Genomic DNA, 72089 nt, shown 5'->3' with positions numbered 1-72089 from the left:
AACAGCTCGGCTCCGCCACCCACCCCGCCCAAAATAACGATAAAGAGCGGCTGCCATGATTGGTTGCGGAATGGCCACGACGGAGCTACGAAATGATGCTGCTCTCATGCTAACCCCAGCTTCAGTCTGAAACATCCAGAAACACTGTAGACTACCAATTCGATCAGTTCCGGTAGCGCCCCAATGTAACCCGGTAGAGAAGAACTAGCCCTCCCCTCTTTCACTGATGGTTCTTGTTGCCTGTCCCTTCTGTTCTCATTTAACAGAACTATTTAGCCTGCTGAAAGGGGTTGTGTTCCGACCGCTGGTTGGTGGAGACATTTTGACTATATTCTGGACCTGCGTTGTCGCGTAATGCGTCATATGACGCGCCGCGTTAGCGCATCCGGAAGTCATCCGGGGCGCGCAGCGCGTAACGTAAGCATAACAAGTCATGTGACTTGTTAATAAAACTTTTCATTGGTTCATTTTACTTTTCTTATTGTAATGATGAAAGGCTTGCTCATATGACCTAAAAATTACGCTTTTCATTACTTCCGAACATTATTTTTTCTTAAATATATGTTATAATGTTCCAGGCTAATGTACTTTCCCGGAAATTTTACAACTGTCCTGCAAGTAAAATATATTCTTTTTTCGAGAAAAAGAGCGTTTCTTCGTCCCATGATGGAGCCGTTGAGCAAAAGAGGGTCGACCTGCTGTCTTAGTCGCCGATACGCCTGAATATGAGATTCTTATCGATCACTTTATGTTGCAGGAATAGAAAACACAACAGCCCTTGACCATTTATCTTTACTGCGTTCCTTCGTATTATACCTTTTACCTTTCATGTAATTGGTCTGCTTTATTTCACTTGCCTTTTAATGATTCTAAAACAGTGACTATTATTACAAACTTTACCAATGTATATACTACTACCATGTTTTCTTTTAAAAACCTTTATTGTGAAAATTTCATTATACAAATACGAGCCTATAACCACGTGGGCCGGCCACGGAGCAAACTGTAATCGTATGTGATGAGTAGACATTTACACTGTAGAGGAACGTAACGGGCGGGCCATTAGGTTGCAAGAACTAAGGTGTCTAACAGTTACGGAATCGGTGGACGTACATTTTATAATTAAAATACGACAGGGCCAGTTACAATAAAATTATCTAGATATACATTTGCGGGCAAGTACCATGGGTGACGTTAATTCGAACTTTCAACAGTACAGTAATCAATAACACATCAGAACTTAATATCAATAGGGATGTCGAAATATTCAATCAATTCTCGTCCCCGCCCGCCATGTGCTTCAAAACTGCATACGTATCTCGTGATTTCAAGGTTCTGCAACCAGTACACAACAAGGAGTTACGAGTCCCATTTATTCCGGCGCCATTTTGGGCGAGGACGGGCAGGTCCAGGATATAGTCAAAATGTCTCTACCAACCATCGACTATGATGATGTTCATATGCTGTATTTATTAGATTAACACTCATCTGCCCACATGAAATTAATTTACCACAATCTAAACATGTCATTTTAATCTTTCCAAAGTTCTTCTAAATATTTGGGACCGTTTCCCTTGCCTCTGAAGCTCTCAGTGCCACTTCTTTGATGAATGTACTAGCAGGTCAGGGGTTCTCCTCCAAATCTCTCTTTTATGCAGCACTATAATTAATTGGTGCCACCTCTCCATATGACGATGCATGGTATAGTTACCACAACTATATATTTTTTCGGTTCCTCTGGAGAGTTCATCGTGGCAGATGAAGCGTGTAACATACCGGGCATTTACCTTTTTTTGCATGTACAGGAAAGGAAAAAAAAATCGAGCGTTCGAGTTCTTAGGTGTCCCAGGGCCATTTTAGTGGACCAGGCCCAAATCCAAAGAACAGCTATCTCACAGGCTAATGGGGCGACCCACGCCGAGTTTCAGCATTGTAGGATGACCACACAAGTACAGCAACTTGCTAGACATCACCTCGGTGCCATCCGGATCTCGGCGCCCCACTGCAGATGAAGTGCCTCTCAACTATGAAACCACCAGAAAACGCTTGAGTCAGCTTTGTGTGAAGCCGCCATTTTGATTCAATCAATAGCGTCCCCCTGCACACATTCAGGGACCTGGTCGTGTCTTCAGGTCAAACGAATTTGGGACAAGATGCAGAAAGGAAAAGGAAAAAAGTTCCGCCGGACCCCGGGAGGTGGCCGCCTATGTCATGGGCGATCTTAGGCCACACCAGGGCAATAGTGAAGCTGCAGCAGGTGCAAATAAGCTTCAGACAGTGTTACAAGCGCTGCTCAGAACTCTCAACTATGACACCACCTCGGTGCCATCCGGATCTTGGCGCCTTGTGCTGGTTCCGGCCTATTCACACATCGGTCCGCTACTGACGCCACCTCACAGGCCAACGGGGCACCCCACGCCGACTTTCGGCGCAGCATTGTAGGATGGCCACACCAGTGCGGCAAATTGCTGGACACCACCTCGGTGCCATCCAGATCTCGGCGCGTTGTGCTGCCTTCGGCCTATTCGCCACAAGTGCGCACGCAACTCAGCTGCATAGCGAGTGAAACACCAAGGGGCGCCCCACTGCAGCCGAGGAACCTCCATCTTGGGGGCGACGCACAGCATCACATTGCTTTCCAATGCAGTCAGATCCTCAAACAGCCCCCACTGACTGACGCGAACTCACAGGCCAACGGGGCGCCCCACGCCGACTTTCGGCGCAGCATTGTAGGATGGCCACACCAGTGCGGCAAGTTGCTGGACACCACCTCGGTGCCATCCGGATCTTGGCGCGTTGTGCTGCCTTTGGCCCCATTCGCACATCAGTCCGCTACTGACGCCATCTCACAGGCTAATGGGGCGCCCCACGCCGACTTTCAGCATTGTAGGATGACCACACCAGTACAGCAACTTGCTAGACATCACCTCGGTGCCATCCGGATCTCGGCGCCCCACTGCAGATGAAGTGCCTCTCAACTATGAAACCACCACTGTGACATCCGGATCTTGGCGCGTTGTGCTGCCTTCGGCCTATTCGCACATCGGTCCGCTACTGACGCCATCTCACAGGCTAATGGGGCGACCCACGCCGAGTTTCAGCATTGTAGGATGACCACACCAACTTGCTAGACATCACCTCGGTGCCATCCGAATCTTGGCATCTCAACGCCTAGTGGTATCTTCCATACAGAAAATATTGTTACGCTACCTTTGGCCCCATTCGCACATCAGTCCGCAACTTAGACATCACCTCGGTGCCATCCGGATCTTGGCATCTCAGCGCCTTGTGGTGTCTTCTCGTCAGAAAATATTGTTGCGCTGCCTTTGGCCCCATTCGCACATCAGTCCGCTACTGACACCATCTCACAGGCCAACAGGGCGCCCCACGCCGACTTTCAGCATTGTAGGATGGCCACACCAGTGCGGCAACTTACTAGACACCACCTCGGTGCCATCCGGATCTTGGCGCGTTGTGCTGCCTTCGGCCTATTCGCACATCGGTCCGCTACTGACGCAAACTCACAGGCCAACGGGGCGCCCCACGCCGACTTTCAACATTGTAGGATGGCCACACCAGTGCTGCAACTTGCTGGACACCACCTCGGTGCCATCCGGATCTTGGCGCGTTGTGCTGCCTTCGGCCTATTCGCACATCGGTCCGCTACTGACGCCGCCTCACGTGCCAACGTATTTTCTCCGCATTTTATACCCTATGCCGCATAACAGGTCATGTGACTTCTTTATAAAACTTTTCATTGGTTCATTTTACTTTTGGTTTCCTAATGATGGAAGGCTTGATCATATGACCTAAAAACAACACTTTTCATTGGATGAAAACTTTTTTTTTTTCCAAACGATGAAAGCCCCACCTTGTTTCTGGATGTTTCAGACTGAAGCTGGCGTCAGCATGAGAGCACCACCATCTCGTAGCTCCGTCGTAGTCATTCCGCGAGCAATCATGGCAGCCGCTCCCCACCAGAAGCCTGCAGGAGTCGGGGCCCCCAAAACTTTTGATGAATTCTCAAGGCGGAGGGGACGCTTTCGAGAATGGGGTCCAAGACCTAGCAGACAAGCGTCCGATTTCCAAGGTGTCCCAGGGCCATTTCAGTGGACCAGGCCCAAAAAGGAAAGAGCCTGCCGCCATTTTGAGAGTCCTGTGACAGCCGCCTATCGCTGCACCGCAAGAGTGGGCGCAACTCAGCTGAATTGCGGCTTTTGACACAGTGGACCAAAAACGGACGGAATGGCAACTGAAACGGTAAAGGGGCGCCCCACTACAACAGATGACACTCCACCTGGAGAGGCCCGTTCACGCCGCCTCCCCCGGGGCGCCCCACGCCGTTATTCGGAGCAGCATTGTAGGATACCAAAACCAGTGCGGCAACTTACTGGACATCACCTTGGTGCCATCGTTCTGCTGCCTTGGAACTATTCGCACAACAGTTTGCTACTGAAGACCCACCCCCCGCGACGCCCCACGCCGTTATTTGCTGGGTGGCAACTTACTAGACATCACTTTCGTGTCATCTAGATTTCAGCGCGTTCTGCTGCCTTGGAACTATTCGCACAACAGTTTGCTACTGATGACCCGCCCCACGCCGGAAATCTGGACGTTGTGCTGCGTTGGGACTATTCGCACAGCCGACCGCTACTTCGTTGTTTTTCCCTAAAAATGTTTATATGTTATTACTATTTTTGTTTTCTTGTATATATTTATAAATTATTAAAGTTTTATAATCTTACTACTTTGTCGGAGTGCTATATATTTTTAATGTGACACATAATTGTAAAAACTTTGATGTACAAAGAGTCATCCCTGGAATCTTCCGCTTCACGCTCGGTCCCCTCCCCAATCACAATACAGGATGGTTTTCAGATAATAGCAACGCTTCTGCTGTGACGGATCTCATCGAGTGTGGGCCTTGATCTACTATAACTCCTTTGAAGAGGGGTGAATCTTTACAGCTGTGGCCATAAACTACATCTGCAGGGCTAGCTGATACCCTAGGACCAGCCTGGACAATCGGACACAGAGGAAAAGGAGTGTCAGAGGGTGCAGTAGTGAATAGGGCGAAAGGGAGGTGTCGGGCGGGCACAGGGTGTGATTCTCAGGAAAGAGCAGCGCAGATGGGGGGAGGTTTATTACCCATGCATAAGACAGAGAGCGGGGGTGACCACTGCCTGGGGGAGATGCTTGCGAGGGTGGGGAGCCATGCTAAGGATCGACAGCGTGCACAGAGTGGGTCTGGTCAAGGCATCTAAAATGGCTGCCGTGCACGACAAAAGTGTGGCATTTGAAAAAAGACAAGATGGCGCAGACAATGTTTTTCAACACTTCCTGATTTCCTTCGAATCGAACGTTAACAGACGTTGGGGCATATTACCAAAGTTAAGCGATATTTATCCCTAACGATGCATTGCAAAGATTTTTTTACCGTCAGAAATTATCGCAGATAAACCTTACTATTATCAAAGTTTATCGCAAATACGATAAAAACCGACCGCAATGCATTAATATCGCTGAAAACTCAGCGATATTCATGCATTACCGAGCTAATCCTCTTAGCCATGTTATCCACCTCCCATAGGATAACATGGCTAAGAACTGCTCAGGGCAGCTGTTACTTTTTGGAGATATTCGCGCTTATCTCGAATATTTCCAAAAGTTGATAATAGGAGATAGCGATGTTAGCGACTGTTTCCAGTCGCTAACATCTTGGCATGCCCACTTTGCATGTCATTAGTGATAAATATCACTCACATGCAAAGTGGGGCCCAAGATGGTCGCTATCTCCTACTAGCCGTCGCTAACTGGTGTTAGCAACAGCTAGGTAATACAGATATAATTTTATCTCCGCGAAGCGGAGCGCTGTTACAGATATATATCTTGTTTTTGAACGTTAATTTCTCAAAATGCACTGAAGCACATATATTGAGACCTAGCAAAGGCACATCGGGCTACCAGTCCCTAATATTTTACCAAGTTTCGTGCAAATCCATTCAGCCGTTCGATTATTATTATTATTTATTTTTTTTGCCCCGCGGGGCCCTTTTAAAACCTCCACATCAAACCTAGGGGATCAGCGAGGATCTACTATGCCCCCTTATGGTCATTTGCCCCTTCGCTTTGGCCTCCTCTTGTCTCTCGATCCTACCGAGAGACAAGATGGCGGCCGCTACGGACTGTTTGGAATGTTTACAGACACCGGAGAGCCAATCAGCTTCGCTTCGCAAAGCTCCGTAACGCGAAAAGTACGCGAAGCGGTGCGCTGTTACAGATATATATCTTTTTTTGAACGTTAATTTCTCAAAATCCACTGAAGCACATATATTGAGACCTAGCAAAGGCACATCGGGCTACCAGTCCCTACAATTTTGCCAAGTTTCGTGCAAATCCATTCAGCCGTAAGATTATTATTATAATTTTTTTTTTTTGCCCCGCGGGGCCCTTTTAAAACCTCCACATCAAACCTAGGGGGTCAGCGAGGATCTACTATTCCCCCTTATGGTCATTTACCCCTTCGCTTTGGCCTCCTCTTGTCTCTCGATCCTACCGAGAGACAAGATGGCGGCCACTACGGACTGTTTGCGGCCACTACGGACTGTTTGGAATGTTGACAGACGCCGGAGAACCAATCAGCTTCGCTTCACAAAGCTCCGTTGCGCGAAAAGTACGCGTCCTAGGCCGCTGCCCGGTCCGCGCTTACAGATATATATCTTTTTTTAAACGTTAATTTCTCAAAATCCACTGGAGCACATATATTGAGACCTACAAAAGGCACATCGGGCTACCAGTCCCTACAATTTTGCCAAGTTTCGTGCAAATCCATTCAGCCGTTCGGGCTAAAAGTGAGGCCAACCGCCCTATGGAAATTAACATGGGAAAAACGCGTTTTGGGACCCCCCTTTTTTCTCGGCCCCCCCTTGACGAACCCCCCCCAAATTTTCAAAGGCTGCTCAGAAACAAAATGTGCCATTTTCCTGAAAATTTCAGCCAATTCCGTCCACAAACGGCAAAGTTATTAGACATAGAATTTTCAAAAATCCCATAGAGAAAAAATCCTAACTATATATACCTACTGGCGACCGCCAGTAGGTAATATATATATATATGTTGATTTGAATTTTGTGCGCAATAAACCGGGAAAAGGTTTAACCTATTGTGAGTGCTGATTATTGTTGGTTTTTGGACCGCGGAGCTTTAATATATCAAACGGCACGCCGCCGTTTTTATCGGCACCTACTCGGCTGAGTGCGGACTCCACACGGCGACACTGGAGCTGAGAAACTGAGGAGAAGGAGTGCGCACCGCCAAGAGGAGTCGGCATTACCTGAACCAGTCCAGAGGAACACGGACCACAACTGCAAGCCCGTGTGACGAAGACAGACTGAGGGAGGTAGGAGACACCCGACTTACTTTAAATTCACTGGCACGAGTGAAGTAGGATGCGCAATTGAGTCTAAAGAACCACATTAACGTAATCAAATGTTCAGCGATACAGCGCGCCGGGAGGCGGCAAGTGGCATTTTTAAAGGGCGACCGGGGCCACAGGCACGGGACGCCACACAGACAGTTGACACAGCACAATCTGCGCTCAAAAGCAAATACCATCAGCTCGAAAGATTATATGAGCGTGAAACGAGAAAGTGGTGGGAGGCCACCTCGCTGCAACATTATGTAGAGGTGAAGCGGGTCCCACCCGGTCTCCGCATTTATACAATTCCAGCCTACGAAAATCCGGATCCTGAATTACTCAGCCAGTGGGCTGAATACACAGCACACTCTTCGGAAGGTATGCTGATACTTCTCATTAAGTTTGCGTGGAAAGACAGAGAGAAGGCACTACAGGACATTGAAGCGCTGGAAAAGGAGATCGTGGAATTGACTGATCAGGGGCAACTAGACACAGAGAAGGAGTCTATGAAGAAGAGGCTAACTGGTTATGAAAAAAAGATACAACTGAGGAAACAACAGAAGTTTGAACGCGACGCTCGTGATTACGAACAAGGAAGGATATTGACATTGCTCCCAAGTACGACGCACCACGCCGGGATCTGAGGGCAAGAAGACAGAAGCCTCAGGTATCAAGAGATACTTCAGAATCCGAAGCAACAAGCGCGGAGCAGTCGAAGAAGAGAGAACAAGTGGAGGGCAACCAACTGGGCCAAGATACGAGCCGCCTTCTTTTCACGAGGAATGCGATCTAATCCGCCAGAATTGGCTGAGGGATGGGAAAAAACGCCCTCCGGACCAATCCACAAGTGTAAGCGGAGACGCATCAAGAGGCGCGGAGGGAGAAGGCACAGGGAGAGGCACCAGAAAATTGAGGAACCGGCAGGCCAGGACCAAGAAGAACTGACAGAGGATTTGAATATAATCAACCTCTCACAAAGAACCCTTACAGCAGATGAAGAAAACGTTCTAAAATTGGGACTCACATTCTGCCCAACAGGCCGCTACGAATATGCACAAACTCGCATAGACTTGTTTCTATTTGTCCAGAAACTCAAGCTCTGGAAATATTTTAAACAGAAGGCGCTTAGAGAGAATACAGCAAACTCACCAATAGTGGGCGGTACAGCCCAATTAGATCCTACGGACATGAGCATCAGAAACCTTGAGAACATGGCTGTACTGGAGGATCTACTGGAAGAAAGTGGATCCCAGACTGTACCACCAGTGGATGTAGTGGGGAGAGGTACATCCATAGGCATAACCCAAATAGGTGAATACAGCGCCTTCAAGCCAACTTCTCGTTTTCTCCCCCAAACACCAACTGATGCAGTGGATGTTTTCTCAGAAGCAGTCAGTCACGACCTACAAAAGCTATCCAAACTAGAAGAGTCTCAGAAGGGGAACATCAAGTGGAATCTCTCGTTTCAACGGAGAGAGGCCATTTTAAATCTCGAACAAGATGACTCCATTGTGATAAAGCCTTCGGATAAAGGCGGAAACGTAGTTATCCAGAGTCGTGACAACTATTGCAAGGAAGCCCTCCGTCAGTTACAGGACCGTGACAACTATATGCCAACAACGGAACATGAATATCAAGAAAGCATCCGGAAATATCATTCCCTTATTGAATACTGGTATGGGAAGGGAATACTGGGAAGGGAGGAATACCTATTCTTGCAGAACAAGCAGCCGAGACTACCTAGTTTTTACCATCTCCCAAAAGTACATAAGGACGCCACGCAGCCACCAGGGAGACCGATCGTGTCATCCATTGGAGGATTAACCGAAAAGATGTCGAGATTTATTGACTCATTTCTGTCCCCATGAGTAACTCAGTTAAGCTCATACACGAAGGACACCAAGGACTTCCTTAGACAGATACAGGATGTGGAATGGGAGGACGACCTGGTGATGGTAACAATGGACATTTCTAGTTTCTACACGAGCATCAGGCATCGTGATGGGATTGCAGCGGTAAAGACCTTTTTGAACTTACGACCTGCCCGCTACCGTGGAGTGGTGTGGCTCACTGGTTAGAGGCGGCAGACCCGGACGCAGAGGACGGCCCGGGACCAGGGTTCTATCCCCGACACGGCAGGGTCGTGGACCAGGGTCAGCGGACTCGATAATTCTCGCCTTGTTGCCTACTCTAACCAGGGATCACACTCGGCAACTCTGGGCATTAGCTTGCCTCATCTCCACAACGACCCCCCACATACGCCGGGGATGCCTGGTTTCACCTTGGAGATACCCAGTAGGGACCATCTCACAGGGAAAGCCAGGACGGGTTCCCCAGCGGTCTACAGCGCAGAGATACTCCTTCGGGAGTCGATTCTAGCGCTTTAGAAACCCACAATTAATTAATTAATTAATAGCAGAATGATTCTGGACTTTCTGTCTTTCTGTCTGAATAATAATATCTTTATCTTTCAGAACCAGCGATACAGACAGGTCAGGGGGCCTGCCATGGGCACCTGCTTCGCCCCCAGCTACGCAAATTTATTCGTGGGCTGGTGGGAGAAGCAGGTGGCCTGGGCAGACGACAAAACTGATTGGGTCGATAGGATAATATACTGGAGAAGGTACATCGACGACCTCTTCCTTATTTGGAGGGGGTCGGAGTCCTCAGCAATGGAATATGTAAGGGCCCTTAATCAAAATGATCTGAACCTGCAATTTACCTACACCATGAGCAAGAAAGAGGTTAGCTTTCTAGACTTAAGGGTCTTCGTTGATTCAGGCACTATCCAGACCGCACTCTTTAGAAAAGAGACAGCAGGGAATTCCGTTCTACATGGACGAAGCAGCCAGCCACCCTCCCTTGTGAAGAGTATCCCCTACGGGGAGCTGTTGAGGATAAAGCGCAACAGTTCCCTGGAGAGAGCTTTTACAGAGGCCGCATCTAGAAGCGTGAAACGCTTTAAATCTCGCGGTTATTCTGGAACTGTACTCCACAAAGCTGAAGAGAAGGCGAAGGCCATTGATAGGCAAACCCTACTGACTGAGAAAAAGACTGAAACAACTAAAGGTGGAAGTGGCATCATCAGACTGATAACAAACTATTCGGTGGCAGCGAATAGAGTCAGAGTCATTTTGTCCAAAAATTGGGGATCCTCAAATCTGATGCCATAATTGGCAAAGATTTGCAAGACCACCCCATGATAACATTCAGGAAAATAAGATCCTTAAAGGACAGGCTAGTCACAAGCCATCTGTCTAGGGAGAAGCCCAAGGGAGATCTGCACACCATGCATGGGTCATACCCATGTGGGAAATGCAAGGCCTGCAGCAACAGCCAGAGGGTACTTACCTACCAGGTGCCACACAAGGACTCCAAGATTAAGATCAGCTAGTTTATTACTTGCTCGACCACATTTGTGGTGTACTGTCTAAAGTGCCCCTGCGGACTTCGGTACGTGGGGAGTACCACTAAGGCAGTCAAGTTGAGAATGCTAGAGCACCAACGGGCCATCATGAATAAGGATGAGAACTATCCGATGGCCTGGCACTTTGCCACTCACCATAACAGTGACAGGACTTTACTTAGCTTCTTTAGTTTGGATTGTGTCCCACAAGATATAAGGGGCGGGGATCTGAAACGGAAGCTTAGGCGTTTGGAGTCAAGATACGTCATAGACCTCCAAACAAAGTCACCGGGAGGACTTAATGCAGGGGAAGAACTACTATCACATCTATAGTAACAGTAATTGTAAATACATGTGTTGAGCTGTGCCACTGCCTGAGAATTTATTTATCTTTACAAATGCTTTAAGAAATCGAGTTGGTTTAATTTTGTTTTTTCTTTATTGTTTGTATGAGCTATTCACCATTCAAAGATGGCGCTCATGAACTGTAAAATTATCCGTTTTCACTTTCAATTGTTATGCCTTATTTAACTTCCGCCTTGCCGTCGCCAGCTGACACTGACGAAGGCAAGTGCTGAAACGCGTCATGTTGATTTGAATTTTGTGCGCAATAAACCAGGAAAAGGTTTAACCTATTGTGAGTGCTGATTCTTGTTGGTTTTTGGATCGTGGAGCTTTTATATATATATATATATATATATATATATATATATATATATATATATATATATATATATATATATATGTGACTGATTGCGATAATATTTTTTTGTTCTTGGCACTCATACTATGAGTGTCCAATCCCCAATCAGAGTTTGAAATCAGTCCACCTATGTTGTTATCAACGTTTCGACCCTTTGCTACAATTACTTATAGCAGGGTCATCATCAGGACAAAAGTAAAGACAGGAGACAATTAGAAACAAAGGAGCCAAATATCCGTACCCAAGGTATGTTATACATTGTGATGTCATTGATCATTCGGTTCCAGGGAACCTTAATTAACATACCAGAGGATTGGGGTACAAGGACCCTCAATCGTAGATGTATCCGTCTTGGGTACGGGGGAAGGCTTCTGCAAACCGTAAGCAAGGAGCTGCAATGAAGCAAATTGGGTTCATATCTTATTGGTGTCGTGATGTTACTCTCTAGGTCACATGAAAACCAAAAACCACATTCCCAAGGGTTGGGGTACAGGGACCCGTAACTGTCGGAGTATCAATATGAATTACATCAGAAAGCCTCAGCAGGTAGAGAGCAAGTGCCTGTGATGAAATAAACCAGGCACACACTATTAGTTTCCTAGAGAAGTTGTATATTGACATATCATTCTACCTAGGGTCACAAAAGAACCTACCAGATTGGGGTGTAAGTATCCACTGAATTCAAGACTTTAAGACAACCTATTACAGCATAATAGAAGCAGAATAGAAGCAGAATAAATCAAAAGGTTTATGTATCTTGGGAACCACCTTCCCGAAAGTAGCAGTCGGGTCAGCAGCCCATTGACTCCCTGCTTTCTTAGAGGAGGATTATAGCTGCGACTACAGAAAGAAATACAAGAGGTGAGAATCTGTGGGATGTTAGGCTCTCACTATATTAAGTGTCGTGTTACTTAATTGAAGGTATTCACTTTGTCAATCATCTGATCTTCATGTTTGATTCACGTGTCTAGAGGTGTCTAAACGATGCTGAATGTAAGAAACAGATGATTAGCATTCTTTTCTATTGTCTACATCTGCTGTCCGTGTCTAAGGAACTTTAAACCGGTACAGGATCTTTATACTTACAACTCGACTCAATTCCAAATTAATTTGACTCTCTCCTGCTCAAATTCCTTTGAAATACTAGGCTAAAACCAGAAATTTGTACAACCATTAAAATGTAGTTGTTTCACTGAAAGGCTAGACCTGTGAACGTTGATACAATTAATTCTTGTGTTATATATTCGCTCCGTGTATAAATAAAAAAGGAACGACATACAGAAAAGCAAATCCCTGTTCAGGTAGTCGCAGGCTAGGATTGCTGTAAGAGAGCTGAACAGGGGTATGGGGCTAGTCTGATACTCAGCACATTGTCCAATGGACACAACAGACAATAATGCAGGGCTGAAACTAATCAAATTCACACAACATATAAAAGTAAAAAACGCTAGTACTAAACTGATTATAAATTTGTACACAATTTATTAGGAAACCTCCCAATTGGGTTACAGTCTAAAAAAATGCAACAGCATATACAGTATAAAAAACCATTAAAAAATGGCAACCTTATAAAATTTATACAGTCAAAGTATTGTAAACAAGTCGACGCGGCGTTTCGGTGTTATTGGTCTTGACACCTTCTTCAGGACACAAACATTTGACTTCTTTATCTATAAACAAATAACAAGATTTTAACATCATGGTCTATTATATGTAATTACGTTTTCTACATACCCTACTTTTTTTACATTGATTGTCTAATCTTCTCATATTTATTATGATCCCCCTTTGCCAGCCTCTAGTTAGTTATAGTCCAGTAAGTCAAATCATACAGGGCTTCAACTGTAAATTCAACCCTTGCCCTTTGAGCGGTAATAATGAAGAAGAACTGATATACCTTTTTATCTTGATTTGAGGAAGCTTTTCAATTGCTATCACTCTTTCTGATTGTCATATCACCAAGGTATCTTCATGATATTCCATACACAAACGAAAAATCTAAGTACAATAAAAAGATGGACAGTGCCACTCCTTAGTATTAATGCTAATACTCCACTTGCCTAAATTCATTCGGCAGTGGCAGATTAATTTACCTTATGTTGCGGACTGAGGATTGTCGGTATGCACGGAGGAACCACCGTTGCTGCTAAAGGGACTCCTGTGTTTCAGCAATCACACAATTTCATATGTAAGGTCCTTTTTACATTACTCACCCTTTACATGTGGGCAGAGATTCAGGTTAAAACTATCCGAGAATTCTCAATTTGTTCCGGTCTTTTCTCATGTATAACCCGGAAAAAACGTAATCTACAGACATAAACATTAAAAAAGAATTTTTAGCTCTCATTATGTAGCACACCTCGAGTTGATATTCCTATCACATACTACATAGGTTGTGCTTCTATTGTCTGCATCTCGCTTAAATATTCAGATGGTTTAAGGCATTTTAACCAATATTTAATAGCAATAGTATGTTTTAGATTGAAGCTTGACGCTCATTTTGTATAATCAGCGTTCTATTTGGGCGGGCTGTACTAGACCACAAGTTGTCTTGCTCCCACTGTCTTCATTACACACAAAGCTAAATCTAAATCATAGGGATGGCATAATCTTCCATCTTGTCTGATTATCCTCCAACAAGCTACCGCCTAATTTCTGTCTTAATACTAGTATCTAGGGGCTCATCTCTACACATACCTTATTCATTCAAGTCGGCCTCCCTGTTCCTCCGTGTCCTCCTCCTTCGCGTCAGTCGAAAGGAATGACCGGTACCGTCAAAGCCCTTATATTCGGTTTCTGACCGGACTGACCCGGAAGTGATTGTATTTAGTTACTGTGCGGACTCTCAAAGATACAATTATTTTGTGTATCTTAGTTTTTCATCACATAATGCACTCGTTAGGATTTGATTCAAGTTATGAATCAAATCCTAACGAGTGCATTATGTGATGAAAAACTAAGATACACAAAATAATTGTATCTTTGAGAGTCCGCACAGTAACTAAATACAATCACTTCCGGGTCAGTCCGGTCAGAAACCGAATATAAGGGCTTTGACGGTACCGGTCATTCCTTTCGACTGACGCGAAGGAGGAGGACACGGAGGAACAGGGAGGCCGACTTGAATGAATAAGGTATGTGTAGAGATGAGCCCCTAGATACTAGTATTAAGACAGAAATTAGGCGGTAGCTTGTTGGAGGATAATCAGACAAGATGGAAGATTATGCCATCCCTATGATTTAGATTTAGTTTTGTGTGTAATGAAGACAGTGGGAGCAAGACAACTTGTGGTCTAGTACAGCCCGCCCAAATAGAACGCTGATTATACAAAATGAGCGTCAAGCTTCAATCTAAAACATACTATTGCTATTAAATATTGGTTAAAATGCCTTAAACCATCTGAATATTTAAGCGAGATGCAGACAATAGAAGCACAACCTATGTAGTATGTGATAGGAATATCAACTCGAGGTGTGCTACATAATGAGAGCTAAAAATTCTTTTTTAATGTTTATGTCTGTAGATTACGTTTTTTCCGGGTTATACATGAGAAAAGACCGGAACAAATTGAGAATTCTCGGATAGTTTTAACCTGAATCTCTACCCACATGTAAAGGGTGAGTAATGTAAAAAGGACCTTACATATGAAATTGTGTGATTGCTGAAACACAGGAGTCCCCTGAAATGTACTATTCTCATGTTTAGGACAAGATTTTAAAGATAAAGACTCCAAAGGGATGAGTTAAATCCAACACCATTAGGAGCACCCTTTAGCAGCAACGGTGGTTCCTCCGTGCATACCGACAATCCTCAGTCCGCAACATAAGGTAAATTAATCTGCCACTGCCGAATGAATTTAGGCAAGTGGAGTATTAGCATTAATACTAAGGAGTGGCACTGTCCATCTTTTTATTGTACTTAGATTTTTCGTTTGTGTATGGAATATCATGAAGATACCTTGGTGATATGACAATCAGAAAGAGTGATAGCAATTGAAAAGCTTCCTCAAATCAAGATAAAAAGGTATATCAGTTCTTCTTCATTATTACCGCTCAAAGGGCAAGGGTTGAATTTACAGTTGAAGCCCTGTATGATTTGACTTACTGGACTATAACTAACTAGAGGCTGGCAAAGGGGGATCATAATAAATATGAGAAGATTAGACAATCAATGTAAAAAAAGTAGGGTATGTAGAAAACGTAATTACATATAATAGACCATGATGTTAAAATCTTGTTATTTGTTTATAGATAAAGAAGTCAAATGTTTGTGTCCTGAAGAAGGTGTCAAGACCAATAACACCGAAACGCCGCGTCGACTTGTTTACAATACTTTGACTGTATAAATTTTATAAGGTTGCCATTTTTTAATGGTTTTTTATACTGTATATGCTGTTGCATTTTTTTAGACTGTAACCCAATTGGGAGGTTTCCTAATAAATTGTGTACAAATTTATAATCAGTTTAGTACTAGCGTTTTTTACTTTTATATGTTGTGTGAATTTGATTAGTTTCAGCCCTGCATTATTGTCTGTTGTGTCCATTGGACAATGTGCTGAGTATCAGACTAGCCCCATACCCCTGTTCAGCTCTCTTACAGCAATCCTAGCCTGCGACTACCTGAACAGGGATTTGCTTTTCTGTATGTCTGAATTTCCCCCACCCTGAAAACAAAACAGGGGACCCTCCATTCTTTTTGAATTTAAATAAAAAAGGAAAACATGAAAAAAAAACTAGGAGTTTTGAGCGCTGAGGACGCACGGTGCACTCTCCCCACGCAAAGTACTGTCAAGCATGTGAAGTATACAGAGGGGAACACGTATTCTAAGTGCTAGAGATGCGCACTCACCCCAGGTGGAGTACTGCCAGTTAAGTGAAGCATACTGCGGGGGACACATAGATAAAACAAATTATTTACCAGCATTGGTTGCCGCTATCGGCTTCTAGCGATAGGGTTCTGAGAGCACCTATCGCTCCTTTGTGGATTCCTATTTGAATTACACATTTGTGGCACATATTATGCCCAAGATAGTTTGGGTGTCGCGTGATATGGTTTAATCACATGGTATGATTTAAAAGTATTTGGCACACCTGTGCCTGCTTAACAGAGCATCGTCAATGGATTGGGGTATCGCGGTCTGTTTTACTGTTGCAGGTAAACATAGTTTGTCATACATTCGCTGTAAATGTTTGGGTTTTAGTTGCACACAAGGGGGCTCACACGCACGTTTCGTGCATGACTTTGACGTGGATTTCTTGGTTTGAACACGCTGTTTAGTTTCAGGCATAAACACGAGGGCACATACTTTTTCACCACATGTCATTTTTGTCTGTTATAATTACAGCATCAATTACACCGGTTATGTTTCCTGTGAAATTTAAGTTTGAAATTTGTATTGCTTCATGCATGCATTTGGTGGGTTGATTTTATAATTCTGTATAGCTTTATGCCTTACATGCAGTGATATAATCCATATAGCAGTTTGATTATGTTTTTGGTCACTGTTGGTTCTTATCTGATCTTTTTCATCAGTTACCCTCGAAGAAGGGCAGTTTGCCCGAAATGCTTTGGGTCCATTTAGTCCACCTTGAGTTGTGAGGAATGGTGAACTCCATGTGTTTTTGAGAAAAGCCTGGATAGGCATCTCCGTGAACTTACATGTTGAAAATGTGTGGATTAAAAAATGATTACTCATGGATTAAAAAGAAGACACTTCAGGAACTTGTTGATGGTATCAATTTATCTTCGTTGGCTGTGCATCTTGGGTCTAAGGGACCTGACGAGCCTCCAGCTTTTTTCAAGTAGGTGAACTTGTCAGGTCCCAATGGCAGTTTAAAGTTGCACACATAGGCTATGCAGTGGCAGGCCTGAGAAATGTTTAAAAGGCTACTTAGTGGGTGGCACAATCAGTGCTGCAGGCCTACTAGTAGCCTTTGATTTACAGACCCTGGGCACATGTAGAGCACTGCACTAGGGTCTTATCAATAAATTAATTATGCCAATCATGGAGAATTCAAATGCCATTACATTTTAGATGCAGAGTACATGCACTTTAGCACTGGTAAGCAGTGAAAAAGCGCCCAGAGTCCTAAAGCCAGCAAACATGACGTTCAGCACACAGTCAAAACAGGAGGTCAGAAGACAAAAAGTCTGGGGAAACCATGCCAAAAGATGGCAGGTCTAACAGCACCCAAATACTTCACAGTTTGTGAGGGCTGGTGCACAGGGGATGCTCTTCAGAGGGATGAGGTGGATGTCCGTTATATAGGTAAGCAAGGTTTCGTTGCCATCAAGGTGTGCCAGAACTAGGGTCTTTACAGCAGTTCTGAAGTTGTGCATTTGTAGCTCTGCTTTTTTATTTTATTAAGAAGGTCGAGCGTGGGTGTTCTCTAGGCAATGTGAGTGTTCAAGCGAGTAGCTGATGTCAAAGTGAAGTTCAAGTCATTTTTTTTTTAACATGTTTTTATTGAAAACATTAGCAGGGCATATTACAATCATATGGCACACATTTTGGGCATTGCAAGTTGCAGTAGACATTTGTGACATTATACACTGCAGTAAATAAAGTGTAACAAAATTATCCATCGTTGGCACAATTCTGGAGCCCCATCTCCCCCCCCCCCGGCCTCTCAGTCCGACTCACTCTCACCATCCTGTATGGGCAGTTCACATAAATAACCTCTATATTTGTTCCAGGCCCCCCATATTTTGTCCCATTTTCGGAGGCACCCACGGTGCAGGTACACCACTTTTTCCGCTAACAAAGCCGCATCCAAATCTATGCAGAAGTCTTTAAGCTGTCTGCGGGACCTCCCTGGACCCCCACTGCTTAGCTATGTTACGCATGGCATACATCGAACCCAGTGTCACCCAGTCCTGCGCAGAGTGGGTAAGGTCATTCGGCTCCCATAGGTTCAATAGACAGCACCTGGGCTCCAGGACCACCGACACCTCCACCACCTGCGACACTGTTCTCATAATTTTTGCCCAATACGCCACTATCTGGGGGCATTGCCAAATGGTATGAAAGAATGTTCCCACCTCGCCGCAGCCCCTAAGACAATAGTGATGCGTGGCCCTCCCTATAGTGTGGAGTGTGACCCTAGTGTAATATACACGATGTAATATCTTTAACTGCACCAGATGTAGTCTAGCGGTTATAGCTACCTCCCGTGGAGAAGACAGCGCTGTCTGCCAGTCCGCTTCGTTGAGTTCACCCAGGTCAGTGGACCACTTGCACTTAAGTTTCAATTTTGGATCCGGAGTGTTATTAACCAGCTTACGATAGGTGAACGAGGTCGCCTTTTTGGTCAGGTGCTCAGTAAGTAGTCTGTCCTCCAAAGGGGTGGCCTCCGGCACATCGATGCCAGGTGGGATAGCCGACCCCAACGCATGACTGATCTGCATATACCTAAACTTCTCGGTGGGTGCTAATTCGTATTGTGCCTGAAGTTGGTCAAACGGTACCACAGCGCCTTTCTTCCATAAATCCCCCACTGTGGAAATACCTATCAAGTCTTGTTGGACTTGGCCCTACTGGCAGGTTCACCCCTAAACTTTTTGCTTATGAATGTGAATTGGTAGTAGTGATTTTTGGTTTCTGCGCACTTTACCACTGTGTCCCCGGGTAAAGTGCTTGCGTGTAGTGAGGTTGGCCTGCCCTCCCATAGGAATGCATGAGGAATGTATGTGTCCATGTTAGTCCTGATGCGTGGGGAGTGCAGGTGCGAGTTTGGTATGTGCGGACTCGTGTGATTAAATGCTGCGCAATGATGTATGCGGCATGATTGTATCTAGTGTGGAAGTGCCACTTCTAGAAGTTGGCATGTTTGTGTAATTTGTGTCTGGTGTGTGGTTGGCTGGAGCTGGCTGGTGAGCCTGGCTCCAGGAGTCAGGATGGGTCTGCCCCGGTGGTGAGTGTTGAGATTAGCATGCTGATGTGAGGGAGGGGTACACCTGGGACCTGAATAGGGCTGGGCTTTCCCCACACAATGCTGGCTCCGCCCCCTGTGGTAAGACTGATGACCCTAGCCTAACTAGTGAATAGGAAGGGTGGCGGAGCACATCACAGTGCTCCAAAACCAGCTGCGACTGGTTTTTCCCCCCACCCTGCACCCGACAAAGAGGTTTTACTGTATAAAAAGGGGCTGTGTCCCCTTACAAAAGGTTCTCTTCCTGATCCAAGCTGAGGGGGGGCCTGCTGCTGCTGCTGGGCGCCAGGAGGACCGCCACTGGGAATTGCCTCCCTGCCTCGGAGGACCCTGTGAACTGGCCCCTGGGCCCAGCCTTGCCCCCCCCACCTCATGAAGGACTTGTTTCTACCCTTTGGGGCATCCTCGCGCTGGGGAGTGTTTTGACCTGGGACCTTTATCTCTAGAGCACCTGGGAGCACTGGATTTGCCCCCCTGCCTTCCTCCTGCCATTTGGGGTTTGTTCTGCTTTGTTTTACCGTGGGGGAGCAGCGCGCCGCAGAGGAGACGGCCGAGGGAATCCCGAGCGTGTGGGATCCCCCCTCTTTGCCGAATCACGAGCAGGTGCCCACCCTGCATGTGGTGCCTCTGCACGGGAGCCCACGCCGTGTTATTTATTTCTTTTTATTACTATCCCGGTAGCCGACTCCGGATAGTGCACGAGATTGTCCCCGCCACCCGGCGCACGAACCAGAAGGCAGGCAGCGCGGGGGGGGTGGGGGGGTACCGGGGGACAGCAGGAAGCAGACGGGAGCCCACCCCGCGCTCCTGCATCGAAAAGGAGAGCCCCGGAGTGCACCAGCGGAGGTGCGGCAGCCAGCGAGGCACTGGAGAAGAGGAGCCCTGCCCGCGGCACCAACGAGTCCGCCTAGAGGAGCTCTCCAGCCTGCGGCCGTGTCAAGGAGATGGCCTCCAGCCGCAAGAGGAGTCCGCAGTCCCGGTGAGTGCCTGATTGAAGTCAGGGGGGGCGTCGGGGCACATTGCCGGTGCCCGCCCCCCTCCAGTGGTGCAAAGTTTCTTGTGGGGGCGCTGGGAGGGTAGAGCAGCCCCGGCAGGCAGCGGGCCGCTCCCCCAGCGAGGCCCCATTGTGTTTAGAGCCCACGAGGGCCCCGGGGGCATATCTTTAATTCTGAGTCCCCCGAGCGGGACTCCAATGACGGGGTAAGATTTGTTCAGAGCCCCCGAGGCTCCAGGGGGCATAATTGTTTCTGTTTCTCGAGCCAGAGGGCTCCAACGTGGCGCAATCTGTTCACGGGGCTACTGAGAGCCCAGGCCACATTCCTACAGCTGCCCAGCACTTAGTGGGCAGCTGCTTCATTTAGGACCCCCCAGGAACCCTTGCGCGATCTACTGTGGCTGCCTGCCCAGCCCTGACATTGTGGACACAGGGCGTCCTAGCCCCTGAGAGGCCAAGTTGGCCTAGGGACAGTTCTAGTGTTGTGCCCTTGCGTGGGGTACATGTTTGGCCCTATGTGTTTTGCGCAGATGTGATTTCCTGCCTAATGTGATTGATGCAATGCTTTTGCCAATGCCTCTAAATATGTGTTTTATGCCTAGGAGGTTGTTTGCCCTAGAAGAGTGATGCTAGTGAGATCATGGTGCCCTGCGTGATATTTACCTAAGGTGTTTTAGGATTACGTAGGTGGTGTTTACCTGTTACCAGTGAGTACTGGTTGTGTGCTACATGTGCTAATTTTGGTACTACCGTTATGATATGTTCTACGTGCTAGTTCTAAAAGTGATTACTCCTCACAGCGGTCCAGGTGGCCCTGTCTCATGCAAATAATCCCCTCTACATTCTGCCCGTGCCCATGGCACCTTGTAAAGTATATGTTTATTATCTAATGTTTGTGGTATAATACAAAGACTATTTTCTTTATATATACCCTTGCGTGGAGTTTCCTTTGTGGTGGGCCTTGGGTGTTGTTGCTGGGTGCGCGCGCATACGCTTTACACATCGCCTCTGAGATAAGCCTGACTGCTCGTGCCAAGCTACCAAGGGGGTGAGCAGGGGTTATCTTGGTGGGTAACTTCCATGCCCTGACTAGAGTGGTGGTTTCTGCCTGGCCTTGGCGCAAGCTTCAGCCAACCAGAAATTTCCATTTCTAACAGGTCCCATGCCCGGAATCCCTTGCTATTGCGAAGCCTGCCTAGTTGTCGTGTCGACCAGAGTGGAGTCCTCTGTGTGATTGTGTTTTTACATTTAAGACGAGTTTGTGCCGCGTACCAGATGCTAACCATGTGCGCCGTAGGCCCTAAGTTCAAGTCATTTTTTACAAGTTTGAGGTGAACTCATGTCAATGTCATGGGAGCAAATGTGTTTTTGAGGTTGAATTACTGATTTTAAAGAACCTTGGTAGCTGATTTTTTTATCCCATCTTTGACCCTCTACTGGAATTTTGCGATTATGGTTACATTGTTTACTCCTGTGTGTCTAAAACTATAAAATATTTCAAATATAATGGAATCCTATTGTGAATGAGTGAAAGGTAAATGCGCAATTCAAACATGTAAAATATCCATTATATGTACACAATCATGCATTGCTCCCTAACCCCGACCCCCCAATTAAGAATGATATAGCTTTCCTTTGCTTTCTAGCTAGTTTTGCCTTTGTAACTATAAAAACCTGTAAAATAGTGGAGGCAGAAGAATTAAAGTAGGCTGTATCATCTCCCGATAGGAATGGTTACTGAATATCAATATAGCCTACTTATAAGGCAACATATAATAGGCTACTCAAGATACAGCCTTCATGGCCACCTTGATGGTGACCACGAGTGGCCTCTTAAGGGACTCTCACTCATGTAACGTATGTGGCATGCTTTATCATGGATTTGATGTTCAGTATGAAAATATCAATGCATGAATACAAGGTTCATTGAGGTGAGCCAGTTTTGAACTTAAGGGTTATTACCACGGGTTATGTCATGTGCATTTGTAAAGCGCACCATCACCCAAAAGGGTATCCTGGGACAGAGCTGGTGTGTGTGCCAAGGCCTGCCTGTGGTAGGTACTTTAATTGAAAATAGAGGAACAAAAAGGAGAGCAAGGGTTATGTTCACCAAGGTGAACGGGGAGTACTCCTGTAACCCTGGGTATGACTGCAGAAAAACAAATGTAGACCTAACACATAGAGAGATACACGGGCTCATTACTGCCCTCACTTTATCTCACCACGATTTTAACATTGTCCAGTTGCTTGCCAATAAAATTTTTATTTTCTTAAAGTTCAAACCAGGACAATTTTTAACACACTTACCTTTTCTTTTTCTCACGCACCATCACTCACAACCTGCTCCACTGTAATCAGGTGTTGTAGCACACCCTGATGACGCTAGGTCATTAGGGTGGACCCCGATGATGAAGCATGTAATCACTATGTGATGAGTGAGGGGTTTTTAACAAAAGGAGACTCTCTCCTCTTTGTCTAAAACTTCCACCCCTATAGCAACCTGTGAATTCTTGCTGGTGGTACTCCTTCATTTGTTTTTCTACTTTAATTGAAAAGCCAGGTCTTCAGCTTCTTGCGGAATTCAAGAAGAGAGGAGGAGGCCCTGGTGTGGAGTGGAAGGCAGTTCCATGCTTTAGGATGGATGTAAGAGAATGCCTGTCCTACTGATCTTGTACTGTATCTGCGTAGAGTGTGTGCGAGTAGGAGTCCTGAGGAGCGGAATGGGTGGTTGGTGGAAGGAAATGCGACTGTTCAAGTAGGTGGGGCCTAAGTTGTGTAGTACCTTGAATATGTGTGTGAGGAGTTTGAATAGAGCATGTTTGTGTTTCGAGAGCCTGTGTAGTTCCCTGAGGTGTAGTGTGATGTGGGTTCTGTTTGGAAGGTTGTGGCTAAGTCTGGCTGCCAAGTTTGTGATGGTTTGCAGTCTTCTAGTGAGCTGCTTGGTGTTCCATGCATAGTGTATGTTGCCATTGTCCATCTTGCTGGTGACTAGGGCATGCATGACAGTTATTCTAGTGTTGCTTGGGAGCCATTTGAATATCTCCCTCAGCATCTTCAGGGTGTGGAAGCAGGATGCAGTAGCAGCGGTGACGTGGGCGGTCATGTCCAGTTTGCTGTCGATGGTTACTCTGAGGTTCCTGGCATAGGTTTTGGGTGGGGGTGTAAATCTGAGTCTGGCAGGAGGCCAATTCGAGTCCTAAGGTGAGGTGGTCTTGCAAAGATCACTTGTTCTGTCTTGTTAGTATTGAGCTTGAGACAGTTGGCTTCAATCCAGCTAGCAATTTCAGTCATGCAGGTGATGAACTGAGCCACCTCTGTCAGTAGGGGAGGTAGAATGTGACTATAAGATATGCAGATAGTGGGACATGGCATGTGAGGAGAGCTAAAGACTTGATTGAGGATTGGATCTAGAGAGAACATGGCCATGTGGGCCAGTGGATGATTGTAAGGCAGGTAGGTCACTCCCCACGCTGCTGCACGGCTCTGCCTTCATTGTTTTGGCCTAATCTTGTATTTTTCCCCTGTGCCTAACTTGCTTTCTTGCCTAGGCTTGTTTTTATTCCCCTTGCCTGTACTTGCTTTCTTGCCCAGATTTGTTTTTATTCCCCTGTGCCTAACTTGCTTTCTTGCCCAGACTTGTTTTTATTCCCCTGTGCCTGTACTTGTTTTCTTGCCTAAACTTGTTTTTCCTTCCTGTGCCCAGTTCTCCCACGGCCCGCCTGTTTTTCCCGCCGCCGCTGCGTCCCTGCGGCTTGCCCCCCTGCAATCCCATTCGCCGCCCCGCTCCCGCCTCCCAGCTGCTCCTCCCTCCCCCATATCCTCATATGGAGGCAGTGCAGCCGGCGTGCCGTTGGCACCCCGAAGGCGTGCCTATGGCAAGCCCGTCTGTGCCCGTCTGCCCCTGGACTGCACCCAGCGCCAGGACCCCTGGACCCCGCGAATGCCATGACACCCTACGCTGCCAGAACCCTCCAGGCACTCAACACCAGACGATCACACACCTGCTTCCTAGCCGCCCCAAAGCGCACCCACGGAGCTTTCACCTGCCGGAACTGCAGCGTCACAAGCATCCGCCCCACCATGCTGCCGACCAGGGAATGAACCCAACCGCCTCAGATGCTTCCTTCTCAACACCCGCTCCGCCCGCAAGAGTGCCGTTGAACTCTGGGACCTACTCGGCTCAACCTCCCCAGACGTAGCCTTCCTGACAGAGACCTGGCTAAACCCCGCCTCGGCACCTGACATAGCCGTAGCCATCACGGAAGGCTACAAGATCACCCGCAGGGACCACTCCAACGGAGCAGGAGGAGGAATCGCCATCATCCACAGGAACACTCTCAGAGTCTCGACCAACACCGATGACACCCTCAGCACCGCCGAACACAACAACGACACCAACTCCACCACCCTGATTGACAACCTAGCCAACCTCGGATTCAGACAACTCATCACAACACCCACCCACTCTGCCAGTCACACGCTTGACCCCATCTTCTCCGCAAGCCCCCACATCTCCTTCAACCACACCATCGAACTCCACTAGACTGACCATCGCTGCATCCACTTCAACTTCAAGAAAACTACCAAGCACCCAACAAATGCCTTGCCGCTGCTTGAGCAAAGTCACCGTAGACCAGCTAACCACCACACTCGCCCAGAGCCCACCCGCCGACACCGCCGCCCGCAACCTCAGACAGTGGATCAATGACTGCGCCAACACCCTCGGCCCAATCAAGAAACCCTCCAACAGTCACACCAACAAGAAAGCCAGCTGGTTCACTGAAGACCTCCGGGCCTCCAAGCAAACCTGCTGAAAGCTAGAGAAGATCTGGCTCTGTGAATGAACACTGGACAGCCACACAGCCCACAAGAACGCCACCCGCAGACACCATCACCTCATCAGATCAGCCAAAGGGCCTCCTTCAAAGACCGCCTAGACAACAATGTGCACAACAGCAAAGAGCTCTTCAACATCGTGAAGGAACTCTTCAATCCCAGCTCCAACACCACCAAACGTCCCACCCTCGCAAGACCTGTGCGACTCGCTGGCCACCTTCTTCCTCCGCAAGATCGCAGACATCCACGACAGCTTCAACGCCAAGACCGCCCCGACAATCACTGAGACCTCCGCCCCCATGACCACCATCCGCACCAACTGCCTGCTCTCCTGGACCAACATAAACGACGACGACACCATCAAGATCATGAACACCATCCACTCCGGATCTCTTTCAGACCCATGCCCAATATGGCATGGAAACGAGGCTTGAATTCAATGAGTACTTCCGGGCTGTTCGATTCGCAACGCCCAGGAAGTAAATGAAAAACAAACGCTCGGGGAGTGACAGATTTTGAGTGCACCCATAATGAGATCAGGCATACCAGATTGCAATTTTAAGCAAATGAGGATACGGAGAACATATATAAGCTGACGCATACCGATAACTGCTTTCGATGCATCCGAATGAGGTGACAGGCTGCAGGCAACTCTAAGCGAGCTCCCCCCGCATTTTCCGGTAAGAAGGTGACTGAGATTAGCAATTTAGATAGTACAACCATGATTTTAAATACACTCTAAACATGGGGTATGTGTTGGTAATTTTGTCCCATACAGATAAAACGGATGGTACAGCTTGGAGGGCACAAGAGTTACCACGCTGATAACACATTAAAGCTTGGGAACGTTGCTTTTGGCCATTTTTTGTACAAATAGGTAAGCCCGTGCCTTCTGATATTTTGGCATTATGAGGCTGTAAGGATCTAACCGGAAAATATTAGTTAAAAAAAGAAACATTGTTATTTTAGGAACTGAGGTTCAGATTTGGAAAGAAATTACTTTTGGTACCCCCCTAAGAATTAAAGAAACAAGAAAAAGTGAATGAATAAGATGCTCACGCAACAATAGGAGGCAGGTAACAATATTAGATTACAAGGCAGTTTAATCTAATACTTTTTTGAGGTTACCTAAAAAACAGTTGGTTATTCCTTGCATTATTACATTTGTTGCAGAAACCAATTGGAGTTTTGTGCTCTTTGTTTTTATAAGTTTGTGAATCCAATTTGCACAGGAGGAACTATCAACAAGCCACATCAGCCAAACCAGCAAAGGTAATACGGTTTTAGCTGTAAGGTGATAAAATGCGGGATTAGTTTCATTATTAATATGGTATTCATGGTACAACAAAAATAGATTCAATATGGAAATTTGTTTTTAGAATCAGGCTGTGATAAAAAGAGTGAAAAGATTGCAGGATGCTGAACGGGGACACATCCAGGAGAGAGGAATAACATGATATAAGGTAAAAGAGAGGGCACAACAGAGCCCATACATTTGGAATAATTAAGTCGGATAATAAGACAGTAACTGGAGGGAGTGGATATATCCCCAGAAAGCAGGGGAAATTTTGATAATGAGTGGTCATCATGCACCAAAGGTACAGCCCATTTATTAGAATATCACGAATAACAGCGGGGTTTAAAATGAAAAATAAAACTCAATATGAATGTTACATAATTGAAGGAATGCTAACCTATAGGAAATATTTATACAAACAGAATATGTAGGAGAAATGGTATAATTTGTACACTCTCTGCAACCAAGAATACTATGATGTATGGGACAGTGATACAATGCATGATTTTATAACCAAATATTTGACTGTATTTGCCTACAGGAATAAAGCACAGTGGCAACCAATCAGTGCCTTGCAAATTGAGAGAGACAAAAAGTGATTGTCTTGAAAAAGATGGACTATTTTCTTTAAACCATCGAAACGCGTCGACGCTTCATAACCACAATCGTGGGAAATCAGCTCATCCTTTAAAAATTACGAATTAAGTGGTATAAGGATTAGCCAGAATAGTGCAAACCCTGATGTGTAACTTTATAACAAATTGTGGTGTCTGTTTTATGTCTCTCTTTTCTTCTCTTTTATTTTGTATACGGATTTAGTGCATCTGAAGGATAGAATTATTTTTATTGTGTTGTTTTATGAGCAGTGTGTCTCTCGAAAGACTATAGCACATACAATGAATGTTGGTACTGTTTTAAATGAAACGAATTTTAACAATTAATTGTAATCTGCTTGAGAGCAGGAGGTTATGTATTCTCTTTTTTAATAAAATACGTGGTTTATATAAATTGTTTATGGTATAATTGTTTTGAGAAAAGTTTTTTTGTTACTATTCAGTAGAGTCCTAATACATGGGCTATCTGTGTGAACTGATTTTCAGTAATCAATTTGTCCGCCAAGGGATCCTTTGATTTTAACACACCACATCTTCAACAAAGCCAGTACATCCATTGCACCCCATCTCCGGAAAGTCATCAACACCCCCTTCGAGACAGCAACCTTCCCGGAGAGCTGGAAGCATGCCGATATCAACGCCTTACTCAAGAAACTCAAGACGGACCCCAAGGACCTCGGGAACTTCCAGCCCATCTTCCTGCTCCCGTTCCCAGCAAAGGTCATCGAGAAGACCGTCAATGACCCGCTACCTCGAGGAGAACAACATCCTGGACCTTACCCAGTCCGGGTTCTGCGGCAATCACAGCACCGAGACTGCCCTCATTGCCGCCACCGATGACATCAAGTCCCTGCTGGACAACAGAGAAAAGGTGGCCCTCATCCTCCTGGACCTGTCAGCCGCCTTTGTCACGGTCTGCCACCACACACTACGAACACGCCTCCACAACGCCGGGATCCAAGAGAAGGCCCTGGGCTGGACCACCTCCTTCCTCCCTGGCAGAACACAGAGCGTCCGCCTTCCCCCCTTCCGCTCCGAGATCATCTGCGGCGGACCCCAGTACTCATCCCTCAGCCCAACTCTGTTTAACATCTACATGGCACCGCTCGCCCACGTCGCCCGCCGGCACAAACTCAGCATCATCTCCTACGCTGATGACACCCAGCTGATCCTCTCCCTCACCAAGGACCCCCACACCACCAAAACCAACCTTCACGAAGGAATGAAGGCCGTAGCTGAATGGATGAGGAACAGCCGACTGAAGCGGAACTCGGACAAGACGGAGGTCCTCATCCTCGGATCCACCCCTTCAGCCTGGGATGACTCCTGGTGGGCAACCGCAGTGGGAATCGTTCCAACACCCACCGACCAAGCACGCAACCTAGGGGTCATCCTCGACGCCACCCTCTCCATGACTAAACAGGTCAACGCCGTCTCCTCCTCCTGCTTCAACACCCTCCGCATGCTCCGCAGGATCTACAAGTGGATCCCCACTGAAACGAGAAGAACGGTCACCCAGGCCCTCGTCAGCAGCAGGTTGGACTAAGGAAACACCCTCTACACAGGAGCCTCGGCCAAACTCCTGAGATGGCTCCAACTCATCCAGTTCGCCTCTGCACGCCTGATCCTCGACATCCCTCGCCGCAGCCACATCACACCCCACCTGAGAGACCTGCACTGGCTCCGGTCAACAAGAGGATAATCTTCTATCTCCTCACCCACGCACACAAGGCACTCCACAACACCGGACCAACGTACCGCAACAGACGACTCAGCTTCTACACCGCCACCTGCCACCTCCGCTCCGTTGACCTCGCCCTCGCCACAGTCCCCCGCTTCCGAAGAGCGACCTCCGGTGGCAGATCGTTCTCCCACCTCGTCGCTAAGACCAGGAACACCTTCCCGATCCACCTACGGCAGACCCAAGACCTACTGACCTTCAGAAAACTCCTCAAGACCTGGCTTTTCGAGCAGTAGCAGCATTCCCCACCCCAGCGCCTTGAGACCCTCACGGGTGATCAGTGCGCTTTACAAATGATATGACTGATTAAGGTTACCCGCTGGCTTGCATGTTATCAGGATGGCTATCGTGATGGAACAAGGAAGTCAAAATTGTGTCTTGTGTGTTAGTGGTTCCAGTGATCTAGAGAGCATCCATTTTTCGTTGATATGGCGCCTCCTATGTCATATATAATGCCACACCGCTGAATGTGTGTTAAAGAGCCCAAGATGCACTGTGTATTTATCGTGATGTGAAAATTCCCTACACTTCCTTCTATGCTATGAACACGTTTTCAGTGCTATTGCCACTTTACTACTCCTGTTTAAAGGCAGTATAACTATCGACGGTCAATCCACCATGGTACTTAGCAGTGAAAACTCCATCTTTGATTGCTAGCTGAGCTGTAATAATCCCAGGAGCGACAGTGGAACCCTACTGGCCTCCCATAATTTGTTTGTCACAGTATATATTCCGAGTCACAACACTGCAGCTTTTTAATGCTTTTCCAGTAAATGTAATGTTAGAAATGCATCCATGATTTGCATCTGGGATGGCTTTCTGCAGCAAAGGTGTTGGGTGTTTTAAATGCGGAAAAATATGCAGCTATAGACTGAAAAGTTAATGATGCTCTTAAGGAAAAAAAAGGGAGGCCTGCTCCACCCTCAATCACGAGTCAAGCTGGGCAGCAATCCAACTCACAGCTTGAAGGTCTCTTGAAGGCCGTAATATGCAAAGTTACTTTGGTACCAAGTGCAGAGAAATTACTTATGAGATGAGGCCAGTGGGGAGGGGCAGCTCCTGTGAGTGGATGATTCTGTGCTCTGACTAGAAAGAGGAGCATTTGTTATATCATTTTATAGATGAGTTTTAAGACTGCATTATTAATACAATGTTTCACTATCCTAAAAGTAATGTATGATTATTTATAGTGTTTGTCAAGAGGTGGTTAGAAACTGTTTTATGGCTTGGAACTACTTTACTTCCTCTGTCTCCTGTTTATCCTGAGCTTCTACGGACATTAAAATCACTCAGTCTTGCTAATGTCAAAGAAATCGAAACTATCTTCCTGTGTTTCCTCTCTATGATCAGTAGAGTTCTAGGTGGCAATCTCTGGAAAGCTGTAGTGTCCCCTAATAATCTTTCTGACTTCGTAAAGTGGGAATGTGGGTGGCAGATCCACTGGGATCATTGTTGAGTAGCCTAAAACCATCAGTTCTGGTTGACCTTTAACCTTACATCTCCGCATACTTTTAATCGTCAATGTGGTACTACTAGTGTGGCCAGACCACCGAATCCAAATTTAACTCCATAGATACCTCTGGACTGGGCCTTCCACTCATGTTTTAATGGCTCTGATCATGGATTATGTGATACAGAACTTAGGACCCCTTTTACAAAGCCCAGGTTGCAAACCAGCTGTTGTTTTTGCCCAACAACGTGTTTCATACTTGGGCTTCTTTTTGCAATGCGACTGACAAAATGTGAAAAAATGCGCATTTGCAGCCAGGAAATCTCAGAACCGTCCACCTTGTTGATATTTATGAGCAAGAGGCATTTTGCGACCTCCCCTGCGGTGCAGGAACTGAGCCCTGTGACAGATGGCAGATCACACCCATAAATTCGAATTCCCTAATGCCAATATTTGTTCTTTAAAAGCAGCCCCTGTTTCTTTAAGGCACGGAGGATACTTTTTAATATAAATGTCGTCATTCAGGAAATGACATCGGGGGGGCATGCGGGGATTCCCTGGCCACTGGTTGTCCCTCCTCAAGCCTACATCCACCAGTCACGATGAGTAATCTCTCTCACTGAGACAGCTGTTATTTTGCCAATGGTTAGTGCTCGGTTCCACAGGCTGGTAGCCGATGAATGGTTTGCTCCACAGAATGGCAAAGGCGAGGGACTATCCCTTCATACTGTCCCTTTTCCATTACATTCGGTGTGGGTTGCTTAATGCACAGTGAGATCAAAGTTCCTTTTGCACAGTGCAGCACACTAGTCTGGCGTCACAAAACCAGCTATTTTATGATTAACAGGCTTTATGACTGCAAAATAATTTTGCACATTAGAGCTCTTAGTCCTTTCTTTTTTTCAAGTTTACTAATCATTTTGAGTCCTTGGACAATGAATGGAACTGTTAAAATGATTGTGTATCCCTGCCACAGTAAGGGGTGTAAGTTACCCTTACATAGTTGAATGTGGTGGTATAGGATGACTGCCAGGCCCAGTTAGACTGCTCATTTCTCTTGCTGCTGTAAACCTACGTACTCTATTTACCAACTAGATGTGGAATTAAGTAGAATAATCTAAGCCTAATGTCACTAACCTTGATGTGACTACTCTGACAGTACTTTCTACTCATTTTCCTATTACTATGCATGAGTAGTCTCATATTATGACGTTTCTATGTCGCCTCCTTATGTTTGCCTCTAAACAGCATGGCTGTTTCTTTCCAGTGTAAACAGGGCTGTCACATAGGAGCCTTTTTGACCACACTTGTAAGAGCCTCTGCCCAAAAAATTGCTTATTTAATATTGATAGCAGGCCTGGGTTGCCATAGGTTGCAACAGAGACTGGGGATGGCCGATAAGGGAAACTTTTATTTTTCCCTGGATGAACATTTTATTGAAGATACAAGGAGGAGTGGGGTTCCCACATTACATTTGTTATCTAGCCCCCTCCAGGTTCAGCAAGGCTTCAGACACACTCCAAAGTATGTATGATTGGATGCAAGCTGACCAAAGATGAAGCCAGTCAGTTTATAAAACACTGCACTTTATTGCTCTCAGGGCGCACTTCCATTTTTGCATTGCAGACATTTACGCAGTCATTAGGTGAGGTGGTAAGTGACTAAATATTTCATAAATAGTAGTAAACGTCTTATTCAACATTTCCTAAAAAGTTGAAATGTGGGTAAAAAGTGAAGAAGTGATGTCAAGAAAACACATTGCATTCCCATAGATGGCGCTCGATAGTAAATCCAAGAGTGAAAAGCACTGGCTCGAATAAAGACTGAAAAAAGACCAAAAGGTGTTGAAAATCACAGAATGAGAGTGGCGATGGAGTTCTGAATGGTCTGGAGTCAGTGTGGAGTGGATTGGGATTTCGAAAGAGTGCATTGCCATAATCCAGCATGCTCGTGAAGATGGCTTGAGTGATGGTGCGTATGGTGGTTTGGGGTAGCCACTTGAATATCTCACATAGCATTTATAGGATGAGGAAGCAACAACGTTTAACTATGGTGCTGATAACGCGGGATTTCTGGTCTATTGTTATCTTACCAGATCCCAGCTCAGGTCGACTGAATCGTTGGTACCTGTCATTGAGTAAAAGGCAATCCACTACTAGGTTAGTCAAGAAAGAACTTACACCACTCTAAAGAACCACTTACCACTGGAAAAGGTTAAAAAGTTTATTGTAAAGCCAAAAGTATCTGGAGATACAAACATCTCAAAATAAGATTCAAAAGATATACAGGTATCAATATAAAAAGGTACTCTCTGAATGCTCCTAATCGGCAAAAGGAAATTATCAAAAATATCTCAAATACCATGAGAGTTGCAAGAATCGCTGTGAGTTGCAACTTGAGTCATTTACAGAAAAGAAAAATACAGGTTAGACTTTCCCTACACTAACTAAGTGACATCCCTACTTAACAAGATCTTAACCTAAAAAGGTGTCAGCAGTGGTGACTTCCAAAGAAGATCACACACTTCCCTTAGTCTTTGTCTCAAAGTCGAAGTCTTTCAGTTCTCTATCAGCCTACCCATCCGCTCTCTTAGGCTCCTCAGATCATCTGCCCTAACTCCACCCCGGGGTGCTTTCCCTAATACAAAATCACATTTCCAATAGGAACGCCCCTTGAGACGCCTCTCACGTGGTGCAGTTTCGAGCGGCAAATTCCGTGCTGGTGCTCCTCGGGACTCTTCATTAAAGTTGACCTTGCTTCCCAGGCTTCTCTCCGACCAGGCGGTACCCCCTAAAATTCCTGAAGACTCCTACAGGCCTGTGCCTGGCGCCTCTGAACAAGGGCCTATTCATTATTTCTGATTTAAGTCCCCCTTGCACCTGCAAACAGACACTCTCTCGGTAGGCCCCAAATTCCAGCATCTGCCATATCTAGAAGTCATAAAACATCTTTGAACAGACCTATCGTCCGTGCTCTGTGCGACCTCTCCTTAACGAGCTCATGCAGATCAAAGTAGCGACTTTATCTATTCAGGCCTGCTAGAATTACATGAAACGGGCCTCTGCAATATGCACATTAAATTTCTTTGTTTAAACAGTATTCTAACTAACACACATTACTATAAAGTAACACATCTATTTAAAACATACTTCAATTCCATGGTTAATAATACTTTGCAGTAAAATGACATTAGAATCCAAGTCACTTAAAAGTGTAGCAGCATCTTTCGTTTCTTGTGAAATGCCATGTGGCCTACACATTTTCATGGTTTGCAGAATTACATTTCGTTTTCACTTAGCCATCTAACATGTGACTCCAACATCATTTTAACATCTCTACAACCTCTACATTAGTTTTTCACACTTACATATGCATCTCTATTCTAATTAAACACTCATATATATATTTTCTCTATATAAGTTGACACTCCTGTATATTCCACGCTAAACTAATACTACGTGCTTGTAAATATGGTGCACTTCTACATTTTCAGATTTGTGCTCTCTCAATCCCCCCTTTGATGACTTACAGTAGTCATCATCATCACAACACCCTCGCTAAGGTACAGAGTATCAAACTGAAGTCGTTGCAATCTTCCCTCGTTTCATCTCCTCTAGAGCCCTCAGACTCCGGTACTGATTCTCCTGCATCGCAGCTAATCTCCTCCCCTGCTCTCGCATAGATCTTTGCAACCTGTTTGCTCTATACCATTTGTACAGTTTCACCAATCCCCACAAAGTGATTATACAAATCACTATTATGATGATAGGTTTCAATATGTACCAAATGATATTCTTTCCCAGATTGGCAAACCAACCTCCAACTTTACCCATTCCTTGACCTACCTTTTCCCACACTGTTACCTTCGTCAAATCTTCTATCTCATTATGGATTTCAGTAATGTTTCGAATGTACTTTTCGAGAGGTTTTGAATTGTCTGGAATGTAAGTGCAACATTCCTGGACCTTCAAAGCCTTACAGACTCCGCCCTCTTTGGCCAACAGAACGTCTAGAGCAAGTCGGTTCTGAAGAACCATTGCCCTTATCGATTGCATCTCTCCCTCCACCAGCATTAAAGATCTAGCAGTACTGGCGGACAACCTATCTACGACCGTTGCCAACCTTCTAATCTTGACATCATTTAGTGCTCTCCCTAAAATAGGAAACATAGCACCAAACACATCTCCAACTACCTCCTCAGCGCTTACATCCCTTCTTCCTCTAGCTGATGTTTCTCTCTTTTTGGTTTCTAAGTTCTAAGCATGGTATATTTTGGGGAAGACAATTGCTAAGTAACATGATCCATACCAATTATCTGGTAGTTTCACATATGCATTTCTTCCACAGACAAAATACACATTTGGGATCACCTGCCTTTCCTTCAGGAAATCCTTAGAATAGTACTCTAATTGGAAAGCATGTTCACAATGAACTTCTCCTACAAACACATTCTCATAATATGTTTGACTTCTGTGTATACATAGCTCTCCCCTTTTCTCCCGATCTAAAGCTATTGGACCACTGCTACCCTTTCTTTGGTGTTCTCTTCTTCCCGGGTCCAATCTGTTTTCCATTGTCCCAAAGCTTTTAGGATCTTTTGTCTCCTATATCGATCATCCACCTGCCCTATAAACTTTTTCTCAATTTCTGACACTTTACAAGTCAAATTATTTCTTCGGGCATGCGAAGTATCTAATGTTCTCCATGGAATGAAAAACTTCTGTAACCTGTCTTCACACTTATAATAATCCCACTTATTTAGGTGTTTATAATTTGGCACCTCTGGCAATACTGAATCGAAGTTCGAGAAGTAATACTCGAACCCCTCTCGTTCATAAAATATGCTCAGCAACAGACTACATGAGATTCCATAGGTCAATGGAAGATGATGATATCTGATGCCTTCATCTACAGAAGCTGGCAACTGCATACAGACGTAGCAGTTCTTCGCCTCCATGACATCAATATATTCATAAAGCAATTTGGCATAAGCATTCGTTCTAAAATTCCCCTGTGACTCATCTGCATGTACCGCTATATGTATCAACAAACCATTTTGCATTTCCTAAATAGCGAATTTTAAGGAATCGCTATTTAGGAAATGCAAAATGGTATGTATGTACAAAATCGCTTTTCAATAGCGATTCCTTAGCATTCCTAATTTGCGATTAGCAATTTGCTAATCGCAAATTACCCATTCATTTCCATGGGCCAGGAGGCCCATAGGAATGAAAGTGCAATTTGCATTAGCAATTAGCTAATCGCAAATTAGGAATTTTTTCAAGGGTGCAGGGGTGTCTCAAGAACACCCTGCTGCACCCCTGAAAAAGACATTTGGGGGCATATGGCGCACATACATGCCCTAAGGGCATGTATGGGCGTCATATGGCACCTTTGTTTTTTTGTAAAAAAGCAATTTGAAAAGAATTCGCAAATTACCACCAACTAGAAGTTGGTGGTAATTTGCTAATCCTTAATGGCATTTTTTCCATAATATTTGTTTGATACATTGCATTTAAGGAATCGCAAAATTTGCAATTCCTTAAGTGCAATCGCAAAATAAGGATTAGCAAATTTTGCTAATCCTTATTTTGCATCAAACTTGTTTGATACATTCCATTTGTCTATTTAGCATTCGCAAAGGCCAAAATTCGCAGAATTTCGGCCTTTGCGAATGCTAAATAGCTTGATACATATAGCGGGTAATCTTTTTAATTCAGCATCTAACAAAGCTTTCTCTTCCGCTGTATTTTCCCCCTGTTTACCAATCGTAGGAGGCTTCTGTGTTGGTACACTTTTTGCTTCTTTTTCTGCTTTCACATCATTTTCATGTCCCACTATATATGATACAGTAACTACTAAAACTATAAGAGAAATTACTACCCCTAAAAGTGTGCCTATTATGCATTTTGCCCTGCGGTTCGGGTTGCCAGCCTCCATGGTCTCAAAACAGTGTAGTTCGGGTTTTCTCTCACAGTACAAGTCTCTTTTCTTTGCTTCTCCAATCTTTCGAACCACACCTCCTGGAAACTGAAAAATCCCCTCCGCAAAAACAGTCTCTGAGTTCTGTAGCAATAGGCAACCCTAGCCCTTCTCCATCCACTAAAAGGGAAGTCCCTAATTCTTTCTTCTTCCACTCGGCGCTAGGTTATCTTTCAGTCAATATTTACAAAGTTCTTTACAAAGTCTTTAATAGTCCAAAACTATGCGTGTTCCCAGAGCTTCCACCACTAGCTAAAATATTTCCATACGAAGAAGGACTCCCTCCAGTATTGGACACCTTGAACAGCAACAAGGAAATTCAACAGTCTCAAAGATCAATTTTCTTATTCCGCTCAGGAGAGGAGGATAGACGATGTTGAGTGTCAGCAGTCTTTCGACCTCCAATCCTGGTATCAGGAACTTTACTTCCACTGTGATGATTGGGTCCGTTCTGGTCAGGGTCACTTCCCTCACCCTCCCAGTTCTGCGTCCCGCTGAGGACATCTGTAGCGAGGTAGGTCCACTCAGGAGTAGCGTATCTTCTGCAAGGCACTCGCACCCTCCTTGATCTTCTCGGACCTTCCTGCTCTTGTCCTTGTGCACTTTCTTCTGGATCTGAATCTTCGGATATAGGAGCAAGAGTTTCCTCTCGAGCTGGCTTCAAGCTTGGCCTCCTTTTTCTTTCAGGCCAGGTAGCTGCTCCACGCCTTGTTCTCCTATTTCTTGTCCGTTCACTCAGTTCTTGATCACTCTGAACTTGCTCTGTCTCTGAGTTGGTTTCACAACAGCTTTCTCCTTCAGTGGCAATTTCAGTTTCACTGCCGTCCTGTTTCCCTTCCTCTTCTGGATCTGTGACACTCCCAACTTCTTCAGACACCCCCACAGCTTGACTGATCCCCTCTTGTGATTCTTCCTCCACCACTGGATTTTCGTCTGTGAGAGGAGCTGTTTCTTCCAGGGGTGCTGGAACTCTTCGAGTATGGGAAGCGTGGATCCAATTTGGCAGTCCTCCGCACTTCACGGCGGTGTTCGTAATTAGGACTATTTGGTAAGGCCCCTTCCAGCGCACGTCCAAGCAGTTCTTCCGGACGTGCTTCTTCTCCAGCACCCAGTCTCCTGGGCACAGGTCATGGCACTGATTTCTTGAAGCTGGAACTTCTGCAGCCTGTACCTGAAGAGACACAGAATGAATGGCGTCAGATAACCCCTTGCAGTAATCCAGGATCAGGTCATCTGTAATGTTCAGTAATGCAGTTGTGGGGATAGTTGGAAGTCTCATTGCCCTCCCCATCAACACCTCATGTGGAGAGAGACCTGTCCTCCTGTCGGGTGTGCTACGCATGCTCATAAGGACCAAAGGAAGAGCATCAGGCCAACTTAGGGAAGTTGATGAACACACTTTAGCAATTCGACATTTCAACGTCCCATTTATCTGCTCCACTATACCTGAAGCCTCTGGTCGATAGCTACAATGCAATTTCTGATCAATGTTCAATGCAGAGCAAAGCATCTTCACAACTTCGCTGTTAAAATGTGTCCCTCTGTCCGATTCCAGAGAGGCAGGCACCCGAAGCGTGGTATCAATTCTCTAAGCAACAACTTTGCTACTGTGAGTGTATTGCACCTACGTGTAGGGTACGCTTCAACCCATCTGGAAAATATGCATACTACCACCAAAACATACCTAAGGCGGTTGACCCTTGGCATTTCAATAAAATCCAATTGCATTCTGTTGAAAGGCCCCCCAGACCTCCCAATGTGACTCAGTGTAACTGGTGTTCTTTTCCCTATGTTCAACTGCTGACAAGTAACACATCGCTTACACACTGCTTCTGCTGCAATCCTAAACTTTGGGCAATACCAAGTCTGCCTGAACACCCTCAGCATAGCATCCCTTCCCAAATGCACTGGACCATGTATCTGTCGTGCCATTGGACTCGCTAACTCCTCAGGTAACACAGCCCTTCCATCTGCTGAAATCCAAAAATCCATTTCGCTTCTCACACACCCTGCTGTTTCCCACGCCTGCTTCTCAGATTCAGGTGCATTTTCTTGCATTTGTTTCAAATCTTCCCAAGTATCAACTGTTTCTAACATCATGCTCAATTCTGTCTTTTCCTGAGCCCCACTTACTTCCACCTCCGTGAAAGAATAATCATGCTCCGCACAATAGCGGGCAACTTCATCTGCATATCTGTTTCCCTGTGACACAAAATCCGAATTTTTCGTATGAGCTACACACTTTACAACTGCTATTGCAGCTGGACCCTGTAATGCTTCTAACAGCAGCCGCAAAAATTCTCCATTTCTGATTGGCGAACCAGAGGAGGTCATGTAACCCCTCTGAGACCACAATTGCCCGAAATCATGAACTACACCGAAACCATATTGGCTATCAGTATAGATGGTGACTCTAATTTTGCTACCTGCTATACAGGCACGTGTCAATGCAACAATTTCTGCTACCTGAGCGGAGTGTACTCCTTCCAGGCAAGCGGCTTCCACAACTCCAGTAATGGTGCAAACAGCATAAGCTGCTCTCAACCGACCAGTATCGTCTCTTAAACATGAACCATCGACAAAGTAAATTTCATCGGGTCGATCAATGGTTCATCCACAATATCTGGTCTGGGCTTCGTGCATAGTTCAGTCACATCAAGGCAATCGTGACCTTCACAGTCTTCGCTTTCTATGTCATTAGGAAGTGGCATCAGAGTAGCAGGATTTAAGACAGAGCACCTCTTAAGGGTCATGTTCTCTGCAGCAAGGATAACTTGCTCATAGCGCGTGAGCCTACTGTTGGTCAAGTGCTGGGTCTTGGTCCTGGTCATTAACAGTTCCACAGAATGAGGTACATACACCACTAACTGGTGTCCCATCACAATGCTTTCACAACGCTCAATGCTGACACCTGTTGCAGCAACGGATTTGAGACATCCGGGCAACGCTGCGGCTACTGGATCTAAGGTAGCCGAAAAGTATGCAACTGGTCTACGGGCATTCCCATGTACTTGCACTAAGACTGACAAAGCACAGCCCTCTCTTTCGCAGCAATAGAGGGAAAATGGCTTTTCATAATCCGGCATCCCCAGAGCCGGAGCACGACACAAGTCATCCCTCAGCTGTAGGAATGCCATCAAGCACTCGTTGTCCCATGGTACCGGATCACTCACCTCCTTGTGCGTCAGTTTCTGTAAGGGTTTTGCTTTCAGTGAAAAGTTAGCTATCCACTGTCGGCAATAACCAACCATTCCTAGAAACATCCTGACTTCTCTCTGTGTTGTAGGCGAGTTCTTCTTCATGATTGCCTCTATTCTATCTGGTGACACCTTACGCTTTCCCTTTTCTATCCGATGACCCAAGTACTGTACTTCTGTCAGACAGTACTGCAATTTACTCGGAGATAACTTGTGTCCATTTTCAGCTAAATGGTTCAGCAAGGCAATGGTGTCTTCCTTGCAAGCTTCTTCTGTTCCTGACGCAACAAGTAGGTCGTCTATGTACTGAACCAGAACCGAATTCTGGGGCAGTACCAGACTTTCAAGATTCTTTTTCAATAACTGATTAAAGATTGATGGGCTATCTGTGAACCCTTGTGGGATTCTACACCATGTTAAGACGCGATTCTCCATTTTAAACGCGAAAAGATACTGGCTATCTTCGTCTAATGGGATTGAAAAGAAAGCCTGCCAAAGATCTATCACTGTGAACCACTCAGCTTGGAATGGTATCTGAAACAATATCACTGATGGATTCGGTACCACTGGACAACATGAAACAACAATGTTATTAATTTTTCGTAGGTCCTGTACTATTCTAAATTTCCCACTAGGTTTCTGCAAACCCACAATCGGGGAGTTGCATGGACTTCCCACGATTTCTTTCAGTATTCCCTGTTTAATCATAGAGTCGATCACAGGTCTTATTCCTGCAATCGTCTCTTGAGACAGCTTGTATTGTGGCGTTCTTGGATAATCGACATTTGGTTTCACTATGATCTTCACTGGCTCTACCCCTTTGACTAATCCTATCTCTTCTCCTGTAAAATCCCATACTTCTGATGATACTGCCTCGCGTAAGTCCCAAGGGAGATCCTCCACAGTTAGAGTAGGATACAGTTCTATGCATGTTCTGGAGTTCACAATTTTGAAGGTAGCATCATCATCTGTCGTTTCTACCTCTACTCCCTGAGGCATGCAGTATATGGTACAATTCAATTTGCACAATAAGTCCCTTCCTAACAAACATACAGGGCTTGAATCACATACTACAAACTGATGTTCATTCATGTAATTTCCGATTTTTACTGACACTGGTTCCGTCAAAGGGCTAGTCATTCTCTTGTTTGCGACTCCTACCACCTGAATTGTTTCCCCCGACATTGGTAGATCCGGAACCACTGCTGATCTCAAAGTTGATCGAGTAGCTCCAGTATCCACCAAGAATGTCGTAGGACACCCTGCCACTTCAGCCTCAACAAACGGTCCTCTTTGATCCACTTCCAGAACTGCCCCGAGGGTACAGTCCTCTTCTTTGCTTACACGTTGGCCAGTCAATGGATCAATGTAATAACCTTTTTCCTCATCTATGAAAAGAGGCATTTGTCTAAAAACCTTTCCCCTGGTCGAAATCTTTGGTGGCTGTAGAAACTGAGCTCGTGGAGCCGAAGTCCCCCCTTTGGCCACCTTGATTCTCGGCACTGGTACCCCTTGAACTGGAACCTCTGGAACCTCCTCCTCTACCTCTAATTCTCCATTCTCAGGGTTATAGGGACACTCGCGTCTCCAATGCCCCACCTGATGACACTGGTGGCACTTTGTTGTTCTTTTCAATGTAGCAATGTCAATTCTAGGTCCCACTTTTTCCTCACTGTCTTTATTTTGATTGCTTGATTTCCATCTCATTGTCCCTGCTGCTGCTGTCCACCCTTTCCAGCTGACTGCATCTGCACTACCATCAGCTTCTCTTTTAGCTTCTTTGCTTTAGAATCTATTTCATCGCTGCAGTACCTGGCATACCTCAAAATCTCATCTAATGGTCTGTTTTGCCAACAAATCAAATGTTGCTGAATCATCAAACAAATATCAGGTCTCAACCCCAATACAAACTTTGACACAAACTGTCCTATATCCTTGGGGTCCATTACATCGAGTCCACTGTATTGTTTGAATGTTTTCAGCAATCTCTCATAAAACTCATGAACTGTCTCCTTGGGTTCCTGTCTTGTTCGGTCTATTTTTACCCAATCTATGTCTTGTGGTGGGACCTTTTCCTTCAACCAAGTTATTACTCTTTCATATTTCAACATTACAATTTCAGACGGTCCATTTGTGGCAGCATTCCTTTCTGGTTCTACCGTTGGCCACTCTACGCTAGTCTTGCATGCTGTCCACAAATCTCCTGGCACCACAATGTCAAACAAGGTGTTTAAATCAATCCACAATACCTTCGATATTTTCACGAACCTTTCTACCTGCTTATACCACTCAACAGGATTGTCCCTTAACTTCGGAAATGAGTTGGTAAATGCAGCCAAATCTCCTCTACTCCAGGGCACATGTACATAGTTCCCATTCGATATTTCCCTCAAAGGAAATGCCTCCATCTGCATTACCCTTCCTTCCGGAGACATCACACTTGTGCTCCTCCTGACAGTACCCCGTTTGGACAACCTCTCCTCCCACTTGTCCAGATCTCTCCACACTCTTATTCCTGCTATCAGTTCCCTTATGTGTGTCTTTAACCCTGTAGTTCTCTTCTCATCTAAGTCTTGATCTGAATACTGCAACCTATGGTTACTCTGTAATGTCCTCGTTCTGGACAAGTCTACCATATACTTGTCTGCCAGTCCAGACAGTTTCTCATGAATTGCTCTTGCCTTTCGGGTAATATCTTTTGCTATAAACAGTAACTCATCTTGTTCATACAGGTCAATCCTTTCTAAAGGCAACGTCCCATCTATTATCTCATCCAGGTCAGATTTTAAGCTAGTGACATCGAGTCTTTTGGCCTTTACTGCAGCTCTCAGTATGCTAGTTCTAGGGGGTCCATTCACATCTCTCCCATCCCAGCTCTGAGTCCTACGTCTAGGCTCAGGCGAGTTATGGGGAGTCCTCCCTTGTTCCCACCTCTCCAGGTCCCATGCAGTTCCATCCTCTCTGGGTGTATGGTGAAACACTTTCCCATTTCTCGTAATCCCACCAGTCCCATCCTGCATGATTTCCCTAGATGCATGGTAGGACATTCCATTACTCCCCCTTTCTTCACAATTGGTCTGTGACCTCTGATCACCCGATGTATGGCAAGATCTTTCATTGTTCCCCCTATTCCAGTGTTGCACATTCTCCCCTGGCGCGTGATGAGTGCACCTAAACCTATCTCTGTATGCTAGTACCATTTGGTCTCCACCCTTTTCAAAGAGCCGAGACATCTCTTCACACTCCATGCTTCTACCATCTCGCTCCTGCTGGTCCCTCCCATCATTAGGACGTATTACTCCTCTGTTCTCCGGCCTGTTACCATCCCACTCCTGACTACTTGCACTAGCCCCGCAGTGAGACAATGTTCCATTGCCTCGGCTTCCCCATTCTGCTTCTGTTCTTGGCCTGCTGGTTGGTGCTTCTGTGGACCCCTCCCATTCTCTCAAATCGGCCCTCAACTCCTTAAAGGATTTCGGCCATGGTCCCCTCAGGTCCATCGGTCCTCTCTGACCCCCCTGTTCTGCTGCGGGACCCACTGCTGGATCAGATGGGGTGCTCCACGTCACTGGTCCTGGCAATTGTCTCCAGGCATTTGTCGTGTTATTTCTCCTTTCCATTTCTGCTCTCTCTCTATCTAACCTCATCTGTTCTTCCTCTCTGTCTCTCTCGGGGTTGTAAATACTATAGGACCTATGGTAACGGGTACTTGTAGAGCGTCTGGCAACCCATAGGACTCAACTCTCTCTGTTTCCGGTACCTTCTGCACCACAAACCTTCCGACTACTGTCGGTACTGTACTAGGCTGAGGTGTCTCCACTCCTTTGGGCTGTGTCCACTCTGATATAGGGAGTGGTACATATCCCTCTACGGCAGGCCCATCATCCCTTGCGAGACCCCTATCCTCCATTCTCCTCCATTCTCCCAACGTTCGGAGGCGGTCTATCTATTAGCAACCTATTTATCAAGTTGTCCTCCGACTCGCTCTCCTCATCCTCTTCCATGAGCCTCTGTTCTCCTGTCACCTCTCTCACTGGGTATAACTTATCCACCTCAATAGCCTGTACCCTCCATCTCTTGGCGTCCGCATCCCATTTGGCATCTCGCACTGCCCTTACTGATCGCTTCAACCTGTCTTGGCGCCTATTCATATTTCTGTCGTGTGCCGCCCTAAGCCACGCATTAAGGGCCTCAAACTGGGTTGGTCTAGGCGGAGGATTCAATGAGGACATAATTGATTTCAGCCGATGTAACGCCTCTAACTTGAACGTTCCATACTTAGGAAACGTCAGTTCTTCATTCCCTTCCGAAATCTTATTCCATTCACTAATCCATAGTATCGTATGCAAGCCAACATTCGCTGCCATATAGTAAGCTGGTGTACCCTCTGGCGGTGCCTCTTCCCCGTAATAAGAGTTCCTTCTTTTTCTCTTAAAAATCTCTCTCAAACATTTAAAACACTTCATGTTCAAAACCTACAATATTTCTATTTTCTCCACGTTTGTTTACTTCCCGATGACAATCCACCAATCTCAGCTCAGTTCTCGCTAACTGGCCTATCAGAACGCGACTTCTCACTGACGTCACACCAGCCGCCCAATCCCGTCGCGGCTCTTGCCGACGTCACACCAACCGTCCTATCACGTCGCGGCTTCTCACTAACCGGCCTATCTCTGCGCGACTCTCGCTGACGTCACTCGTCCCCCTTCGCAGCGGTACCCCTCCTTTCTCAGCTCGTCTCCGCGGTTATGCATTCATCCCATTCATACTCTGAAAAATGATTACTTCCGTCCAAGCGATCACTTTTCCTTTGACTGTACGCCCAGTCTATCTGTAATTGTCACCGCAACTGACGAAATGTCTTTCCGTTTACGTCCAGACAATCGCCTTCTCTGATAGGTTACTTACACACAGTAACTTTCGACCAGCGTCCGTTACTCACACACTCACTCTTACACTCCCCCTATCTCGGTCCTGCGGCGGTCAATGGTACCTCATGACCCCCTTACTCTGGTCGACAATTACTCTGGATGTTCGATACACCCGAACCACTTAAGCTCTACCCCGAACTTAAGATTTTACCAGGTTGCGCGCGCTCACAACCTTCTCACAATCACGCTACAGGCATTCAACTCCGCAAGACATTACAATACAAATACAACACAAAACACCGCAATCTGTCCACGCATGACCCTTGTTATACTCACTCTCGTCCGATACTGCTGCTTTTCTCTCTCCGTCAGCGCCTTCTTCGGCAGGCCACCTCTCGAACTCTAGGGACCTTGGGGTAAACTAACCTAGTCTAGATTACCTTCCTCAAGAAGATAACCATCCTACTCTGCTACCAACTGATAACGCGGGATTTCTGGTCTATTGTTATCTTACCAGATCCCAGCTCAGGTCGACTGAATCGTTGGTACCTGTCATTGAGTAAAAGGCAATCCACTACTAGGTTAGTCAAGAAAGAACTTACACCACTCTAAAGAACCACTTACCACTGGAAAAGGTTAAAAAGTTTATTGTAAAGCCAAAAGTATCTGGAGATACAAACATCTCAAAATAAGATTCAAAAGATATACAGGTATCAATATAAAAAGGTACTCTCTGAATGCTCTTAATCGGCAAAAGGAAATTATCAAAAATATCTCAAATACCATGAGAGTTGCAAGAATCGCTGTGAGTTGCATCTTGAGAGTCATTTACAGAAAAGAAAAATACAGGTTAGACTTTCCCTACACTAACTAAGTGACATCCCTACTTAACAAGATCTTAACCTAAAAAGGTGTCAGCAGTGGTGACTTCCAAAGAAGATCACACACTTCCCTTAGTCTTTGTCTCAAAGTCGAAGTCTTTCAGTTCTCTATCTGCCTACCCATCCGCTCTCTTAGGCTCCTCAGATCATCTGCCCTAACTCCACCCCGGGGTGCTTTCCCTAATACAAAATCACATTTCCAATAGGAACGCCCCTTGAGACGCCTCTCACGTGGTGCAGTTTCGAGCGGCAAATTCCGTGCTGGTGCTCCTCGGGACTCTTCATTAAAGTTGACCTTGCTTCCCAGGCTTCTCTCCGACCAGGCGGTACCCCCTAAAATTCCTGAAGACTCCTACAGGCCTGTGCCTGGCGCCTCTGAACAAGGGCCTATTCATTATTTCTGATTTAAGTCCCCCTTGCACCTGCAAACAGACACTCTCTCGGTAGGCCCCAAATTCCAGCATCTGCCATATCTAGAAGTCATAAAACATCTTTGAACAGACCTATCGTCCGTGCTCTGTGCGACCTCTCCTTAACGAGCTCATGCAGATCAAAGTAGCAACTTTATCTATTCAGGCCTGCTAGAATTACATGAAACGGGCCTGTGCAATATGCACATTCAATTTCTTTGTTTAAACAGTATTCTAACTAACACACATTACTATAAAGTAACACATCTATTTAAAACATACTTCAATTCCATGGTTAATAATACTTTGCAGTAAAATGACATTAGAATCCAAGTCACTTAAAAGTGTAGCAGCATCTTTCGTTTCTTGTGAAATGCCATGTGGCCTACACATTTTCATGGTTTGCAGAATTACATTTTGTTTTCACTTAGCCATCTAACATGTGACTCCAACATCATTTTAACATCTCTACAACCTCTACATTAGTTTTTCACACTTACATATGCATCTCTATTCTAATTAAACACTCATATATATATTTTCTCTATATAAGTTGACACTCCTGTATATTCCACGCTAAAATAATACTACGTGCTTGTAAATATGGTGCACTTCTACATTTTCAGATTTGTGCTCTCTCAGTGCCATGGTGAGTTTATTGTCCAGAATGAGTCCTAGGTTTCTGGCTTGCTCCAATGGGATTGGCATGTGTCCTAGTTCCACTAGTCGCCAGGAGGAGTTTCTGGTGGGCAGCGTCAATGATTAAAAAAAATCAGTATCAAAAACATGCATTTTTGTTACAAGTTCTCCATCTAAAAGTTGCATGGACTGGAGGGTGCAAGTCCCCATGCAGAGAGTGGCAGGAAGTGATCTTGTAAATAAACTCTTGCAGCCGCAACAAATTCAGCATGCAGGCAATGGAGAGGATGTGGGTAATGTGAAGAAAGTTGCACTGATGGAGCTTAGTCAACAGTGTTCCTGCCCAAGCTGTTACCAACTCAAATGAGAGAACATCGATAATCACCATGTATGTGGCTATCATTGTGAAAATGCTATTGGCATCCACCCAATAATGTGCTTTACTCTCTTGTTGGCTCTTCTGCTGTGAGGCTCATATATACATTCTGCACCCTTTTGGTGAACCCAAATTATTATCCCTGAACCTGACTCCTCCTTATTTGTACTACATTGCCTCGTCTCTGGGATGGTGTGCAGCACAACATTTGGTGGCACCTGGTACTTAAGTCCTTCGCTGCCTGTTGATATATATTTACATACCATGAGAAAGTGTACCCATTATGCTCTATAAATGTGTCAGCGGCTTGAGGCACACATTTTGTTGGAAGTGCCCAAGTAGTAGTGGAGCAAGGATGCCATGGGCTGTGGTACAAGCAAGGAAAATCACCTTTTTGACTTCTTTGGGGCAGTACAGTAGTTATCAGGGATCACTGGTCTGCTCTCGGCCCTGCTTCCACTGCATCTGTTGCACCAATGGTAGCTAAGCCCTGTGGACAAGGTCTGTAGGAACCCCACCAGTCAAGAGTTAGGACTCTTGGGTAGACTGCTGTGTGATGATTGTGATTCTTCCATGGAGTAAGGTCAAAACATCCAGGTCTATGTGATAGCCAGCTCCTCATGTAATCATTCTGGAACACTGTATGTTTTCTTTTGTAGGAGATTCATGCCACAAGTCTCCAGCCACATGTTACACACGATTTTAGTATGCTGCTGATTCTGCTGGGTTATAAGCAGGGCCACTGGAATTATGTGGCAGTGAAGCACCAAATTATGCGGAAGGTTGATTGAATTATGCAGCAAGAAAAGGCAAATTATGCGGCATAATGTGACCGATTTGTTTTTTTAGTTATACTTTATTTTATCATTTTTATGGATGGGAATATTGGCTTGGCAAAGATTTCACCTCATTAGTCGCAGTTTAGCAACCAAATACTGAAATAAGAAACTGAAAGATGACCAGTTAACCTTTGTGAAGGGCCTTCCATTGCATGTGAATACTGTTGTACTGATTTTAGTAAATTTTGAACTGTTTGAGCTTGAAACTATTTTTTGTTAAAACCTGCACACCTCTCGCATAGAAGATGGGTAAGGGGTGACACAGTCGCTATCTCAATTTAGTCATGCACATGTAGTAGATGTACTGTGCACACCATCATGAATCATCAATGACGGTGCTGCATAGGGTTATGGGCTCATGGCAAACTTTGATGACGATTCAAAGGGCACTGCAGTGGTGTAGCAAGGATTCCACGGGCCGTACTGCAAGCAATTCATTGCCCCCCTCCCATGACAGTTATTTGTGAAAGTAAAATACAGCATTATTTAGGACTCATTGGGCCCCTCTGCCACTGCACCTGCTGCACCGTTGACAGCTACGCCCCTTGTGCTCTGCACATGCCTTTTACTGTTTCCTTCATCACCGCGGGTTCCATATAGCCCCATCCTGCCAATCCAACCCTACAACGACCCATCATAGTTAAAAAAAAGATCAAAAGAAAGGATCGACAAACAAATGAAATGACATAATTAATGAATTAATCTATCAGAAAGAGTAAAATCTAGTGTCGATTAAATAAAAACTGTAACACAAGATAAAGAAAAAAAGAGTTTACACCATCATAGAAGAAAAGTAACAAAAGTAAAAATAAAGGATATATATATATATATATATATATATATATATATATTTATATATATATATATGTATATATATATATATATTACCTACTGGCGGTCGCCAGTAGGTATATATAGTTAGGATTTTTTTCTCTATGGGATTTTTGAAAATTCTATGTCTAATAACTTTGGCGTTTGTGGACGGAATTGGCTGAAATTTTCAGGAAAATGGAACATTTTGTTTCTGAGCAGCCACTGAAAATTTGGGGGGGTTTCGTCAAGGGGGGGCCGAGAAAAAAGGGGGGTCCCAAAACACGTTTTTCCCATGTTAATTTCCATAGGGCGGTTGGCCTCACTTTTAGCCCGAACGGCTGAATGGATTTGCACGAAACTTGGCAAAATTGTAGGGACTGTTAGCCTGATGTGCCTTTGCTAGGTCTCAAGATATGTGCTCCAGTGGATTTTGAGAAATTAACGTTCAAAAAAAGATATATATCTGTAAGCGCGCTCCGGGTAGCGCTCCGGTTCGCGTACTTGACGCGTAACGGAACTTCGCGAAGCGAAGCTGATTGGCTCTCCGGTGTCTGTCAACATTCTAAACAGTCCGGAGCGGCCGCCATCTTGTCTCTCGGTAGGATCGAGAGACAAGAGGAGGCCAAAACAAAGGGGGAAATGACCATAAGGGGGCATAGTAGATCCTCCCTGACCCCCTAGGTTTGATGTGGAGGCTTTAAAAGGGCCCCACGGGGCAAAAAAAAATATATTTTTTTTCTTTGTTTTTGCGTGGGGAGCGCCCGGTACGCGCACCGGGAAGTGGTCCGAGGAGCGTACTATGAGGAAAAAAGAAAGACAGGGTATAAAAATGTGGGCAATTTTGTTATAAATGGAAGGTAGTTCTGAAAAGAACTGTTTTTTTATTCTTTTCATTTTTTTTATTTTTTTTATTGATTTTCTGAACAATTTTTTTTTTATTTTTTTTTTTGAAAACTATTTTGTGTTTTTTTTGTGTTTTTTTAGAGGAAATAACAACAAGCATTTACAATGCAATGGTTTTGCCTTTGTTAAAGTTTGAGCTACTGGCATTGCTCTTGACAATATTTTTATTTATGTTTTTTTCAACATAAATAAATGGCATTGTCATTTACAATGCCACAAGCTTTATCTCTCGCAAATGACACACACAAACACCCACAGAGAGCCACCCCAACACACACTCAGAGGCCTCCCCACACACACACCCACACAGACCCCCCCACACACACACCCACACAGAGCCCCCCACACACACAGCCACACAAAGCCCCCCACACACCCACACAGCCTCCCTACAAACTGCGAGCCCCCCCACACACTGCGAGCCCCCCCACACACTGCGAGCCCCCCCACACACTGCAAGCCCCCCACACACACTGCAAGCCCCCCACACACTACGAGCCCCCCACACACTGCGAACCCCCCAACACACTGCGAGCCCCCAACACACTGCAAGCCCCCCCACACACTGCGAGCCCCCCCACACACTGCGAGCCCCCCAACACACTGCAAGCCCCCCAACACACTGCAAGCCCCCACACACACTGCAAGCCCCCACACAGCTGCAGGTAGAAGACACGGGCAATGCTGGACCTGTAAAAGAGAGGAAGAAACATTACATTAGCAAAATAAAGCAGATGGCTTACCTCAAAGATAAAAACACAGCAGCATACATACCGTCGGAACCACTTCCTGCACAGCGGAGCACACAGCTGCAGGTAGAAGACACGGGCCATGCTGGACCTGGAAAAGAGAGGGGGAAAAATTACATTAGCAAAATAAAGCAGATGGCTTACCTCAAAGATAAAAACACAGCAGCATACATACCGTCGGAACCACTTCCTGCACAGCGGTGCACACAGCTGCAGGTAGAAGACACGGGCCATGCTGGACCTGTAAAAGAGAGGAAGAAACATTACATTAGCAAAATAAAGCAGATGGCTTACCTCAAAGATAAAAACACAGCAGCATACATACCGTCGGAACCACTTCCTGCACAGCGGAGCACACAGCTGCAGGTAGAAGACACGGGCCATGCTGGACCTGGAAAAGAGAGGGAGAAACATTACATTAGCAAAATAAAGCAGATGGCTTACCTCAAAGATAAAAACACAGCAGCATACATACTGTCGGAACCACTTCCTGCACAGCGGAGCACACAGCTGCAGGTAGAAGACACGGGCCATGCTGGACCTGGAAAAGAGAGGGAGAAACATTACATTAGCAAAATAAAGCAGATGGTTTACCTCAAAGATAAAAACACAGCAGCATACATACCGTCGGAACCACTTCCTGCACAGCGGTGCACACAGCTGCAGGTAGAAGACACGGGCCATGCTGGACCTGGAAAAGAGAGGGAAAAAAATTACATTAGCAAAATAAAGCAGATGGCTTACCTCAAAGATAAAAACACAGCAGCATACATACCGTCGGAACCACTTCCTGCACAGCGGTGCACACAGCTGCAGGTAGAAGACACGGGCCATGCTGGACCTGGAAAAGAGAGGGAGAAACATTACATTAGCAAAATAAAGCAGATGGCTTACCTCAAAGATAAAAGACAGCAGCATGCATACCGTCGGAACCACTTCCTGCACAGCGGTGCACACAGCTGCAGGTAGAAGACACGGGCCATGCTGGACCTGTAAAAGAGAGGAAGAAACATTACATTAGCAAAATAAAGCAGATGGCTTACCTCAAAGATAAAAACAAAGCAGCATACATACCGTCGGAACCACTTCCTGCACAGCGGTGCACACAGCTGCAGGTAGAAGACACGGGCCATGCTGGACCTGGAAAAGAGAGGGAGAAACATTACATTAGCAAAATAAAGCAGATGGCTTACCTCAAAGATAAAAACACAGCAGCATACATACCGTCGGAACCACTTCCTGCACAGCGGTGCACACAGCTGCAGGTAGAAGACACGGGCCATGCTGGACCTGGAAAAGAGAGGAAGAAACATTACATTAGCAAAATAAAGCAGATGGCTTACCTCAAAGATAATAACAAAGCAGCATACATACCGTCGGAACCACTTCCTGCACAGCGGTGCACACAGCTGCAGGTAGAAGACACGGGCCATGCTGGACCTGGAAAAGAGAGGGAGAAACATTACATTAGCAAAATAAAGCAGATGGCTTACCTCAAAGATAAAAACACAGCAGCATACATACCGTCGGAACCACTTCCTGCACAGCGGAGCACACAGCTGCAGGTAGAAGACACGGGCCATGCTGGACCTGGAAAAGAGAGGGAGAAACATTACATTAGCAAAATAAAGCAGATGGCTTACCTCAAAGATAAAAACACAGCAGCATACATACTGTCGGAACCACTTCCTGCACAGCGGAGCACACAGCTGCAGGTAGAAGACACGGGCCATGCTGGACCTGGAAAAGAGAGGGAGAAACATTACATTAGCAAAATAAAGCAGATGGCTTACCTCAAAGATAAAAACACAGCAGCATACATACCGTCGGAACCACTTCCTGCACAGCGGAGCACACAGCTGCAGGTAGAAGACACGGGCCATGCTGGACCTGGAAAAGAGAGGGAAAAAAATTACATTAGCAAAATAAAGCAGATGGCTTACCTCAAAGATAAAAACACAGCAGCATACATACCGTCGGAACCACTTCCTGCACAGCGGTGCACACAGCTGCAGGTAGAAGACACGGGCCATGCTGGACCTGGAAAAGAGAGGGAGAAACATTACATTAGCAAAATAAAGCAGATGGCTTACCTCAAAGATAAAAGACAGCAGCATGCATACCGTCGGAACCACTTCCTGCACAGCGGTGCACACAGCTGCAGGTAGAAGACACGGGCCATGCTGGACCTGTAAAAGAGAGGAAGAAACATTACATTAGCAAAATAAAGCAGATGGCTTACCTCAAAGATAAAAACAAAGCAGCATACATACCGTCGGAACCACTTCCTGCACAGCGGTGCACACAGCTGCAGGTAGAAGACACGGGCCATGCTGGACCTGGAAAAGAGAGGAAGAAACATTACATTAGCAAAATAAAGCAGATGGCTTACCTCAAAGATAAAAACAAAGCAGCATACATACCGTCGGAACCACTTCCTGCACAGCGGTGCACACAGCTGCAGGTAGAAGACACGGGCCATGCTGGACCTGGAAAAGAGAGGGAGAAACATTACATTAGCAAAATAAAGCAGATGGCTTACCTCAAAGATAAAAACACAGCAGCATACATACCGTCGGAACCACTTCCTGCACAGCGGTGCACACAGCTGCAGGTAGAAGACACGGGCCATGCTGGACCTGTAAAAGAGAGGAAGAAACATTACATTAGCAAAATAAAGCAGATGGCTTACCTCAAAGATAAAAACACAGCAGCATACATACCGTCGGAACCACTTCCTGCACAGCGGAGCACACAGCTGCAGGTAGAAGACACGGGCCATGCTGGACCTGGAAAAGAGAGGGAGAAACATTACATTAGCAAAATAAAGCAGATGGCTTACCTCAAAGATAAAAACACAGCAGCATACATACTGTCGGAACCACTTCCTGCACAGCGGAGCACACAGCTGCAGGTAGAAGACACGGGCCATGCTGGACCTGGAAAAGAGAGGGAGAAACATTACATTAGCAAAATAAAGCAGATGGCTTACCTCAAAGATAAAAACACAGCAGCATACATACCGTCGGAACCACTTCCTGCACAGCGGAGCACACAGCTGCAGGTAGAAGACACGGGCCATGCTGGACCTGGAAAAGAGAGGGAAAAAAATTACATTAGCAAAATAAAGCAGATGGCTTACCTCAAAGATAAAAACACAGCAGCATACATACCGTCGGAACCACTTCCTGCACAGCGGTGCACACAGCTGCAGGTAGAAGACACGGGCCATGCTGGACCTGGAAAAGAGAGGGAGAAACATTACATTAGCAAAATAAAGCAGATGGCTTACCTCAAAAAAAAAAACACAGCAGCATACATACCGTCGGAACCACTTCAAAATAAAGCCACTCCTCCTCCCGATGACACGGCGGAGGCTCGGCCGGCTGGGACAATCCCAGCGCGGCCCTTGCTGTAGACGGACGGCTGCTTCCTTCGGCAGGAAGGTGGGTGTAGGCTCAATGCAGACCCAGATTCGGGGGCGTTCCCGAGAATCGGCTTTCGGCTGACGTAGCGTGACGTCGGCAAAAGCCAAAGAATCTCGGGAACGCCCCCGAATCTGGTCCGGCATTGACGGACAGGCCCCTCGTCCAATGGCTAGGCTCCATTTATGGAGCCAGCCAATGAATGACGAGGGCCGACCCAAACCCCACTACAGTTCTCATCAGGTTTTCGCCTGCGCGAAAAAGATGCGCAGAGCGCATCTTTTCGCCAGGCAAAACCTAAAAAAGCAGGGTTTGAACATGTCCCAACAGGAGCAAAACAAAAATAAAAAGGATTCATTGTTTTCTCATCTTGTTGCATTTATGATTTTCTCCAGCTCGGTTAATCAAAGTAATACTCTTCTCTCTATAACAAATAGTTCCTCCACAATATATACAAACTATTTTGTAGTGTTCAAAAGGAGCTTGAATATTGTCTGGTCCGGCGAATGAGCTTTGTCCACTGGAGGTGCTGGGGATGACATTTGGGGGATTGGCAGCAAGATCCCTTACTTGTGCTTGGGAAAGATTATTAGGGTGCCATCGCTCCATGTGGCAAATCATTGTATGATTGCCAAAGCTGTATTTCTTGTTGGGGTTGCCACGAGAAAGTATATTTTTACATATCAAACAAGACACCTGGGGTGCATTGACCTTATTTTGTCCAGGTGGAATTTTAAAAAATTGCCATATGTAGTGCTCTTTAATATGGCTCTGCCTTGGTGTTTCTGGCAGGAACTGCCTTACTTGCTCTTCCTCCTCCTCCTCCTCTTCGTCCTCATTATCTTCCTCTCTACCAAAGTCCAGTGTTGGAGGTGGTCCTTTTGGTGGTGGTGGTGGTGGTGGTGGTTGCTGAGAAGCACCAGCTGCAGCTATTACAGAAGCCATTGTGAAAAATAGGTCTTGCTCTCTGGAAGTAGAAAGTAAGAATGAGGTAAAAACAAGGAGGGGTTTTCATCATTTGGGAAAAAAAAATAGTTCTAAACCAACGAAAAGTGTTATTTTTAGGTCACATGACCTAACCTAACAACATTAGGAAACCAAAAGTGAAATGAACCAATGAAAAGTGTTATTAACAAGTCACATGACAAATCACATGACCTGTTATGCTTACGTTACGCGCTCCGCGCCGCGCCCCGGATCGCTTCCGGGAAGCTGCGCTTCGCGCTTTGCGGACCGGAGGGCTTCCGGGTGCGCTGACGCGGCGCGTCATATGACGCATTACGCGACAACGTGATACTTCGCTTCGCTTGTTGTTTTCTAACGTGGCAGTTGCGCAAACGGAACGCGGTTACCGGTTCGCGGACCAGGTCGCGGCAAGAAATTGAGCTAACGGGAAGCTACCCGGTTCGCGGACCGGAAGCGAAACAAAAAAATATATAAAAAAAAAACATTAAAAAATTGTATTAAAAACATATAAAATATATTTTTCGATTTAAAGAAGAATACATTTTAAAGCTTTTGATATTTGCTATTAAAAAACCATTGAAATTCACTGAAAAAACCATAGGTTATACACCATATATAGTTAGGAATTAGCATTTACAAAACCTTGAAAATTCACTGAAAAAACCATAGGTTATAGACCATATATAGTTAGGAATTAGCATTTACAAAACCTTATTTTACTCACACAAAACCATTGAAATTCCATATATAGTTAGTTGCACTAACTATATATCGCGCACCCGCAATCCACTGCTGATGATGTCACATATTACATCATTCATGACATGGTCAGTGACATCACTGATGACATCTCAAATGACATCACTGATGACATCACTGATGACATCTCAAATGACATCACTGATGACATCACTGGTTTGACATTACTGATCACATCACTGATTACATCATTCATGTGATAATACGATGAACTTCTTCAGACTCTAATATAACCTTAGATACACTCAGTGTAAACAGACACTCACAGACTGTCACTCATCCATGAAGTTACACACACACCTAGTCAGTCATGCAAAGAATCAATCACACCTCCATTTTCTCAACTATACAGTTATACACACCGTATTTATTCAAACACATACTAACACATATTTACTCTCTTATACAATCCCGGATACAAGTTCACAATGATCCATACAGCCACTCACACATTCACTGGCTCTTATGCACAGTTATTTATATATGTCAACTCTCACATGTACTGTGTTTTACATATGTACTTACTTTGACATGTAGCACTGAGATATCCATTCACTCACCAATACACTCATGCACATAGTCAACCCCCCATACAGCTGTTTCCACATGCACTTTTGAACCCATACATCTAGTGAATCAACTGCTCACACATCTATGCACAGAGTCATACACCTACCAGACACCCACACACACACTCAGTCTCCCATACAAATACATGGGCAACCAATCAATAACCCATATAGTTACTCATATAGCTACTGATCAACACATGCATCAGTTTACAGAACAAAAGATATAATGATGCAGAAATTAAGACAGTTTAGTCACTAACCCATGCACTCAGTGAGACACATTTAATCACTCTCATACAGTCAGTCATGCACCTACTAAATCCTTCATCCAGACACTTATAAATCCACTCATTCTTCAATATGTAAGACATATTTTAACTTTACAGAAACATACAGTCATTGGATGGTGTCATCAGTGATGTCATCTGTGATGTCATTTGAGATGTCATCAGTGATGTCATCAGTGATGTCATTTGAGATGTCATCAGTGATGTCATCAGTGATGTCACTGACCATGTCATGAATGATGTAATATGTGACATCATCAGCAGTGGATTGCGGGTGCGCGATATATAGTTAGTGCAACTAACTATATATGGAATTTCAATGGTTTTGTGTGAGTAAAATAAGGTTTTGTAAATGCTAATTCCTAACTATATATGGTCTATAACCTATGGTTTTTTCAGTGAATATATATATATATATATATATATATATATATATATATATATATATATATATATATATATATCCACAAAGAAAAAACGCTTCTTCCGGAGTGCTGGGACCCAAGAAAGTTGGCGCAGATTCCGGCGAAGCAATCCGGTAAATTAATCCATCACAAAGAAAGTAAATTCATCCTGCGCTCTCAGGCAGTAAAGCAAAGAGACCCAGAGTTAAGGATTTGCAGTTTAATTACACAACGCGTTTCAGCTCAACAGCCTTGTTCACGTGTAACCCAGCACAAACAAATCCGGCATAGATAAAGTTTTTTGGTTCCAACAAGTACATCGACATGGAAATGGGACAAAAACCAATGTAAACGGCAGACATATTGGAATGGTGAATCTCATCATCGATGTTATATATTGAAATATGATGACAAATGCACAAATTATAATAACATAGTGAAACATTATCTGCACTGAAAATTACGTAACCGTGGCACATAGACTATGAATACAATCATTAATGGAATATACACAGTAAAGTTATTTAACATCCTGGCCAGTGCAGAGAGTCTAAGCAAAAACGAAGGATATTTTATCCGTAGTCAGTACGTGATGATTACTATCTCTCCTCATTATCAACGCATGTCTATCCGATTTTACAAGAATCACTGCCATGTGTTAAAGTCACGACCTGTTCTAGTTCACGTCATCAGACACATGAACTATGAATGCGGTTATTAATCACACAGTAAAGTTTGTGTTGCAAAGTGCTACTAATTAACATACTTTCAAGTGAAAAAGTTAAAACAATCGGAGACACAGAGGGTTCAAACAGAATCTCTCATTTACTCAAAGAAAAGCACTGAAAACACTTTACGAAGAGACTAATATAGTAATACGTCCTGCCGATAAGGGTGGTAACATTGTTATACTTGACCGGGATGACTATATCAATGAGGCTCAACGACAACTAAGCGATACTACTTTTTATATACCGGTCAATATTGAGGTTTATAATCAGAGCATTACTGAAATTTGGGATAAACTGCTGACATGGAAAGGCAAGGGGCTCCTTGCCTGGTAAGAATATTGCTATCTCAAAAAAGATTTTCCCAAACTTCCCATTCTGTACTTACTCCCAAAACTACATAAACATGCAACCAATCCCCCTGGACGTCCATTGTTTCCTCGATTGGCAGTGTTAGCGAACACATCTCCAAGTATGCTGACCACTTTCTCCGTGACTTTGTCACAGCTTTACCGAGTTACATCAGAGACACCAAAGATTTTTTATGTCGCATTGAGAACCTAACATGGGATCCTGAATTTCTGTTTATCGTATCGTATCGTATCGTATTGGGCTCGAGCTCATAAACTGCTGCACTTGTGTGATATATATATATATATGTATATATACACCACGTGACTCCTCCTCAAATCTCTTCGGCGTCTCAGACCCAGCACAGCCTCGCACGCCAGCAAACAAAGGGAGACGGACCACGATAATTCAGCATCAGCAGGATTTTATTTAATGCACAGAGCAGCTACGCGTTTCTGGCAAATTATGCCCTTGATCACGCCGCAACATATATATATATTAGGTCTAATTAAAGAACCGGGGAAAAAGTTGACTTAAAAAGAAATCTGACAGAATAAGACATAGAGAACTTTTTAAAGACAAGGAAGAAGATAAGAAAAGTGAGTGTCAGAACAAGGTAAATGATACACGGAAAAGGAGACAGCATAATAGTAGAAGGGTGGAGGAATAAAGGTGAAACAAATGAAAGACGAAAACCCGGGAGAAAGGAAGAAAGAACTAAGTGCATGTCAGAATAGAAAAACATCAAAATTTAGTAGAGAAATAGGGAGGAAATAGAGGGAGACGGGAAAGGGATATTAACCAACGACAGGAGCATAATGAGATCAAAATGCATGCAAGCCTCGCCTCCTGGGGTTCCAGCGCAGGTGGCGTTCCCGCTCTGAGCAGAGGGTGAACTTTCTTCCATTTCACACAAGTGCAGCAGTTTATGAGCTCGAGCCCGTGAGATGCACTAGAGGAAATTAAGCAGTAGAGCGCACAGCCCACTGCTCCATCTCGGTTAATTATTCCAAGAGGAATTTGCATTGGAAATTCAAGTTTAATATTTTCTGTGGGCAGAGGGCCTGGTGGTAGTTTCCTCGCTTGATCTGCTCTGCAGGGTCTTGTCTATTGGTATGTTTTGGAGCAGCATCGCCCTCTGCTGGGGACAAGCGGCGCTGCAGAGCAAGGGATTCTTTCAGCTAGGAAAAGCCACTTGGCAAGCAAATGAAACGAAACACTGGGCGTACAAAGAAACAGGCAGCAAACAATGGTACACGTGGTATTAAGTAAGTGGCGAAGCAAACTCTAATGCCAGCAAAGAAAATGTACCCCTCCTTTGGCCTGGTAGTAAATAAATTGCCAGACTGAGCTGTGGGGGGATCAGTGGCCCACTCAGACCTCCGTCCTGCTGCTCTACTGATAGCTGCACTCTGGGATAAAGTATCAAGTGCGCCTTATATATAGGATAAAACCCTCCTTACCACCAGTGTACACGTCCTATAAAAAGAAGTGGGTGGACTGACCAAGTTAGGCAGCATGCAAGTGACCTCATGACATGTGCCAACACAGCACATGACGTTACAACGTGTGACACCCCACATGGCATCACAGGAAGTGACCTCACTGGAAGTCTCTGCAATTAGGATGAGTAGCCCTATAAAAGAAATAAAATAGTGCTATTTATATTTTTATTTGTGTAAATACTGGGACAAACTAACCCATCTGACATTCTCACAGTGTGTGCACTTATATACAGGGACTGAAAAAAGTAAAAAGCATGCATCGCTTAAGTATCTGTGAAGAGATAGCTGTGTGCTTTTGTTTCCTCTCCTGTGCATTTGCATTTAATTGAGAGGTTCCAGGCCGCCTCCCGTCTGATACTCGATCAAAAGGAGGCCTGCTGGCCCCTTAACTTCTGCCTTTATCTTTGGCACAGCTGGAGGTGTAAAAAATAAAGCCCCCTCGTTGCCTGGACGTTGCAGCAGAAAATGAAAAGCAGACAAAGTGCAGGAGCTGCTGAACGTGTCTGAAAATGACACTGGGACAAGTTCAACATATTTCTGTGGGACCCAACTTCTTGGCAGGGGGGTTGGCATCCACCCTGTGAAAATAGTGGGTGGATGCCATGTACTCGCGTGTACCCCTGACTCTTGCCCTGCTTACCACACATTATAAAGATTATGCACCTCACCGAGGAGTTTACTGGCCCTGTACAGAAACGAGACTGAGTTCCTTTATGACGTCACGGAACAGGGCGGTGAGCTGCAATACCCTTCTAACTGCAAATCTCTTTTAAATCTATTGGTCATTTGCAACTACTTGTAAAGGACATACTATCGCTAATGTTGTATCAATGCATAATATTTACTGTGAAAATAGCAAATAAAATGCACATTGTAGTTCTGTCAGCATCTTTCTGGACAGAAAAAAAATGGCGGCGCCAGTAGGCCTCGTCTTTTGGATCTACCGGTTTTGCTAATGCAGTTTGCCAATGCTTGCTGTGCAGGACAATTAAAAGGCAGCATGACGTGATCGCTGTTGCCGGGCATGTCATTCTGTAGACATTTGTTGTGTACTTTCTAGATTTATATAGCGCGGCATTATCACTCGTGGGGCAGAGACGTAATGTAGGGGTCGCCAGGGGCCGCTCTTGCAACCCCTGGCATGCCTTTTGTTACTCCCTGGATCTGCCTTTGCGACCCCCAGCATCAACAGTGGCAAAGTCAGTGCCAGGAACAGAAGTGTGGAATTTTAGTTCGTGAACTGAACATCATCTGCGCCATCTTGTCCATTCCTCAGACTCACGTATGAACATACACGACAGCCATTTTAGGTACCATGATCTCCCTGTTCACGATCGATCATCAGCGCACTTCCCTGACCCTGCAAGCCTCCCCCATGCACTCTGGCTGACCCCGCATCCACATGCGTAAGTCATGAACCCTCCTCTTCCACGTGACTCTGTCTCTAGGAATCACACCCCGCGCCTGACCAACACCTCCTTCCGATTATCCACACTAAACACACTGATCCTTTCCTTCCATGAATACCTCTCCTTTGATGACCCCTTCCTCTGAGCCCGATTGTCTGTACGAACCGCTGGTCATCCCTTGGCCTGAGGATACAGTTTATTGCCCACTACTGTATGCACTCGACCCTTTTCAAAGGAGCTACTATTGATCATGACCTCCCCACCCCTTGAGATTCGATCAGGCGCACACATTCCAAAGGAATCGGCGAAACACTCAGCTGAGTGATAGCCCCCTCCTGTTGTATGGGGGGTGAGGACCTCTACTGTAGCCACGTGTTGGAATGAGCCGGAACTGGGGGGGGGGGTACCGGGGATGTCATCTTTCACTACTTCACAATGTCTTTATTGTAATAAAGAACGGTCACATGTCATAAACCAGTGTATAAAAGACCAGGTCTCAGAGAGGCTGTCAGAGAGCACCTCGAGACGATACCTTGTTGTCCGATCTGATGTGTTCTGCTCCGTCGGAATAAAACGTGTTTCCTGTCTTCCTGTCTCCAGCGCCTGCCTCTTTATTTGATAATCTTTGTAAGGTATTAGAGGCGTTTAACGCCGGGCAAAATTACTGAAGAGACATCGACTAAATCGCCTGACCATTTTGTATTGATCTTCGTCAATTGGCGCCCAACGTGGGGCCCATCAGCGACACGTGGATCCGGTGGGAGAGGTCCCAATGACAGAGTGAACGACTGCAACGATCGGAAGAGCTCCTGTCCGATAGACCCTCGTCTGACAGCCGATCATCTAAACTTCACTGGTTCCGAGCAGACCTCTCCCGGAGTGATCTTCGGTCCTGACTGGGAACCATCAGGAGTGCCACGGTAGCAGCAGAGAGTAGAGGACGATCGGGCGCTGGAAGCAGAAGACGAGAAACTGTCCATACGGTCCGGGTAAGGTCGTGTAACACGACAAACTAAGAAATATTTGATTGTTTGATTGAAAATACTAGTATTACTCTCCGAATTGTTGGTTCTCTTGGAGATTCTCTGTCTGCAAACTGAGAGGGATAAAAGTATTCTCTCTTCCTTTGCATGCAGCGAAGGGTAGGTAACGCAGGCTTTTGCCCCCGTTGTAATCCGTCGTGCCTATCTTTTCTCCCCCACTGATTGATTGTTTGCCCGAACATTGTTTGTTCGAGGATTGTTTTTCTCGAGAATTCTCTGTCTACAAACGGGGAAGGGTAAAAAGTATTCTGTCCTCCTTTGCAGATAGTGAAGAATAGGTAGTGCAGGCTTTTGCCCCCGTTGTAACCCGTCGCGCCTATTTCTTTCTCGCCACTGATTGTTTGATAGAACGAACATTAATTGTTCGATATTGGTTCTCTCTTTGGGTATTCCCTATTTGCGAATACTGCAGAATAAAAATATTCTGTCTAGTCTTCGCGAAGTAGTGAAGGATAGGTAGTGCAGACTTTTGTCCCCGTTGTAACCCGTCATGCCTATCTTCTCCCCATTGGTCAGTAGTTGGATCAACCCGGACCGTTTGTTAGAGATGAACCATCCAGCTCCATTGGAAGGCACCCCTAATAAGGACATGTTCACTAAACAAGGACTAGTCGCCATAGCTTATAGTAAGCTATGGCATAAATATACGAAAAGGGACCCCAAAAATCAGTGGCCACTGATAGGTTCCTTTGATGATCATAAAATAAAAGCGCTAGAAGCAGCTGTTAGAATAAATAAGGCAACACCCACTATGCTCGATAGTATCGGCATGTGGCGCAAAGAAGCAGAGCAACGAAGGAAAAGAGAAGAAACAAAAATAGGGAAAGAATTACGAAAGGCAGCCCACCTGGCAGCGAAGGAACTAGATGAAGAGATAAAAAGGAGAGAGGAAGTTAGACAAACGCAAGAATCAGGGTCAACAGGCCAATGCCCTGTTAGGACCCCCTCTACGCTCTACCCAGAGATGCCCTCCAAACAACGGGCAAACGACGAGTTACTGCTAGGTCCTCCGATCATCTACATGCCCCCTCCTTATGCCCCCTGCCAGCCACTGGCACAGCACCTACCAGTCCTGAGCACGGGCGAGGGTGACCCTAGCGCTAGTGCCCCGGCCCTTACGGCCTTCGCACCGGCCACATCGGTAACAACATCAGATGAACTCGAGACTAGCAAGCAGCTAACGGCAAGACCGAATAGGTTGAGCAAAGATGAGCGGGATGGGATTGATAAGATAGCAAAGACACTGGTAGAACGGAAAGAGAGCGAAGAATATGCGATGGATATGTGCAATTCACATGCCGGTAGCCACAAACGGCATTTCATTTTACGGTTCAGCTTCCACACCCTGAACGCATATGAGGATAGGTATCAAACTAAGGGTCCTGCTAAGCTGACGGCTCTATATAGAAAGATCGATGTTGGAGATGGGACTGAGCATGACGTGACGGACCTCTTCATGCAAACGCTTGAGGTCTTCCGCCACCTCACTGAACAGAAACCAGAGGTTAAGCTCACAGTCTCTGAAAAGGCTGAGCCCCCATTAGAAGTAGCCAACACTATGATGCCTATCAGAGAAGCCGCCCCCTACTGGGTTCCCCCAAGAGGTCAGGGAACAAACGACGATATTAACCACGCAGATGCAAAGGGGAGGGTTGTGTACAACTGGGTTTATCAACCATGGGATCGACAAGATATTTTAACCTTTAGGCAAACCCTGCCCGATTTAAGAAAAAACCCGACAGCATTTTATACCGAACTAAGTACAGCCTTGGGCTCAACCATAATGACTCTAGCGGACATTGATTTGTTTTTTGGGTTATGTCTGCCGGCTGACGTGTGGAAGCAAATCCGGAAGGCCAACCACACAGATCTGTTTGGACATACCTGGAATCAACTCGGTGAACTAGATAGGCAGCGAGAGCCCGGTAAGAAACCTGTAAAAGACATACTGGAACTCCCGGACAAAATAGTGCAGAAGTTAAAGACATTGATCCCAGAGAGAAAGGTAGACTGGTCGATAGTCACGGCTTGCCGTCAGAAACCCCAGGAAGACGTATCAGAGTATTTCTCCCAATTTGAGACAGTGTTCTCCGATTACAGTGGCCAAGACATGACCACCGCAACCGGACAGCACCTATTCGTGCAAAACTACGTAAAGGGGCTATTACAAGAGGTCTCCCAGAAGTTACAGACAAGCGGGAGTAGTTGGGGGGCCTCAAAACCTGCAGCTATCCTTCAGATGGCTCAGTATTACGAACACCAAAAGAACGAGAGGGCAACTGAGAGAAAGAAAAAGGACTTAAAAGAATGAGTGATGATTGCTCAATTACAGGGAGTGACTCGAGGAAGGGAGCAGTATAGGAGAAATTACCGGTCAAATGCCCCTAGAAATCCACCCCCTAGAGACCGCACACCCACACCTGGCGCTTCACGAACAGACCTCGATGAGAACCAGTGTGCGTTTTGCAAAGGATTTGGCCACTGGAAGTCTCAATGCCCGGTCCTCCGAGAAACGATTAAGAATAACGAGACAAGGGATATGGCAAATGGCCCCAGGACAAGAGGGCAGGGACGAGGGCACACCCACGACACCAACAGTGACCAATCTGACAGACCGAACACATTTGACCGCCCCGACAGAATCAGTGCCAACAGTCCGGCTGCGACAATGCTCACGACTTTGCATAGGACTGCCAAGGGCGAGGGAGGGATCCAGTCGAGCTCTGTGTTGACCAGCAAGGTCCTTACGTCACCGCTAAGGTCCTGGGTACAAAGTCTCCATTTCTGGTAGACACTGGAGCGACACGTAGTGTATTATCAAAGCGACTGATTCCAAGGGCACCCTTGTCTGGCTCACACATTACATCGATAGGTTTCGATGGAACACCCTCCACTAATCCCCTGTCTGTACCTATCTCTTTTGACCTAGGAAATAACCCCACGGACACAACATTTCTGCTCTCCTCCAACTCCCCAGACGCCATTATGGGTATTGATCTACTAAAACATTTCCGAGCTACTATTAGGTGTTCCCCAGATGGTGTCCGAGTCATCCTGTACGACAACCCGAGCATGTCCAGATCCTGCCCCGCACAACATATGTACTCTATAACTGATGCTAACCAATCCTTGCTCGACACCCTACCCCTGTACCTGTGGGCCAGCAACGACTCGGATGTAGGACGAATGATGATCGATCCTGTGCACATAACTGTTCGACCAGACGCCATACTCCCGAAACTTCCACAGTACCGGGTATCGCCCGAAGGCGAGAAGGCATTGGTAGCGATTATTCAGTCCCTGGTAGATGCAGGAGTGGTAGAGGAAGTGGTTAGTAATGTTTGCAACAGCCCTATCCTACCCATTGTTAAGAAGCAAGGTGAGGGAGATGAGAAAGCGTACCGCTTCATCATCGACCTGCGAGAAGTCAACAAAGTGGTAGTGCCACAGTACCCCGTAGTCTCAGACATCACCACCATTCTGACCCTCATCCCGTCCACTGCCACCACCTTCACCGTTATCGATCTCAAGAATGCATTTTTCTCTATCCCCATCCATCCAGACAGCCGTTATCTCTTCGGCTTCACCTTACAAAACCGTTCGTATCGATTTTGTAGAGCTCCTCAGGGCTACACTGAAAGTCCCAGCATCTACAGCCAGGCCCTCAAAAGACAGCTGGACACCGTCCAGCTACCAGATGGAGTGGTGTTGATCCAATATGTCGATGATATCCTTTTGGCGGCCGACACCACTCCTCTTGCAATCACAGCCACCATCCAACTCTTGCATTTTCTTGCGGAGAATGGCCACAAAGTCTCCAAAAAGAAACTGCAGTTCTGCCAACCTCAAGTGACCTACCTAGGCCATCTCCTGTCCAAAGAAGGGAGGAAAATTACACCCGACCGAATCCAGACCATCCTAGACACCCCCATCCCGAAAACGCAGAAGCAAGTCCGTTCATTGGTGGGCCTTACCTCTTTTTGCCGACAATGGTTGCCAAATTTCAGTCTCATCATAAAACCCCTACTCTCCCTGTTGGCCAAAGATGTTCCTTTCCCACTCCCTTGGACCCCCAAATGCCAAGCGTCCTTTAAGGAGTTGCGGGATGCCCTTTGCTCGGCACCCGTCCTAGGAACACCAGATTACTCCAAGCCCTTCTCTCTCTTCACTCACGAAAGGGAGGGATGCGCATTGTCTGTTCTAACTCAGCCCATCGGCTCCAAACAACGCCCTTGTGCCTACTTCTCTGCCACTCTTGACCCAGTCGCCAGAGCTTTACCTGCCTGCCTTCGAGCAGTAGCCGCCGCTGCTGTCTCTATCCGTCAGAGTGAGGGAATTGTACTTTCAAACTCTCTCACGGTGTTAGTACCCCATGCAGTTGACACCCTTTTGAACCAGACCAAGACTCAACACCTGACTAGTGCACGACTGACGGGGTACGAATTGACTCTACTTGCACCCCATATCACTCTTAAGAGATGCACGACTTTGAATCCTGCTACACTGTTGCCCTTGCCTGAAAATGACCCCGATGTGCCCCCTATACACGACTGTGTGACCCTCACGGACGAACAGACCAGAAGTAGAATTGACCTTAGAAACACTGCTTTTACAGACCCTGATGGAGAACTATGGGTAGACGGTTCTTGTATCAAACTCCCAGACGGCACCACCTCAGCTGCCTATGCGGTGACGACAGCCCGAACAGTAGTTGAAACCGCCCGCATCACACAACGATCCGCACAGGCGGCAGAGCTAATTGCCCTCACACGAGCATGTATCATAGCAGCAGGAACCACGGCGAACATTTACACGGACAGCCAGTATGCCTTCGGGGTGGGTCACCATTTTGGGCTCTTGTGGAGGGAAAGGGGATTCCTGACGTCCCACGGCACACCCATTCTCCATGGAGATCTAGTCTCCGCCCTGATTGAAGCAGTTCTCCTCCCCAAGCGATTAGCAGTGATCAAATGTCAGGCACACAAGAAGGTGACAGACTTAGTTGGACAAGGAAATGCACTAGCCGACATCACTGCCCGAACCACAGCTGAGAATAGGACGACGACACGCATGTACGTGACCAGGTCACAAGCAGAAAAATGGACTGACGCTAGGGAAACGATTAGGGACATCCAGTCGGCCAGCACACCTGACGAACAGACTGAGTGGGCACGGGTGGGTTTAAAGGACGACGAAGGCTGCTGGCGGACAAAGGACACAAACAAGTGGTTGCTGCCTGACTCATACTTGATCCCCATACTGACAATGGCACACTCCCCTGCACACATAGGTTCTGCCCCCATGATTGAACTCATTTCCAAAGTCTGGCACAACAACAAAATCCCCGACTCGGCCAAACGCCTGGTCCAGCAGTGCCTTATCTGCCTACAACACAACCCCGGGAAAGGAACTGTGGTACCCCGGGGAGGGTTTGGGACCCCCGACCACCCCTTTGAAGTCCTTCAGATGGATTACATCCAGCTGGAGAGATGCCAAGGCTTGAAGTATGTACTAGTCATTGTATGCGCCTTCAGCAAATGGGTGGAAGCCTATCCAACCCGTGATAACACTGCCATGACTACTGCCAAAGTACTACTGAAAGAGTTTTTCCCTCGCTACGGCCTTTGCCGAATTTTATGGAGCGACAATGGCCCCCACTTCATAGCTGAAGTTATCCAACTAATCCTGAAGGGGCTGGGAGTAAAACAAAGGTTCCATGCGGTCTTCCACCCCCAATCCGCTGGCCTAGTTGAGCGACACAATGCTACACTGAAACTGAAACTGTCAAAAATAGTGGCCACCACAGGACTTAAGTGGCCAGATGCCCTCCCACTGGCATTGCTATCGATGCGCTCCACTCCCACTAAGCACCACTTGACCCCCTACGAGGTGGTGTTTGGGCGACCAATGAACCTCTGGACTGCCCCCAAACCAACCTCCATTCACGACGTCCCCGACGTCCTGTTGTCAGATTATTTGTGCAAATTAACTAAAACGTTGTCTGTCATTCATCAACAGGTGCAGCAGGCCATCCCCGATGCTTCCAGGGGCCCCGGTCACGATATCCAACCAGGAGATTATGTTCTAGTCCGGAACTTTCAACGAGCGAAGAGTCTGGAACCCCGGTGGACGGGCCCCTGGCAAGTACTGATCACCACTCGGACGGCTCTTCGAGTGGAGGGAAAGAGGCACTGGCTGCACGGCCATCACTGTAAGAAGGTCTCCTCGACCCTGGCCATGACAGAAAACGTTGACACCCAAGAAGAGCTCCTGAACAAAGACCGACCATCACTGAACTGCCATCCTGATACAGAGGCACTTGAACTTGCAAAATTCTCTGATCCCACTGTGCCATCCCGGGAAGGGTATTTCCTGCGTCGAAAGGGGGGAGCTTCGGCTAAGTAGACCACGGACTAAGTTAAAATCTCAGAACGGTGACCTAAAACAACCAAGGGTCACCTGGAGAGAAGCTAAACAAAGTCTGTGGTTCTGCCCACTACCGAGCACCTTGAAGATGAAGATGATGGAAGCGCCAGACAAGAAGATGATGGAAGCGCCAGACAAGAAGATGATGGACGCAACCGGAAATACCCACTACAGGAACCCAAAGACTGACAATTTGCACAAATCAAAGACAATCGCCTACTTCATCCTTTTCCTCTTTTGCCTCCTCCTCATGACTTCCTTCTGGATCTTGGAGGACAGCACCCCCGCTCATCAGATATTGCTGGCCACTGTACAGCCAACCACCATGAAAGAGCATCACTTGATCCCCCTTTCGCCTCAGCTCCGAGAGAGGCAAAGGGAGTTCTGGAACAATTCCTTCGTGCAACTGCTGCACCAGCACAACCTTGCTACAAATGCCACGAACTGCTGGATCTGCGGGTTGCTCCCGCATGCCACTGAACACTCCATACCTTTCATCCCTTCTCCTTTCTCAGTTCATGGCTCCTGCCTCGCCTGGTTGATCCTCTTGCAGGAGAGCCACAAGGACAACGCCGCTTCTGGTCAGACAGTGTCACACTTCTACTATGGGTTCTGGCTGAACAAAACAGGAAGAACGTCTGCCCCCATTTGTCCTGCGGCCTCAGGTTCCGCCTTCCTTATGAACATCCCTGCCAAAGAAAGAGTCGAAATGCAAGTGCTCCACAATCCAGCCAGACCCACCTTCTCCCACCTGCGGAAGCAAACGGCTGCCACCCTGACCGTGGCCCTGTCTGTCATCAATGTCACAGGACTCGTGTGTCTCGAAGGCCAGGGAACGCAGCTGGTGGGTCACAGTTCCTGCCGCATCACCAGAACATTGGTCTCAGTTGATCCCCCTTCCTTTGTTGCTTCTCCGAATATGTACTTTGTTTGTGGCACCAAAGCTTACACCTGGCTCCCGAAAGGTTGGAGGGGTACGTGCTACATCGCCTTCATTCTTCCTCCCACGTATGTGGCCTCAGCCTACCATCACCGGCAAAAGCGCGCCGGAGACGTTGAACAAGCCGACTCCACCGGAGCACAGTTCCTGGATGCAGCAAAGGGACTTGTTCCTCTGTGGGGACCAATGGCAAACAGCCGCGCTATCCGACACCTAACTCAGGCAGTAGAAACAACCATTAACATCACGGCTGGCATCCTTGCTAACAACACGGCTGAGCTTCAGGCAGTCCGCCTGGTGGCTCTCCAAAACCGCCTTGTTCTAGATGTGATTCTGGCCGACCGTGGAGGAGCATGCCGCATCATCGGCTCCAGCTGCTGCACCTACGTGCCAGATAACTCGCCTTCAGTCTACAAAGCAATTGAACACCTCCACAGACTATCCTCAGAGGTTCACCAAGAGCAAGAAGGATGGTCGCTTGGAAGCTGGTTTTGGGACACTTTGAAGGACTGGGGATTGATATTGTTTACATTTATACTGATACCAGTCGTGGTACTGTGTGGGTGCTGCTTAGGTATTCAATGTCTGCCACCTTTGTGTTCACTCATTTCTAACTGTATGTGCCCTAAGACTTTGGACTTCAGAACTGAGCACATGAGTCCCCTCTATGAGGTAGAAATACGTGGTCTTATGGGGATAGATCCGAATTGACAAACTGACGAGACATGTTAAAAGGGAGGACTGTGGAATTTTAGTTCGTGAACTGAACATCATCTGCGCCATCTTGTCCATTCCTCAGACTCACGTATGAACATACACGACAGCCATTTTAGGTACCATGATCTCCCTGTTCACGATCGATCATCAGTGCACTTCCCTGACCCTGCAAGCCTCCCCCATGCACTCTGGCTGACCCCGCATCCACATGCGTAAGTCATGAACCCTCCTCTTCCACGTGACTCTGTCTCTAGGAATCACACCCCGCGCCTGACCAACACCTCATTCCGATTATCCACACTAAACACACTGATCCTTTCCTTCCATGAATACCTCTCCTTTGATGACCCCTTCCTTTGAGCCCGATTGTCTGTACGAACCGCTGGTCATCCCTTGGCCTGAGGATACAGTTTATTGCCCACTACTGTATGCACTCGACCCTTTTCAAAGGAGCTACTATTGATCATGACCTCCCCACCCCTTGAGATTCGATCAGGCGCACACATTCCAAAGGAATCGGCGAAACACTCAGCTGAGTGATAGCCCCCTCCTGTTGTATGGGGGGTGAGGACCTCTACTGTAGCCACGTGTTGGAATGAGCCGGAACTGGGGGGGGGTACCGGGGATGTCATCTTTCACTACTTCACAATGTCTTTATTGTAATAAAGAACGGTCACATGTCATAAACCAGTGTATAAAAGACCAGGTCTCAGAGAGGCTGTCAGAGAGCACCTCGAGACGATACCTTGTTGTCCGATCTGATGTGTTCCGTCGGAATAAAACGTGTTTCCTGTCTTCCTGTCTCCAGCGCCTGCCTCTTTATTTGATAATCTTTGTAAGGTATTAGAGGCGTTTAACGCCGGGCAAAATTACTGAAGAGACATCGACTAAATCGCCTGACCATTTTGTATTGATCTTCGTCAGAAGCAGCTCGTCCTTATGACGTCAGTGGGGCTTCACTCCTTATTTGTTGTCAATTTTTTACTATACTAATTGTGAATATTGTTATATTATTTGTTATTGTTTTAATTTATAAAATGGAGGACAAATAGCTGGAATATGTCTTTCCCTAGCATCTGAGGTAAGTTTTAAATGTATGTATGTTATGTGCGTGCAGTTTTGTGTGTTTATGTTAGAGAGAGTGTGTAGGTGTAGGCAGTGTGTGTGTATGTGTAAGCATGAGTATGTGTATGCATGTGTATAAGTGAGTGATGGTCAAAGGGCATGTGAAGTTACTTTTGCTACTCAAGGCATTTTGGTAAATTGACGTCCAAGACATCCAGGTGCTATCCATGGGTGCGGGGGACATTGGTTGATTTGCCCAGAATTACAGGATGTTGAAGTGACGCCCAGGCATAAACCTGGATCCTCGGCTCCGGAAGTCGGCAACTCTAGCTGCTGCGCCACATTCTGATGAGAGAACAACAAGGAGTGTGGGGGGGGGGCGAAGTACACAAATGAAAGCAAGCAGGATAATGGAACATTGGGGTGAAGCACGTGAGTGGGAGAGAGCAACACATAGCCCAGGAGGTCGGCAAGTTTGGTGGAGAAGCACGCAAAGAGAGTGTAAGCAGAACCTGAGGGAGAGAGAGAGAAACGCAAACATGAAGGGGGGAGCTGTTATTTGGTGCGGGAACAGCACGAGGAAGAAAGCTGGAAAACACATTAACTGTCATGGAGTGCTTAACCTTAAAAAAGTAGTTTCCTAACAGTGATCAGTGGAAGGTTAGAAGAAACCCAATCAAAAGCATAGATTGTATTTTTTGTACGATTACTTAAAATCATTACAAGTGTATACAACTCATATTAAAATACCATGCTATAAAATACGACATAATTAACATCATTACAGAGTGTATACGATTTGTAGTGAACAGGTATAGTAAAGTGCAAGTTGCTGTTAGAGTAATTGAAGCATAATAAAAGTGGTTTAAAAAACGGGGCACTAAATGATGCAGGACTTAGCAATTTCCAGACTAAGGTTGATGAATGGGTTTGGGTTTGTGTCCTCCAGTTTATAGTGGGTTTAAATGCTATACGAAAAGTGTGCAGTCATGAGGGCCACCACATCTAGTAAAGTGCAGATAGCAACTGGTATCTTTGGTGCAAAACAGTAGCAATTAAAAGGTTTGGTGCAAAATTGCAAGAATTAAAATATGGGACACTTTGTTGAAAAAGTACTTTGCCAGGGTGGTCTTGGATTTAAGTTTTTGCTGGTTGAGACCAAATTCCAGCCTACATGCAAGGTACGCCCTAGGTAGCCCCATAGGCAGGGTGCAGTGTATTTGAGAGGTAGGACATATACTGGTGTTTTTTACATGTCCTGATAAAGGAATACTGCTAATTTTGTTTTTCACTATTGCAAGGACTAGCTCTCCCATAGGTTATCATTGGAGCTGCCTTGTAACATCTTACAAGTATAACTTTCAATTGGGAAGAGATAGAGATTTGGAGTTTGGGCTCCATGAGCCCATAATTTAAACCCACATCTTTTAGTGAAGTGAAGG

This window comes from Lissotriton helveticus, chromosome 1_1, assembly GCF_964261635.1.
Source record: "Lissotriton helveticus chromosome 1_1, aLisHel1.1, whole genome shotgun sequence".
Classification (NCBI taxonomy): Eukaryota; Metazoa; Chordata; class Amphibia; order Caudata; family Salamandridae; genus Lissotriton; species Lissotriton helveticus.
Note: the sequence above shows the minus strand (reverse complement) of the source record.